The sequence below is a fragment of the Porites lutea genome, chromosome 9 (genome assembly GCF_958299795.1).
Source record: "Porites lutea chromosome 9, jaPorLute2.1, whole genome shotgun sequence".
Classification (NCBI taxonomy): Eukaryota; Metazoa; Cnidaria; class Anthozoa; order Scleractinia; family Poritidae; genus Porites; species Porites lutea.
Genome location: NC_133209.1, coordinates 677093 through 740000, shown reverse-complemented (window position 1 = coordinate 740000; position 62908 = coordinate 677093). Strand labels below are relative to the sequence as shown.

Here is a 62908-nt window from a genome sequence, read left to right as displayed (position 1 = left end):
CAGAAGGTTTCTCGTTAAAAATGTCGGATTTGTTTTGTTGATTCGTACATTTGTATTTTTTGCAAATCAAGCAATACATACCCTCACCTTCAACAAACACGAGCCATCTCAAACCTGTCTTTTCACAAAATACGTTTGCTTCGAAGAGCCACTCGTGTTGGAACTTGTCTTTCTTGCTTGACAGCCTTTGTTTTTCGTCTGTTCGAAGGCCAGAACAATTTCTTTCCCGGCAGCGGTGGTAGTGGTGCAATACTTTCTTTTGATCTTCCGTAAAAAGATCGTTGATTATACTCTCTACATCCTCAGAACTGACCGAAGATTTTTTTGAAGAAGCACACCTCGCTCCAATTGCCTCAGAAGAAGTTGACTTCAGACTCCGTTTAGGTGGCGGTTCGTCTTCATCTTTTTTGTTGTCGTTGTTGTTGTCGCTGTTTGAACTCCCATTTGAGCGCTTCCCACCACCACTGCTCGTTCTGGGCGTGAAAAAATTTGTAATTTTTGACATAGTGACCGGCAAATGGTGACCTCTGCTAAATTTTACTTTTTAGGACGGAAATATACCGTAATAAACACTGTTCTATAAATAGCACGAGACGTGAGAAAACTCTTCCCGCCTCTGTCGAAATTTGCATTTGCTTAGAAGTAATTTGATACTCATATTAAATATACGGTAATCATCGCCAGATTTTTTTGGCATAGCAAAATCGTTTTTTCACAAATGTAGTTCACTATTTGCGCTTAAATTTGGCCAAGTTTTCATTTCGTGACTTTGCCGATTTTATTTGTTCGCCGTGTACTGTTTTCAAGACTTTTCACTAGTAAATAAAAAGAACGGCTCTAGCAAACAGGAAACTCTCCACGCTAAAGCAAGCCGTCGACAATTTTTTCTATTTATTTTAGGTGTTCCAATAAGCGTTTTTGGCTGGCACACTGGCTGGTTATTTATATTCTTTCGTTATTTATTTAGGTATGACTTCAGTAGCTAAATTCACGTGGGCATGACGTTAAAATTACGCATTACTTTACAATGTCCGTGACATGCTCATTTCTACATATATTTTAACAATTTTCAACAACGTGCAAATGTCAACGAAAAATTATTTGTTTAACATGTTCTGTTTTTATCTTAACAAGGACACTATTTTCCCCGAATATATTTTCCTACTACATAACGGCTCCACGTCTGAGTAAAGATAGCTACAGTCCATCGAAATTTAGCCGGAGAAATCTGCGTAGTAGCCGGAGAATTCTCCGATCTCCGATGCCTAATGAACACCCTGAGTGCGGGCGTATTAAAACGAGCAAAGCGAAAATAAGACGCGCGCGACTTGGAACGACTTTTCACCACTATCTCGGAGCCTGGAACAGGCTAACCCGACTGTAACAACGGCGTGGGCAAGTCATATCATTAGGCGTACATACGCAAAACATAACATCTGAAACCTTGAACTACGATAAAAATATTCAGCTATAAATCATCTGGTATAAAATGATGACTTTCGTTTTCGTTATTGCGAATAGATAAGGGGACCTTCAGAAAGTATTTGCCGTGACTCCCACGTAATTTTATCCAATCAGAAGTCAGTATTTACGCACGTAGCCTACGCCGCCGACGAAACTCAATAACCGAGGTTAAATTACGTCTACGACGCAGGCTACAATTGTAGTATTCACACAACTTGCAACTACCTGATTTGTTGCCAGGGCCAGGTTAGTTTTAGCGTGAGTAGTAAAACGTGAACTCTTTTTGCAGCAATGTTACCAAAACAAGTTGCAAGTTTTTGTCGCCCGTTTTACCGCACCTTAAAACGTGCTCGTGTAAGGGGGAGGAGGGGAGGGGGGGGGAAGAAGGGACACTCCCTTATTTTACCAAAACGAGTATGTGCCACTGAACAGGGTTTGGTTTTCAGGGTCTTGAGTCTTAAATAGGGTATACAATTTAACAAGTGTCTTGACTGAGGGTTTCTTTTTGGACATATACCAAAAAATATGTTTCTAGAAAAATCTTATTCAGTGATGTCAGTTTAGAAAATTACTTTACTGTGTTTGTGGAACGGATTGAAACAGGGTCATGAAATAAGGTCTCAAGTGAAATGAACGACTATTAGGGGTCAGGGCCCGGGGAGGGAGGGACTGCCATATATGGGCCATATATAGGTATGTGCCGCTGGGAAGGGTATGGTTTTCAAGCAGTTTCAAGCTCTGGGATAGGGTATATAAATCAGAGAGCTTGGGTCTAGAAAACGGTATCATTTTCCAGGAAGCGGATCAATTGTTTGAAGATTTTAGTCATTTTTACTCTAGACTAGGGAAAACGGGAATTACCTCTCAAAAATATTAAAACAATCAAATCGGTTTTGTCAAGAGCTATGACTCTTGGTTTTGTTTTGGCTGGGCTGTGCTAGTGACCTCAATACTTTCTGGAAAACAGCTACTCTAGGATAGGGGGATTTGGGGAGTTTAGTCTAGTGTAGGGTAGCAAAATTCAGCTGAAGTAGTTCTGGTAAAGGTTAACGGTTTCAGGGTCCCAGCGGCACATCCCCACCCAAAAGTTCCTAAAATACCCCTCGGGGGTCAGGGTTTGAACGGCTTGGCGGTACACCTCTACCCAAACTTCCCTTGAGTGTTGATTGTTCATCTGGTATGAACTAGACCTTAGAAGAATTTTTTGCATAACAGAAATATTATTGGGTTCTGTAAACACTAGAGAAGAATGAATGGACAGTCTTTAACTGGTAAAAACAAAAAAAATGCATCACGAGTTTTATTCTTAGGAGTGCGTCACGCGTTCCGTTCGTGGGGAAGGAACGCCTAAGAATGTCTGCGGGGGAGGCTAGAGTTTTACTGGCTCTGAAAGTCACCCGTATATACGCAGTATACGCCATGAATTGAAAAAAGCGCTGTTGCTAGAGACGTTGAAACCCTTTCAGAAATTAATGATGTATTTCCACCCTTAAAAGATCGTTTTCGGAAGAAACTGGTCGATTTGCTTATGTAATTTTATCCCCACTACCCCCAACTTACGCAATGCTGTATTTGCATCGGGGGAATCCCCGAAATATTTTTTCAACTTTCTTTAGTCAAAAGGCTCTGCTAGTCTAGCCTCTGTAGCCTTACAACCTTTCTGCCGACACTTGTGATTCAATATATAAGTTTTTGACCGACCACACTATTAATTAAATGGCTCTATACAAATAACGTGATAGTAAACGGAATGTTTCATGAGGTAATGCTGTTGGCCTACGCTTGCGTTTAACTCAGTGTGGGTATTGAGTTTCGGAAATAGGTCATTGTGAGTGACACTATCCTTTAATAAGTAACTGCCCAGTCAGTCTGTTCGAAGCCTCGCACACTCGCGTAGTCGGGAACTTCGTATCACCAAAATCTTTTTATATCACAGTGTTTTTATCATATCCCGTAGCCGAATTGTCTAGCTGAACCTTTCGTGGTAACATAGGAAAAATCTCACACGTATCTCGGAGTGGGACAGTTTAGAAACCTTGCAGGTCAAGTTGGGCAAGAGGATTATAGCCGCCATGTTGGCGAAATGGGGGCTGCTTTTCATGATAGTTTTGGGCCAAATGGTGAGTACTAAAACCTTCACATCTTCCATTTGGGGGGCAGGAAAGGCACACTGGTACAGATTACTTCCCACTAACCTTCAGCTCTTTTTCTTTAATTGTAAAAAACTGTTGCTTTAAGTCTCTGATATATATTTGCTGACGCATCAAAACGTGTTGTAAACGTTTTGTAGAGAACTTCTACTGCCCGACGTCCTTTCTGAGCTTTTCTGGGGACTCCCTAAACATTAGCAGATTGTAAGACTTATGTTGTTTGATAACGATTTACTCTGATAAGCGATACGTTGAACGTTCCCAAGATTGTTGCGCACATGTGATAACAGGGAAATATTTGTATATATCACACACCTCTCAGTTACCAGGTCTGCTTCGTTAAGCAATAATCATTTCGGTTAACTTAACATGTCATATCTAACGCAGCTGCAACTACTTACTGCCCATCATACTTTTATATGCAAATTACTAGCGCGGCATAAATGAAATATAAAAATATATGTACTGTAGTTTGTTGTGTAGAAAGTGTTTACAATGGATAGTCGCATGAAGATAAGATATTTATATTACTGCCTATATGGCTATTTCATATCTTTTCTGGTTATGAAAGTCGTATTGTAGCGACTTTTGGTAAATTCGTAAAACTGGATAGGAAAATGTAGGCGGTCTATATGAACAGTGTTGTGACGGAAGTTATATCTTTAGCAATGACTTAATGAAGAATTTAAAATATGCTAAACAGGAAGTGGTGCAATATTGCTCGTGGGATGATTGCATCAGTGATTGGTGCGGGCTCTTGGTCTGTAGTCCTTTCTGTTCTAACTCTACCACCACCGCGATATACATTGGTATATGCGTGCTCGCGCTCGACGATCTCTAAAAAAGATCAGAAAACTCGCACTCTTCCTTCCAGTTCCTCTTTCTCCATTCTTTCTGTTGCCTTCTCTATTGAGCACATTTTTTTTCTATTCTATTCCAGTTTACATTTCCTTCTCGAAAAACTTGAGCATGTCCTTCTTTCCTATTCTTTCCGATTTCCGATTTTCGTTTTTACAATCCATCAGAGAAGGAGCTCAACAAGAGGGGGAGATTAGGGGACTGTCAACACCGCAACACCGCAGAAAAAAAAAAAAAGAAACATCGCATCACCGCAAAAACAGTTGACGAAACACGGACAACATTAATCTAACCCATTTTAAATAAACTCCATATAATTGGGGAAGGAGGATCTCGGAGCTGGTTTTGATTTAGTAGAGACTCAGACTGACCTCAAGATTCTAAGAGCTCTATTTCAGTTATGCAGATAAAAAGAATGCATGGTGGCGTGTTAAGAACTTTCCAACGAGTAGTTTCGGATCCGGATTTTTCCCTCTTCATAAAAGAGGGACACAGCCGGATATACACTCTATTGTGGCTCAATTGCCTCGATGTTGCAGCCATCAGGAGCCATTGACGGCGCGCTTACAGAATGAATTAACCATTAATAAAAGTAAAGTGTCAAGAGAGTTTTTACTGAAGTCTCAATGTTCTTAATGTTCCTCGTTTTATTAAGTAACTACGGTCAAATAATAAACCACAACACCGGAAAGGGTCCGCAAGTTATTTCGTTTCACCGTGAGTACCGTAAGTTTAAAATGAGAAACACCGCACACCGTACGGTTTGAGATCAACGCAACACCGCAAGATGGGATTTTATTCACGGCAATACCGCAAAATATTAGCGACACCGCAAATCCCCATGCTCCCCTCCAACAACATTCAGTCGTCCTTCAATGCGTCTGTTCTTCACGCTCTTTGAAGCACCTTGATGTCAGTGGCCACTTCACTGCGTTTACAACGAAACACTAAAAAAAACGGGACCAAAAAAAAAAACGGCATGAAATTGTGTACGTCCTGTCTGAACGCCTGGAACAAGCTACCTTCATGCCAACCTCGTTCCCAGGGTTCTCTCCTATCCGCCCTACGGAGCAAGGAGAGAAACCTGGGAACAAGGTAGGTTTCATGCCTGCAGCAAGGCTGGGGAAACAATGTCTTCTACAACAACCTCTCCCATGTCTTAACTCATTCACATTTTCAGTCAAACTATCCCGTTGTAATGCTAGTCTTTGCACCCGCTGTTTCAGATATTTTTCATCATTTCACTTTTTTACTCATAGGTATGTTTATCGGGAGAACCATTTCCGTGCAAGGCAGGACAGATCCACTGGAAACCCAACTCTACATCAGGAGACCAGTACAAATGTCTGGAGTGCCCTTATTGCTTTAAGGGACAAGAGCCTTCTGTCCCGTGCGGTAGTTCTGTTCCATACAAAACTCCAGTCGACTGTGTAGAATGCCAAAGTGGTAAAACGTACTCAGACGAAGACGGCAAAGAACAGTGTAAAGCGTGTAGGATGTGTTCCGGGAAAGCCATAAAAAAGAACTGTACTGTTTCATCAAACACTGAATGTGATGATAAATGCTTGCCCGGGTATTATGAGGAGCCATTTATCTTCGGATGCCATCCTTGCACAGACTGCTGTAACGATGACAAAGATGAAATCGCAGAGGAATGTGCAAATTCGAAGAAGAAATGTAAGGTTCGTTCAATGCCTTGCAAAAGAGAATCAACGCTGTCTTCAAATGCAGGTACGGTTGGACAATCGACATTAACCGCCCTACAGACAAGTCATAAACCCAGGAAACAAGTGTCTACAATTCCACCTAGCTTGCCTGGGAACAGTCGTGTTGTTGATGATGGTGACAAACTAGCAAACTTTCAAAAAGACAACACTAATGGTGATGATAATACAGTAATTATTACTGTATCAGCAGTGTTTGCAGTGCTAGGGGTGTTAATTGCAATTGTTATAGTGCTGGTCCTCGTATATCAAGGACAAATACCCGTAGATACCGCCTTGTGTCGCTGTGATAGACGTTCAAATGATGACGGTGAAATGGAAGGCTATCACTCTACAACTACGTCACAAGAGCAGCTTCAGCAAGGTAAAAAGTTTTTTTAATACTTAAAATTATTAAAGTGAAACCTGTTTTAAGTCAACTGATATAACACAGTGGGAAAAAGGTCCCAATTGTTATATCGACTGAGAAGTGCCCGCCATAATTCTTTTACGCAGTGGTATTCAGTGACATCATATGTTGATGCATTACTGATACAAGAGGTATAAATACTGAAATAAATACGAACAACTGAGTGACTATCATTTCTCGCAATCACCTCCAAGGATATAAGAGACAAAATATTTAATGACAAAGAAAGGCGAGTATTTTGCGTGAATTCTAATCAGGGGCGGGGTCAGCTGAAATTATGTTGCGGTGTTTTTTAGAATAACTCCACAGCTTAAAACAACATCAACATACTAACCTGGTTATATTTATAGGGTGTATGACACTTACCGAGTTGGAGAGTAATAACCAGGACCTGTTTGACTGGGTGTGCTTGATGCTTGATAGTGGAAAACGATGGTTCAGGTCGGACTATGAACTTTTAGCTGCACAGTACAAGGATATTCCACTTGTTATACGCAACACCTTGAAATCCGAGCTTCAAAGAGGAGAAAGTCCTTCAAGGTTGTTAATGACTAAACTCCAAACAATGAATCCAACTCTTCCTTTATGCGATCTTGTCGGGAAGCTGAAAAAGATTGGACGTAATGACATTGCCAGAAAACTAGCGCCTCATGTGAAGAACAATGTTGAAAACCTACCTGCTTAGGAAATCGTAAAGCTGCCTTTTTCTGAAGTGAAGGTTTATGGTAGTTAAGACATGCAGGTGACAGACAACTGAGTCTGCAGTGGATCAAAGAATGACGGGCTAAGACACATTTGTCATTGAAAAAGGTGCAAATGTTTCCGGTCGCCAAAATCAGAAATCTGTCAAATGACTTTAAGAACAAACACAGGACGAAAAAATAGATTTGCACAAATAGCAAATATGTGGCAAAAATGTGCTATGCCACATTTGCGTACCAGTTTACAACCTTAAAGAGGCCTTCAATGTCGTACATTTTCAATGTCACAGCTACACTTTTAAGGTGCTCTGTCATAGGATTTTCAGTTATGTGCGCATAAAAAAATTATATTTGTTGTTTAATGAAATTTCAAATACTAATGTTAGTTTAGTACAATACGCAAACACAAAAGGTGAGACTTGAAGTCAATAGTATAAACTATAAATGATAAAGAATGGTTTGGAAAATCGAATAAGTTAATATGTTGTAGATAGACTGCGAGCAGTCTCTTAATTTTCTTTTGAGACACTGTAGAATGCGACCACGCGTGAGGGGCAAGCGGCAAAACGGCAAGAAACGGGAGAAACTTACCTTTTCACTTGCCACGCGTGACTCTGAGGAAAAAAGAACGACCTTATAAAAAACGTGGCCCAGCTCCTTTAAGAGCACAACATTATACCCATAAGCAAAAGATTAACACAAAGATGGTTTGTGATTGGGACCTCCAATTTAATTAGTTGATGGGGTCTACTAGAACCTTGAATGGTGCAAGCGCAAGGGAAAACAAAGAGAGAAATAACCTTCAGTCTATCTGCACATTTAGGTCTTCTGACCTTGTCCGTTTGTTAGTCAGCAGAGTCAGAGCCCAAGGAACGATTATTTATTAAGTTGATTCTAATCAAAAGAGGATCTCTTGATATTATTTTATTATTATTTTAAAATATTTGAATGTAGTTCCAGTCTGTTGCAGAAAACATGTGAAATAAATTATTTAAAAGAGCTGTTACTTATTAATGCGTAAAATGAGTTCACAAAAGTGATGCATAAAAAAAACATACGAGTACATACGAGTAACACACGGCTACGTGCGAGTACCAAAAGGATACATACTACTAACATAGGGGTAGTGCGTAGCTGATACACATAAACCTAGTCTTTGCAGTGGAGAGATGTTTTTTGTGATCATAATGACCCATTACCTATTGCGAAATTAAGAGGCTATGTCAAGCTTTTTGATTTCTTTTTGAAAGCCCTTCCGCTCGCTGGGAGACGGATGAGATTTCAGACTGCAGGTCGGTTCTAAAGTGTAACCTCGATTTAACGAAATTCTAGTTATAACGAACACAATGCCAAATATATAGACCAACAAGTAGTTTTAAGCAGCTTTGTTCGCCTGTTAATGAGTATCTAATGCCGTAGCTATACAGGGGCGGATCCAGGATTTTTTCAGGAGGGGGTGCACTCGACACTTGCTCTACTTCAACACCAATAAACCACATAGTTTTTTTTTTGCAGAATACCAGTTGTATTAGAAAACCGCTGGTCATCTCAGGGGGGGGGGGGTGCGCACCCCCTGCACCCTCCCCCTAGATCCGCCCCAGCTATATACAGCTCTTTACTGAGATGCTATTACAACAACAACAACAATGTACGAAGGTATTGCCATTTACATACATGGCATTACCTATTCTCTTAAAAAAGTAAATAATTAATTAGTTAAATCACTTCTGAAATTACATGATCGTGTCTACAATTCATAATCTCAAAAATAAAAGCAGCAACTGATTTACAAATAAATGGATCAATACTGTTAAATAGGAACAAAATTTTTGATTTTACATCTAAGTCGTTCAAAAAGTTATATTTGTTAATGATTTCATGAAAAAATTTGTTGCGAAGCGTATAGTACAGAGTGCAAGAAAACATAACAGTAAATTATTGTTCAGATGCTGCAATGCTGGGTTTTTTAAATACCTATACCTCGCGATAACGAACATTTGTTTGTTTTTTTCGGAAACTCGTTAACTTGAGGTGTTCGATATGACGAACCCTAGATATAACGAACAAATTTCGCCAGTCCCTAAGCACGAAGTTCCACTACGAAGACGTCAGACACGAATGCATTGTGGGATGTGGGAAAGCCCCTTCAAAACATTTCGAAGGGTCCCACTTCTGATTCAAAAAATGGGTGAGAGAGCTGTTATTTCAAGGTATCGTAAATTTATATTTTCGTTATCCGAGGCACTTTCAAAGCGTGATTTAACTTCACTGAAGCATCTGTTATGTGACGTGTTAACAGTGAGGGAAATAGAGAATATAAATGACCCAATGGATCTATTTTGTACTCTCGAGAGAAGATGTATTCTTGGCAATGATAACTTCGGTCTCCTGAAAGACCTTTTCAAACAGATACATTGCCAGGACCTTGTCAATAAAATAAACGATTTTCAAGGAGAGAAGACCAGTAAACGTGGTTTCGTCCGCAGTAATAAAACCAAGCCAACGGATCAGCGAACACGATTATGTCCACTGAAAGCGGAAGACCTTCCGGATTGTAAAAAGCGTCCAAGGAGTGATTCTCAGGTACCATTTTGTGGTTTTTAAACATATAAGGTGTGATTTTTAAAACAGATAAGGTTCCTTGTTAAAATACAAAACCTTATCTGTTTTAAGGGGTGAGGAACAACTTTGCCTATAAGAATGTGTGTGGTATTTTCTGTAGTTTGGCAGGAGTGTAGAATCATAGCCTGCGCGTGACAGGCGTACAAAATCATAGCATACCGTAAAATTCCGAAAATGGGCCCCCGGGCTTAAATTTGTCAAAGGCCCTTTTTGAGGGGCTTATGTACGGAGGGAAATTTAAGTTTCAAAATCGATTGGGCTAGCCTTACAGCTGGAAGTAAAATTTACCGTTTTTCTTTGTTTTACTTTGTATTTGAGGGCAATTTTCCAAGTGCAAGCCCCCGGGGGGCTTATATTTGGAGGGGCGATTTAATGGCGGGTTTTTTGCGTTACCAGTTTGGGGGGCTTATATTTGGAGGGGCTTATATATGGAGGGGCTTATATATGGAGGGGCTTATTTTTGGAATTTTATGGTGTTGTCTGAAGAGCTATCCCATTAAATATCTCCCCCGAACCGCCGCCGCTCTAGTCTCCCACACAGGCGCTTTTAGGGGAGCTCGTATTTTGTCCCTCCCTCGAAAATCGCCTGGGTGGGAGGCTATCGCCGCTCCGTTACGGAAACGGTGGATCCACAAGATCCACCCTGATCCACCCGGCTTAGAACCCCTATTTTGTATACTACTGTTACCTCACAATAAAATAAAATGCTTGAAAGACACTTTTAATTAAAAAACCGTCACCTCGCTCTATATGAACACTATGTGTCCGTCTTATAGAGAGATATCATCTTATGGAAAGTCAACTAAAAGGAGTAAAGAAAAGAAGGGACCAACTCTAATATCCGTTTTAGGTGTCTGCCTTATAGAGGTGTCGGTCCGTTTACAGAGCCGAATGTATAACTTAATTGTATCTATGGTGTTATTATAACAATTAATAGTCATGTCATGTAGTCTAAAGTTTAACTCTTTTCAGTGCTTGTTTCAGTCCATACAACTAAACACTATTTATCTGTTGTTATTAGTTTCAAGGATCAAGCCGGTGGGAAACATTGAAAGGTATTTTATAGTTAATTTTTTATTGATTTATCTTTTATTCGTAGTATGAACAATTCAAGGTGGATTAAAACAACTTGTTGACATAACGGAGACTAGATGCATAGAAACTGGGTGAGTTTGGGTTTCCGTAAAAGAAAACTATTGACGTAACCAAGTCTATATACTAGCCTGTGAGGGGAGGCGGGGGGGCTCTGTACACAGGCTATCTATATGCATAAACAACTAGAAGCGATACTTCCGTGACTATATGCACGAAAGTGCTTTACACTGTATTACATTGCATGAATCATGTATTTTGGGAGTCCAATAAGTAGAGAATTGTAATTTGTCTAGTTAATTTAGGGTGAAAAAAAAAATGTATGAACACTTATTTTTCGTACTGTGAACCGATACATAAGCCCTTATCTTGGCTATGTTTCTGACTTACAAACAGAACTAATAAGTTTTACCGACGAAAATCAGAAAATCGTACATAACAATCACCAACTAAATTAGTAACAAGTGAAGGACTATGTTGGAACAGTTCAGCTGAACAGTTAGAACGTGGCGAGCAAATAATTAATGAATTTTGCGTTGGAATGCATTTTCAACGCATTTGAAATGCTTTAAAATCAAGAGAGGATAAAGGCGACAGAGAAGGCATCCTCCGTACACACCCTATTCCATAGGTAATTCGTCTCGAGTTATTTTTAAGACCACAGATCCCAAGGGGGATTGGATAACAGCCAATCACATAGCGCGAATGTGTTCCGCGTGGATGACCCACGCTCAGAGCCACGCGTCCTTCACGAATTGAGGCAGAAAAAAATGGCGGAAGACGCGGAGAGCGATATTGCTATTCGTTTTGTCGACGAAAACGAGAGATTTCTGCTAAAGCTGTGTCAGCGAAACGAAAATTAAAAAAGAATCGCCCTTCCTCTCTTGCATAGAGCTAACAGTACACCAGGGAAATCCTTAACACACTGAATATTCTCTCAGGATCATTTATAATTTACAGTCTGAAGAGAGCAATTTCTGGTTTGATATTTATTCTTTCATTAGTCTTTTATTATTCAACAAAAATAACACTTGGCGTCCTATAATAATAATGACAATTTAATAACTTTTAGAGCGCTATTTACATTCACTGATCAACAGCGCTTAACAACTTAAAAAACTACCATAAAATTCAAATTTATAAAACTAATTACATGTACATGAATATTACTTGCTACTTACTTTATTGTACATACGACCGGTTTCAATAGACCGGCGAAATTTCTCATTTTGTTTAAGCACTGAGGTTACGATAACTTCGAGTTAAACTGATTTCACGGGTTGTCAAAGAGTCGAGCGATTCCCTTTTCCCAGGTGAGCGCCGACTCATTTCGCTTGAATATTCAGAAATGCTCTCGATCTCTTTACGCTTTCATTGCCTTTCGCCCGACATGTTTTGCACGGCGTTTAGTCATGCAAAACCTCCACGAAACCTCCACGCAGCGCGCGAGGTACCGATTCTTAAAATAACTCGAGACGAATTACCTATGGAATAGGGTGTATATGGGGAATGCCTTCTCTGTCCCCTTTATCCTCTCTTGTTTAAAATGCATTGCAACGTGTCTTTTGATTCGTAACGCATTTGCAACGTTTGCCATGAATGCGGGCAACTTTATCAAATGATTAAGAATGATTTTCCAACATCGTTGAAAGCATTGGCAATGTTTCCATTTTTTTTTTTTTTGCGTGATGATAGAAATAATAGCGAAAGGTCAACATGGGACACGTAGTCACTCCAACATGTCCTTTTTACAATGCGCTGAAAATGGTCCGGTTACACTTAAATCGGCATATTGACTAGACACAACTCGCTTCGTCGAACAAACGGGCCCTTAGTCCGTATGGACCGAAATCGAAAGTACAGTATTTTCAGTACTTGGAAACAATGATATAAATAAAGCCTTAACAACCAATAGTAGAAAATAATATACTTTGAGCAGGAAAAAAACAAAGTCGCCAAGGAAGATTATGATCACGGCAGTTTTAGTAGTTTACATTGAAATGAAAACATTTTTTACTATATTGCAGCCTCAAATTGCATTGCATCATACAACAGAATGTTTAATGTGGTGTGACATATCCAAAATGTTCCTGTGATAGCATCAACCAACCATTGTTATTTTTCACCTTGATATCATTTTACGGTTCGTGATGTAACATTTTCCAGATTTTCTACCTTGGTATCATTTTACTACCGTGATGGACCATTTTCTACCTTGATATCATTTTACTACCGCGATCAAACATTTTCTACCTTGATATCTTTTACTACCGTGATGGAACATTTTCTACCTTGATATCTTTTTACTGCCGTGATGGAACATTTTCTACCTTGATATCATTTTACTACCGTGATCAAACATTTTCTACCTTGATATCATTTTACTACCGTGATAGAACATTTTCTACCTTGATATCATTTTACTACCTTGATGGAACATTTTCTACCTTGATATCATTTTACTACCGTGATCAAACATTTTCTACCTTAATATCATTTTACTACCGTGATAGAACATTTTCTACCTTGATATCTTTTTACTACCGTGATCAAACATTTTCTACCTTGATATCATTTTACTACCGTGATCAAACATTTTCTACCTTGATATCATTTTACTACCGTGAACAAACATTTTCCAGCACCTTGATATCACTTTACTGCGTTTTTAGGTTCCATTGGATAACATTGCCAACGCTTTAAAATGCATTGGGAATGAGTTGAAACATGTGCATTCCAGTGTTTCAGAACGCGTTGTGAATTAAAAATGGATGAACGCTATTTCCATTAAGCCCGGTTTTCCCAAATAGGGTCACGCTTTATTCCAATTTGATTTATTAATAAGCTTAATCAGGTTTCTAGTCAGCCTGGTTTGTAGTGGTCTATGTCATGGGCTACGCAGCAGATACAGCCTAATGCTGAGTGCCATGCCTGACAATGTTGTTATTGTCGTTTTTTATGTCCGTGGGCAAGTAACCGCAGCTACCTTCCTATTTCGCGGGAACAGAAATAACGATAATGACATTGAAGTACCGATAATGACATCGCCATTACAAGAGCAGCTGGACGAAGGTAAAATGTTTAACACAAACTATTGATCAGATGTTACGGCTTGGAATAAAAATATACCTGTTACTAAAGTACAAGATACTTGTAGTAAGCACCAGGTTACTCTTTTTTGCATGACAAAAAAATATATTAACGTGTACAATGTCCTAGCTATTGGCCTGATGTTATCGTGGATAATGGCCCGAACCTATTTACATGCGCGTTGGTTATGTTTTTGAATCGCGTTTTTCGGCAAGAATGGTTTAACCGATTTCTATGATTTTTGGCATCCTTAATAAAGAATGGTCGAACTTTGGGAAAATGTTATTTATTTTCTTGTAGGTATAAAAACGTTTGAGATATCGGCATCTATTTAAAACCGCATTTTTACAAAAAATGTCAATAATTTCGAAACTCCTAAGACAGATTTTTCTCTAACTTCTCCAGATAAGCCTCAGAGCTATATAGTCAAATTTAAAGTTAAAATGCAACGCTAACGCATTTGTGAAAGCTGCCGCACGAATAGTGCGAAACTGCCGGCGGACTATCTCCTATCTGCAAGGGTTCTCTTTCCCAAAGCTTCAGTTCCAAGAAACTGAATAATCAAAAACATACGGCGAATACAGTTCGCAATACAAGAAGAACAACTTTATGCTGAATGCGGGGCAAGATAAAAGAATTTCTTTTTATCAAACTTACTTTGTATTTGTTCCTCTCTTTTCGAAACCTATCTTAACAAGGTAAATAATATTATCTACGAAAAACTCTCAAGAGTTTTTAGCGTCGCAGGTTTCCGTTTTGAGGAGAAATAAAGCCACCAACTCCAGTACTTGTAACCGTCCATTTTTCAGCTGTACTGAAAGCCCTTGTGCTTGGTAATTTATTCAAAGGTTTTTAGACTTGACATCACATTCGCACGGAAAGTTTGCCACTTGGGAAAGTGAAGAAAATATGACAATCGTCTTATTCTTTTCATTATCCCCAATGGCAAAATGCCCGTGCGAATGTGACGGCAAATCTTTCAAACTTGAATAAATTACTTAATACAATGGTTTTCGTTGCAGCTGAAAGTGGATCGGTTGAAGTACTGGAGTTGGTGGCTTTATTTCTCCTCAAGACGGGAACCTTCAGTGCTGAAAACTGGTAGGAGATTTCCGTAGATGTTATACTGTGCTTTGTTGAGATTTTTTGCGAAAAGAAAAGGGAAAATACACAGTAACTTTGATAAATAGAAGAAGAAGAAGAAGAACCTTTATTAATTTATACCGCTCAGGGTAGCCCCTTCAGACGAAAAAGCTGTCTGTTATCAATGGGAGCCCTGAGCAACAACGCACAAAAACACACTAAACATATAAACATTACACTAATACAGGTAATAATATAAATAGAAAACTGTTTTCAATTAAAAGGTTAATATCATTAAGATAAAAGAGTGCAACCATAATAATAGAAGGATCTTTTTGCAATTTCAGTTCTCACAGCAGGCGGATGTAAGAGGTTGCTTTGTCTAGTAGCGCGCGCATGGATTGTATTATTACGTTTAAAATATTGTTTAAAATACTGGGGACATTGACCTTGCAGGCATTTCTTAACGAGTTTAAAAAGAGATTGATGTCGGCGCTCCTCCAAGGTGGGCCATTTCAGAACGTCCAATGCCTGCTTGCTGCGCACAGTACAAGCCACTATCCTAGCAGCCCGGTTTTGGAGGGCTTCAAGCTCTTGTTTACGACCTTCCCCGCAACAGCCCCACACACTTACACAGTATTTAGTAGAAGTTATATAGTAGAAGTTATTTAATCTAACCTCACATTCAGGATAAAGTTGTCCTTCTTATTTTGCGAAATGTAATCACCGTAGGTTTCTGATTAGTCAATTTCTTGCAACTCAGTGAAGCTTTGGGCAAGAGCACTCTTGCAGATAGGAGATAGTCCGTCGGCAGTTGTCCTCTACTAAGTTGTGTGTCAGCTTTCACAAATGTGTAAGCGTTGCTTTTTAAGGTTAAATTTGACCAGCTATTTGTGCAGCGAGTTCTACGGTCACGATTCACTTCGAACTTGTAGATACAATACTAGGAGGCTCTGAGGCTTATTTGGCGAAGTTAGAGAAAAATCTGTCATAGGATTTCGAAATTATTGACATTTTTTGTAAAAATGCGGTTTTAAACATATGCCGATTTCTCAAACGTTTTTATACCTATAAGAAAATAAATGGCATTTTCTTAAAGTTCGACCATTCTTCATCAAGGATGCCAAAAATCATAGAAATCGGTTTGCGTTTTGCGATTCAAAAACATACCCAACGCGCAAATAAATAGGTTCGGGCCACCTTAAACTTGTAATATAACACGGGGTAGCTAATTGGTGTACAGAGATTTTGATGGTCATTTTGCTACCAGTTCGGCATGGGTCGAATTCATGACTCAAGGAAGCCTGTTAGGCCCTCTCTTATTTTTAAAATATAATTTGTATTAATGACTTTTCAGTTGGCACTTCCTCACTTCGTCTCTATGCAGATGACACAACTCAGTACGCAGCTCACGAGTCTCCCGATGTAATTGAATCTACCTTGAATCGTGATGTTATAAAATTGACCCAGTGGATTTCCCGATTTATTTACAAGGCAATTAAGACTCAGGCAATGACTCTGGGTAAATTCCAGTTCAGACCATTGACATCGAGTCTACTCTTAAAATTCTAGGCGTCACTATGGACGAGAACCTGTCTTACAAGTCTCATGTGGACATTTTACTAAAAAACTCTTACGCTTAAATTGCGGCATTGTGTAGAATAAAGCATATTAGTTCCTTCAATTATGATCACCTTATACTGACAAAGCCTATGTGCTAACGAACTTAGAATATTGTTTTCCACTGCTGCTAGGTATTTCGAGAACACTGTACAACAAACTTGAACATGTCAATCATTATGCATTAAGAAGTATTTTATACTTAGGGAACTTAGACACTTACGATGTCTGCCTCAATGAGCTCACTAGAGCAAAGACACATTGAACAGTCACTGATGGTTTTTTCCAAAGTTTTAGGATCCATGGCCCTCACTATATTTCTACAGTCTCACTTAAAATTGTTGGGACACTTTACTGTCTTGTGGCTCTCCCAATGTTGGCGTAAGGAGAGAGCAGAGACAATCGAGAAGGGAATAACAACGTTCAGTGGAAGTGTCCCAACTATTCGCGCAAGTCCCTTGCAACGCGAGTATAAATAAGAGCTCCACATCTCATTTCTGCCCACTTAGCGTAAGAATCCATTCGCTCTGTTAGCCGATTCTTGTTTTATTAAGATGACTGACGAACCGTTCACGCCCCAGCCAATGTTACACAGGCTCCAGCTCTGCTTCAAACAGCCCAATCGCCAGTACAATGTGGATGACTGACTTTCCCTCGCGTGTGTTTCGCTGGCGCTATACTCCCAGTTTGTTTACTGCCCTTCCCATGGCTCCCGCAAGGTTTTTACTAGTGAATATTTAGCTCTTGTTTTATCCAGTAGCGGTGTTATTCGTTCTTTGCCTCGCTATCTACGGTTTGTGCAGTGTTCTTCCCAGGGCGGATAAAGGTTGGGCGGTGAAACGAGCGCGTCCGAGCAAAAAGGAGTGATGCAGTGGACTGGGACTCTGCTTAGAAATGTCGCTTGTTTTCGACTTCGGTCAGGGCTTGCGATGTTGCGATGTGGTTTGTACATTAGATACTGCCGCTGTCACTGAATTATGGCAGCTTGATTTATTTTCTTGCACTTCTTCCTCGTTCCTTTGTGCTGGTACGCTGTCTCCGAGAGGCAAATGTTGCTATTTTTTGCGGGAGGTTTAGTTGGAGTAGACAAACATCTCTTTCAAAGGGTTTCTTTTATTACTTCCATGACTCTACCACTGAATTATATTTTCGTTCTGCTACTCGCCAATGTCGATGTTATTTCAAAACAAAAACAACTAAGTACTGTCTAAAACACGAAGGAAAATCTCATCCATGTCATCCAAGGCAAAACTAAATGACAGCGGATCGTGTTTCATTATTTTATAAATGCGTGCAGCTCGCGCAAGGTGAAATTATGCTAATTTCAATCACCATCATCCTTCTTTTTAATTTTGAAAAAAACATCTCATACGTCTTTCTGTTTGTTCGAAACTTCAAAATTAGTTTCCCCTCAGTTTTTACTGTTTACCTTGTTTAGTTTTAGAGAGAAAAACTGAGAAAAAACCTTACAACTAACCTCAATAAATTTTGTTTACATGCGGTTGCCGGATTTGCAACGCATTGCGCGAATCGCCATGGCGCGTTGCACCCGAGAAGCAAAGTTTGAAGAAGTACAACGCCACTATATCAATATATATCAATCTAATTTTCTGTTATGTTATATAAAATTTATCCCCCTTTAACATATGTAAAAATTGAGGTTAAGAAGTGTTAAGCTTTTGCAAACGAAACGCTGAAAGACGATTAGGTGATATTAAGTGGAAGGAGGAGGTATTCAACACTTTCAAATTAAACTCAAATTTTGGCATTATACGACCAACAAGTTTGACTTCTAGACGTACAGACACAAACATATGAAACTGTTTATTCATATTGTTATGAAACGAATTTATCTATTTGACATTGTAGCCTGAAATTACAGAAAGAAAATAGGATTTCCGGTTTGCAAAAAGGAAAATTTCGCCGGCCTTGAAGCGCACCGGAAGCGCGGAAAGAGCGCTCGTGCCAGTCCTACTCCGCATCACACATTAAATGAAGAGCGGAGCGCTCGTTTCACCGCCCAACCTTTATCCGCCCTGGTTCTTCCCTCGGCCCCCCGTAAAGTTTCAGTGCTTTCCCTTCGGCTCCCGTAGCTTGTTGCACGCTTTCGCTGTTAGTAACTTATGTTTTTTCGTGTTTTGCCTCGCAAACACTGGGTTAATGCAGTGCTATTCCCTCGGCTCCCGTAAAGTCTGTTGCACGCTTTTGTTTAATTTGTTTTATTCAGTAACTTTTGTTTTGCGTGCTTTGCGTCACAAACATCGGGTTTGTGCAGTGCTTTTCCTTCAGCTCCCGTAAAGTCAGTTACACGCTTTTGTTACGCTTTAGTAAGAACTTTGTTTTGCGTGTTTTATTCGGTAATTTTTGTTTTGCGTGTTTTGCCTCACAAACACCGGGTTTGTGCAGTGCTTTTCCCTCGGCTCCCGTAAAGTTTGTTGCATGCTTGTGTTTAACTTTGCTTTATTCAGTATTTTTTTGCTTTGCGTGTTTTGCTTCACAAACATCGTGTTTGTGCAATGCTCTCCCTTCGGTTCTCGTAGTTTGTTGCACACTTTTGTTGCCCCCCCCAGGGATTTCGCCCAGAGGCGAAATCCCGAGGAGGCACCCTAGTAACTCGCGCGTATATTAAGAACAGTACTTATAGTTCAAATATACAGTCAGTATACTAGAAAAAATCTCGATTTGCTCGAACTGGGGCCGCGAGGAATCGGTAGGTAATGATGACGTTTCTATTGTTTGCGCCCGCAAGTACGAAATGGTTAGGATGACGTAAAGACAGAAAATCCAGAAGGGACCGCTCAGGTAGATTTTGTGACATTTATTGTGCAGTCATACTTCGACACTCTTCTGCGTTACGCAGTGACATTCTGTGGAGCAGTTGTTTTGAAAGTTATGGACCAAAAGACACTCGTTAAGCGCAGTGGAGGTTATAAAGTGCGTCTAAATGTGTAGAAATATAAACACTTGGAGAGTTTGCCAGACACGAGTTCACAAATCTTTGATTTACATTGGAAACCTTGCCAGACACTCTTTCTCTCTCTTTGACCGGAATAAGACTCAGCCCCAAACAAGCAAGACGAGTGAACAACGGCTAGCTTATCACTAGCAGATTGATGGACATTTACAGAAATTCGCCGACAATCAAATTCTGTGCTGACTTATTCCCTGCTCACAGATGTCCTTCCGTTATAAAGTTTCAAATCAGAGACTAGAATGCGCTAGCGTGAATCGATCAAACGTCCTTTTAATTTCTTACTTTCCGGCAAATAAAATGAACTGAAGAAATAGCGAAAAATTCAACTTCTAATTAAATCTTTTCTTATGGTTTAGAATAAACTATTCTCGAAACTGAGAATGTTTTGATCAAAGCTGTGTAAATCGAGCTGAAACTGTGCTTGGAACCTTGCGTTTCCTGTATTTATAGACGGTACACAATAGATTTGGCGGGATGCGGGATTTGGCTATTTTTCGTGGTGATACGCGGGATGTGGGAATTTTAATAACCAGCGGGAGCGGGATTTCCTATAGTTATGGGGATGGGATGCGAGAATCGTAACGGAAAATAGCGGGATACGGGAATTTAGTTTTGTCGTGACTAATGATTTATTGAATTTATGAATATATGAAAATCATATATGTGAACTGTGGAGCGAAGAATTAAATGAAGGATGGTCATCGCAGTTTCATACGCAACTTTTGCATTCTTGTACGGGATTCGAACCCTTGACCTCTGCGATATCGGTCGTGATCGGTGTAAGCTAACAAGCCAACTGGGAGCATGTCGTTGAATTGGTTCGTTCTAAACCCGTGAAAGGATGATGATGAAGTTATGAATATATGAAGATCATATATGTGAACTGCGGAGTGAAGAATTAAATGAAGGATGATCATCATTTAATTCTTCATTTAATTTATATATATTTATTATATATTTATATATATAATTTATATAGAGAGAAAGCCGTTTACATAAAAACCCATAAAACGGCCATAAATCGGGCCGTGGACTACACAGGATGGAGAAGCAAACTTCCTGCTTGGAAGGGTGTCCGCATTTGGGCCGGCGTGCTATTCGATTCAATATCAGGTTTATGTTTTCATAAAAGAGGCCATTTTTTCAGTCTTTACAACCAGTGTGCTTATGTACATTTTCCATGTCCTACACTCCACGTAAACAATTGACAGAATTGGCTTCATCGCCTGATGGAAACTAGCAACAAAGCAGTCGAATTATCGTGAGACAGACAGATAACATCAGTCTACTTAATTCCAAAAATACAGGACTTAAAATATCGAAGTAAACATGTACGATGCGCAGACGAAAAAATAAGCAAAACAGAAAATAAAGTTAAGAGCGCTAATTGTGATGTCGAGAACCTTGACCATCAAAACTGAAAATTGTTAGAAGGTAAGTCTTATATAACGTCTATTTCAATAATCAAGCAAAAAATCTCTTTAAAAAATGGGACGGGATCGGGATTCGGGCGTAAAATAGGGTGGGATGGCGCGATTAAGAAGAAAAAAAGGCGGGAAAGCGGGATTTAAGAACCCCTATTGTGGACCCTCTTTATAATTATCTCACCATTGTATGGAATATGTGTGAAAATCTTCATTATGAATCGGTATATTTCAAAGAGCTACGCAACCAGCAAGAATACTATTGACCGACAATATACAGAACGGGGGCAGCTGTAGTGTCAACTATTACTAGTTTTTAGTAATTTATGTTTCGTGCTCTTTTCTCACCTACATCGGGCTTTTGCAGTGCCTTTCCCTTCGGCTCCCCACAAGTTTACACCCTTTTGTTCTTCTTTGTTTTATTCAGTTTGCTTTTGTTATGCGTGCTTTGCCCAAAAAGCTCCGGTTTGTGCAGTGGTTTTTCCTCGGCTCCCCTCGAATTTGCACGCTTAATTTTTTGCTTTGTATTATTCAGTTTTAATTTTGTGTTCTGCGTTCTTTCCCTTACTAATTTAATCTTCCTTCGATTCCCGTAAAGTTGGTGGTCAATCTGTTCGGCGTGTTTTGTTTTACACTGTTTACAGTCGTGTTATTTCCTCGGTCCCTGTAGATTTTGAATGATTTTGTTTTCATTTCCATTTTTCTGTAATTTGGTATGCGTGTTTCGCCACGCGGCCTCCAGTTCTGCGGGTTTACTCCCTTGTCACCTACGGGGACAAGGCTTTTTCAGTTTGTGCCCCTAAACCGTGGAATTCACTACCATTAGATTTGCATAAGTCACCATCTTTAACTGGTTTTAAGAAAGAATTGAAAACATATCTTTTTAGGCAGTTTTTAGAGAGTGGGTCATTGTCTTTGTTAACTTTATGATTTTAAGACCTGTAATATAATGATTGTAAATAGATTTTTAATATAAGATGAAATGACGAAATTCAAATTGATCATCAACTAAAAAGTGCTCAATGGGTTTACAAGAGCTTTGAATAGATACGTAGACCTAAACTAGGTCAAAAACACTTAATTGCTACTCAGAGTTTCATGCTTCATGAGAAGCAATCATCAGGCAACTGCCAAAAAGAAACAATACATGGCGTTTTATGGTGATTTAGAGTGATTTTGAAAAAAACGGTAGCGATTCATAATAGGCTGGGTTGCATAGCAACGGATAAACAATTTTCAGTAAACCGCTGAGAAAGAAAAAATAAAATACGTCTTACAGGCTTAAGGTGGCTCCGTAATTAATACAAGAGCATTTAGCTGTGACAAATTTTCCGTCATTACTTTTTGGTTTTTAACGCGATGGCTGCGAAACTTTGCAAAGAATAACAGATATCATTCGGCAATAATACGAAATATTCCGATTTCATTGATGGTAAATATTTCTTGAGAAATTAGCGCTTAAAAGGACCCTTCTGTTCAAAGAAAATCGCGTCTAGTAAAAAATTTTGCTGATATTTTTTACTGAAATTTCTGGTATCGGCTTTAATTGATATAATAAATATGCCAGAGGAATTTCAGAAAAATCGTTGGAGCAAAATTCCGTAACTAAAAGTCGCTCAAAATTCAGCTGTGAAATTGTTTTGGAATTTCAAAAATAAATTACCATCAGGAAGAAGGAGCCACTAGTTTGAATTTTCGGGACAAGTAAATTCAACGTTTGCTAATTCTTAAAAAAAGAGCCGATTGCCTATCGTGTTATTCTTGAAAAAGTACTTTTTAGTTTTAGAAGCACTATAAATTGCTCCAACCTTGCTCTGAAGTAGAATGACTTGTTCTTCGACATTTTTAAAATATCCCTTGACAGTTTTGGCTCAAACTCCTGCTGCATACATTTTGATGTATTGCAATACATTTTCAACGACTTTTACTGCTGTTCGTTGCTTCCAACTCAGGAAAAAAGTATTGAGATTGGACGCTTCCTCGTATCAGAGCTCAGACAGAACTGTCCAGCACCTTTGTTTATGACTACAAAATGAGCACGGGCGGCGGTTCTGCGAGGAATTCGCACCTCAGCCAGGGGGGACGAATGACAATGATGCCCATGACTGTGAACCGATCTGTATAAACATGTATTGTAGAGCAAAACCTAATAATCAAGAATAAAATACCCATTCATTGAAGGAAGGAGTGACAAAAATTTCAGAGTTGTAAATTTAATCACAGGCAGTATTTTTGCGATAATTTTATTTTGCACTGTGATGTTATTCGGTTCACAGGCATGGTCGTTCGTCCCCCCTGGGTGAGGTGCGAATTCCTCGCAGAACCGCCGTCCGTGCTCATTTTGTAGTCATAAACAAAGGTGCTGGACAGTTCTGTCTGAGCTCTGATACGAGGTAGCGTCCAATCTCAATACTTTTTTCCTGAGTTGGAAGCAACGAACAGCAGTAAAAGTCGTTGAAAATGTATTGCAATACATCAAAATGTATGCAGCAGGAGTTTGAGCCAAAACTGCCAAGGGATATTTTAAAAATGTCGAAGAACAAGTCATTTTACTTCAGAGCAAGGTTTGGAGCAATTTATAGTGCTTCTAAAACTAAAAGTACCTTGTAAAGAATAGCACGATAGGCAATCGGCTTTCGTTTTAACAATTAGCAAACGTTGAATTTACTTGTCCCGAAAATTCAAACTGATGGCTCCTTCTACCTGATGGTAATTTATTTTTGAAATTCCAAAACAATTTCACAGCTGAATTTTGAGCGACTTTTAGTTACGTACTTCTGCTCCAACGATTTTTCTGAAATTCCTCTGGCATATTTATTATATCAATTAAAGCCGATTCCAGAAATTTCAGTAAAAAATATCAGCAAAATTTTTTACTAGACGCGATTTTCTTTGAACAGTAGGGTCCTTTTAAGCGCTAATTTCTCAAGAAATATTTACCATCAATGAAATCGGAATATTTCGTATTATTGCCGAATGATAACTGTTGTTCTTTGCAAAGTTTCGCAGCCATCGCGTTAAAAACCAAAAAGTTATGACGGAAAATTTGTCACAGCTAAATGCTCTTGTATTAATTACGGAGCCACCTTAAATAATCACGTTATTTAGAAGAAGTTGCAGACATGCAAAGAAATTTCTTCCGAATAACACTCCCTCGGAAGCATTTGAAAGTTTTTGTAGCAGATGGCCAAATTACGCGAGCACTAGAACTGAACCAGTTTCAGCATAAAAATTTACGTGGTTTCGTTTTTAAGGATTTAACCATTATTCTTCTATATTTCTTACAGTTCTGTGTCCTTTGAATGCACTAAAATCCCGTTCATTAGACGCTTACGAAAGGGTCTGGAAGCGACTGGACACAAAGCCTAAAGGAACAAAAAAAGGCGACTTTAAAACTGTAGCTGAAGCGTTCGGGTTTAAACAGGAAGATATCTGGGAACTAGAAAAGGAGTTTAAGACACCTGGATCGGGAAGTCCTTCAAGAGTGCTGCTAGAGGCCCTGGAAGCTAGACTACCCAATTTAACTGTATTTGAATTTATAAAAGTGTTGAATAAGAAAAAAATTGAAAGGCAAGATATCATTGACATCCTAAAAGATTACCTTTATAAATGAACATCGCTTTTTCACATGGGAGTGTCCAGCTGAGTGCATTGCTATTGTAAAATGGTAAAGCCCAAACAAGTAAGGTAGGTCCCATTGGTGCGACGGCTCACACAACCACAGGAAACTCAATATGGGGAAGCACAAGTAGCCTTCAAGGAAGCGGAGTTTGTAATCTCTTCCCAGACGTAATCTTTCGTTTGTCATGAATTGATGTTTTTTATGAACAGGAGCTCTGCCTTAATGATATACAGTTTTTTATTCAAAATGGTCTTTTCAATCAATTTTGTTAATAGTATTTTATGTCTATTGTATTGTCAGTTTTATTGTATTGTATTTCCAATGAGTTGCTTGAACTATGGGAAGTGCTAGTCAATTCCACGCTGTCATGAAGTATCTCCTTTAGACAATAAATAAACAAGTCACACGACATTTGGATCAACTTAGAAACGCAGCCAAGTTCTCCTTGTGCCGAGATTAGAGCACCGCCTTTCACAGCCTCATTTTTAATCTACGGATAGAGGTTTATTTAGCTTTTCTTAAGAATTGTAGGTTTTTTTTCCTTTACCAATAAACAAGTTACCTGGCACAAGTTTGCATCGACTTAAAAAAGCAGTTTTTTCTTGTGCCGAAATTGGAGCATCGCCTTTCACAACCTCTTTCTTAATCTACAAATGGATGTATTTTAGGCTTTTTCACTAAGTACGGCAAAACCAGCTGTTCCGTTTATCGAGTCCGCCGGTCCTTGATTTAATTTTTTAGGGTAAAGATTACCCCTGACGGGATATAGGAAAGACCTCTTTTAACTTCGAGAGCAAGTACGATATTAAATGAGACGCACGAATTCCTTCTCACGCGAGATGTTACAAACTCAGCGAAAAGTGACCAGGGGCCCGTTTCTCGAAAGTCCCGATAATTAACGGGCCCGCAAAGCTGTTGTTGTTTACATGGAAGATAGAGGTTTCAGCAGTTTTGCATTTAACATGATAAAACTATCAGTTAATGAAACAAAAAGGAACAGTTTTCTAGCCAGGACCCGCGCTCTTATTCTTTGTATTTCGATTTGAAAATCTGATTTCGGGCCCGAAAAGTTACCGGGACTTTCGAGAAACGGACCCCAGGGCTCGAAATTCACGCTCGCAAACTAGCAAAATGCGAGTGGTTTTGATAATCTGCGAGTGAGAAAACCATCCACTAGCACTGACTGAGAATATCGTTTCGAACGACGTTCTAAAAACTGAACGTATAAAATCCTATTTTTACAAACCTCAAAAGATGCGTTGTTAATGTCCCGCCTTGTTTCTTCCAAAAATATACCATAGGTCGTGACGTCTCACAAGGAGATAGGGGCTGGTAGAGTAAATTCAAATTTCCCTACGATCAGCAGGAAATGAGAAAATGGATTATTTGCATGTGTGGTGCATAAACCAACAATTATTTTTCACGAAAAATCTTATTCCATTTTGCTAGTTTTAAAATTTTCTAAATTGTGTTTTTGAAACAGATTAAAGAATCAGGGTGGGTCAGGACCAAAGGGGGTATACCGCCATATATGGGCTATATAGGTATGTGCCGCTGTGAAGGGTATGGTTTTCAACAGTTTACTCTGGGAGAACCTTGGGTCTAGAATAGGGTATCGTTTTCTAAGGGACTGGATTTCAGTCTAGACTTGGGAAACCGGGAATTGCCACTGAAATATGTAACAAAATCAAATCGGTTTTGTTTTGGAAAGACTGCTACTCTAGGATGAATGGGGGGGGGGGGGCTGGAGGAGTTTAGTCATATAGGGTAGCAAAATTCAGCTAAACTAGCTTTAAAACTACAATCTTGGACAAAATACATGGAAAACCTAGACCCCACCCCTCCCCCCCAAATCAAGGATGGGAAAATGGCGCGTTTTTGCCCTTCGCGCGGCTTCATCCTTGATTTGGGGGGGGGGGGGGATAAGGGTTTGCTGTTCCATTTTATTTTGTCCAAGATTGTAGCTCTGGTATAGGTTAAGGGTTCCAGGGTCCCAGCGATACATCCCCACCCAAAAATTCCTATAGTACCCCATAGGGGTCAGGGTTTGAAAGGTAAACCTCCCTTGAGTGACCCCCACACCCACGGGCGCGTGATCGGTATGAACCAGACCTTACAAGAATGTGTTGCATAACAGTAATATTATTGGGTTCTGTAAACACTGGAAAAGTGTGAATGGACAATCTTTAACAGGCAAAAATGCAAAAAAAAAAAAAAAAGCATCACGAGTTAACTCACCGGATAAGCATGTAGTACGGTAAGTCATGAATTAAATAAAAAGGCTATTGCCAGAGACGTTGAAACCTTTTCAGAAAAGATGTATTTCCACCCTTAAAGCTCGTTTTTCAGGTAAACTGGTCGATTTGCTCGCGTTTTTTATCACGGATACCTAAAACTTACGCAATGCTGTATTTGCATTGGGGGAATCCCCGAAATATCCTTTCAACTTTCTTTAGTCAAAAGCTAAAGGCTTTCGAATGGTTATGCTAGTTTAGGCCTTACACCCCTTCTGCTGACACCTGTATTTGTAACTAACCACACTATTAAACGGCTCCAGTATGCAAATAACGTGATAGTAAACGGACTGTTTCATGAGGTATTAAATACTCTTGGCCTACGCTTACTTGCGTTTAACTCAGTTGGGTATTGAATTTCAGTATTAGGTGACAGTTATTTGTGACACTATCTAAATATATAACTGCCCAGTCAGTCTGTTAGAAGCCTCACTCACTCGCGAGAGTTAGGAAGTTCGTATGACCTAAATCTTTTTAAAATCACGGTGTTTTTATCCTATTCAGCAGTCCTACTATCTAGCGGAACCTTTCGTAGTAGCATAAGGAAAATCTCACACTTATCCCGGAGTGGGACGATTTAGAACTTGCTGGGCCTTGAGCACGAGCATCATTGCCGCCATGATGGCGAAATGGCGCCTGCTAGTCATTATGGTTTTGGGCCGAATAGTGAGTACTACAACCTTCAAATCTTCCATGTTAATGGTAGGAAGGACACACTGGTACAGATTACTTTCTATTCACCTTTAGCTCTTCTTCTTTAATCGCAAAAATACTGTAGATTTTAGTCGCTGATATAAATTTGCTGACGCATCAAAACGTGTTGTAAACGCGTTGCAGAGAACGTCTACTGCCCGAAGTCCTTTCTGAGCTTTTCTGGGGACTCGCTTAACATTAGCAGATTGTAGGACTTACGTTTTTTTGATAACGGTTTACCCTGATAAGCGATACGTTGAACGTTCCCAAGATTGTTGCGCACATGTCATTACAGGCAAATATTTTTAAATATCACACACTTGTCAGTTACCAGGTTTCTAGCTTCGTTAAACGGTGATCATTTCGGCTAAGTTTTCATTAAACTTAACATGTCATATCTAACGCAGCTGCAACTACTTACTGCCCATCATAATTTTTGTTTTATATGCAAATTACTAGCTTGAATGAAATATAACAATATATGTACGTAGTTTGTTCCCGGGTTTGTTTTATCTAGAAAGTGTTTACAATAGACAGTCGGATAAAGATAGGATAATTAAATTAAAGTCTCTCATGGCTGTCTCTAAAACTGGACTTTTATCTTTTCCGGTTATAAAAGTATCGTAGCGCCGATATTCGTAAAACTGGATAGGAAAATGTAGGCGGTTTATTTATCAGTGGTGTGACAGAGGGTATATCTTTAGTAATGATCTTAATGAAGAATTCAAAATGTGATGCAATAGCGTGGGTTGATTACGTCAGTGATTGGTACAGGCTCTTACACATTAATTTTGGTCGGGAGTCCTGCGGTCAAATCCCCCGCGTTTTTTTATTAGCATATGCGTGCACGCGTTCGACGATCTCTCTCTCTCTCGCCTTCTCTCTTGAGCACATTTTTTTTCTATTCTTTTCTGTTCTTACCGATTCCAGTTTACTTTCCTTCTTGCAACACTTGAGCATGTCCTTTTTTTCTATTCTTCCCGATACTTTCAGTTTTTCGTTTTTACAATTCGTTAGAGAAGGAGCTCACCAACACTCAGTCGCCCTTGAATGTGTCTGTTTTTCACGCTCTTTGAAGGGTGAAGCCACCTTAGTGTCAGTGGCCAGTTCACGGTCGTCACGACGAAAAACTAATACACAGCGATTGTGTACTTTCTGTCTGAACGCCTGGAACATGGTACCTTCATGCCGGCAGCATGAAAACAATGTCTTCTACAACAAACTCTCCCATGTCTTAACTTACACATTTTCGGTCACACAATTTCCCATCATTATGCTAATCTTTGCAGCCTCTGTTTCAGATTGAGATATTTTTCATAATGTCACTTTTTTGCTCATAGGTATGTTTATTTGGAGAACCATTTCCGTGCAAGGCGGGACAGATCCACTGGAAACCCAACTCTACATCAGGAGACCAGTACAAATGTCTGGAGTGCCCTTATTGCTTTAAGGGACAAGAGCCTTCTGTCCCGTGCGGCAGTTCTGTTCCGTACAAAACTCCAGTTGACTGTGTAGAATGCCAAAGTGGTAAAACTTACTCAGACGCAGACGGCAAAGAACAGTGTAAAGCGTGTAGGATGTGTTCCGGGAAAGCCATAAAAAAGAACTGTACTGTTTCATCAAACACTGAATGTGATGATAAATGCTTGCCCGGATATTATAAGGAGCCATTTATCTTCGGATGCCATCCTTGCACAGACTGCTGTAACGATGAGAAAGATGAAATCGCAGAGGAATGTGCAAATTCGGAGAAGAAATGCAAAGTTCGCGCAACTCCTTGCAGCAGGCAATCAAAGCGGTCTAACAGTTCTGAAACAGTTCGACTAAAAGGATCTACAACCTTACCAACAACGTACAAGAAGCCCATAACGAGTGACCCAACTCGATTAGAATCAAAACTTGAGAAACATACCTCTAAGGTCTCACCAACCTTGTCAGGGAACAACTTCGTGGTAGATTCCCAAACCAAAGCGGCAAGGTCCCACAACCAGAACACTAATGGAAATGACAACGTACTGTTAATTGTTTGCACAGTGTGTGCAGCATTCGCCACCATAGGAATAATTGTTCTCGTTGCATTTAAGTTATGTCGGCGAATAAATGCGGATACCGTCCTGGCTCGCTGCAACAGAAATTCGAATGATGACAGTGCAGTGGACGACATTGAACTCTGCAGACCACTTACATCAGCATCACAAGAGGAGCTTAACCAAGGTAAAATGTTCAACCAGCATACTAAATAACTGATCAGATGTAAGGGCTTGAAATATAATATGATTCTGACTTGAGCACGAGATTAATAGTCAATCGCTTTCGCGGAAATTAATCAAAATGGCTTGAGGATACATGATTCAACTTGTACAAGACGTTAAAAGGCTATAGTTATCGCAATACATAACACAGGTCACAGGGTATCTGTGCCAAGAAATACATCATTTATTATCATGAATGACGTCACAACAGGGAGGGGGTACCCAATATGAAAACAAGAGAGATGACCGCTGTCCCGTGCAGGTACTGTCTTTTATAGTACATGCTTGGTTGAGTTCGTAAAATGGATATTAGCGTGCGAGCAAGCTCTCCACTAATGGCAAGCGAAGCAAGCCACGAGAGAACACGGATACTGTTCTCGCGTGACTTCTTGCAACTACCCTAAAAGATGAGCTTGCTCGCAGGCTAAATGGAAATTCAAAAATAAACAAGTGACTGCATCTCAAAGGTAATATGTTTTGTGCACAGATAATACAGGGGAATTTAAGGGAAACCCGCTAATCAAGTTATTTTTCATTTAGATGATGTGACTCTTACCGAGTTGGAGAGTAATAACCAGGGCGTATTTGACGAGATGTGCTCCAGCCTTGATAATGGAAGATGGCGGTTCAGGTTTAGGTGGGACTACGAACGGTTAGCTGCATGTTACAAGGGAATTCCACTAGAAGTACGCAATGCTTTGCACTCTGAGCATCTTACCAACAGAAGTCCTTCAAAAATGTTGATGAATCATCTCCAGACAAAATATCCTAACCTTCCATTGCGCCATTTTGTTTGGACACTGAAAGAGATTGGACGAAATGATCTTGTTGAAAAGTTAAAGCCATATGTTAAGAAAAATGTTAACAGCCCTCCCGCTTAGCAAAGTGAGTCTTGAAGCTCTTCGAGTAACCTGAGCTCAGGCCCATTGCCTGCCAGAATGTAATTTTCAACAAGAAACGAAAGTAGAGCCTGATCTCAGGTCACTCTTCGAGCGAGATATTAGAGAAGTAGAGAAAACCTTCAGTCGAAGGACGAATTTCTCCATCACTGTTTTCACACACTCGTGTCTAACATAAGAATTCGCCCAATCAGAAATGAAGCGCTTCAAAATCCTAACGTTAGGGATTCTTCTGTGAGGTCTGTTAACATACTGACTTTATACATATTAACAGCCACAAACGATGAACTTGCAGTTTGAAGTTTGTTTTGTAGTGTTAAATAGGTTTAAATAGCTCTGGACAAAAAGGTGCTGAATTGAGGCATTTACCTCGCGTACAAACCGGGCAATCAAATTATTTGGTGTATTTTGGCGGCTTGATAAACTCAACCAGCACGCGATCCTGTGAAAAATTATCAACATTATTTTTGATACGGCCCTCGAAAACAACACTATGAGTGGATAGGAACTGAATGCTGTTTAAAAAGTAGCGGGAAAACCTGTTTGGTCCTCTCTGCTGCTGTGTAAACTTGAAGAGCGTATCTTTGATTGCAAATTAAAACTGACGACATTTTGTGATATAGGAATCTCTAAAGGCAAAATATGAACCCCTATACATCCTCACTGCCATAGCAACACTTAACAGGAGCTCTGTCAACCGATATTTAGTTATTATATTTTTAACATAAAATTACCAGGTTGAAAATGAAGGAAACCTCCAATTATTTAATAGTTTGAATTTAGCACAAAAGAACAACTCATATGCAGCAGAAGAAGCAGATTTATATGGATTGCAAATTTCACACTTGATAAACAATGAGTGAGGTGCAGAAAACATGACAGAGCCCCTATAAATGCACATCATCACACGTTAAAATTATCAGAAAAAACTCATATTTCCGAGATGACGATGGGATGTCAATTGAGATCTTGGATGGTGTGAGGAGAAGGTAAAAAAAATAGGAAGTTACCTTTTGTTTTGCACATTTAAGTCCATTGTACCTTTTTCCCTAGGAAAATTATTTAAGTTGTTTCTAATGTAATTATAAGTTGTGAAAATTGGGTTGTTGTGTTGCAGTAAATATACAGAAAGATTATTTAAAAGAGCTTCTGTTACTGTAAATTACTGAAATTAAAATGATTAAAATTTATAAGAGGGTGCATTTAAGAACAGTAACGTTGTACCTCATTTTACCATAAGACAGCTTGCTGATTGTTGGTAATCATTTTTGTCACAAAATAGAAAAATTGTCTTCACTATGTACATGTACTTTGTAATGCAGTGGGAATAATTTAGCTTATTTAATTTGCTGAGAATTTGAAATGGGAAATCAATAAATCAAGGGGCATTTTACAATAAAAATAGCATGATTTTATTGGCTGATAAAATACCGAAAAGAAATGGATACATTGTTAGTAATAATGCTGTATGCTTTTGATGTAAAGTAAAGTAGTGTGCTAAGGTTTCTGTGTATACAAGCTGTAAATAATATTGCTAGAGTAGCTAAAAGATTAAAACTTTTGTTAAAATATTTGTCTGATATCTGCTAAAATCTGAATTATTCAGGGGTCTAACAGATACTGTGCAAACCTTCCCTGTCTCCCATACGGGTAATCACATCTTCTACATTGCAGACCCAAATTTTGAGCTTTTCTGTGCTTACATTTGGGATTAGGCCCATTTTTCCTCAATGCAAAAGTCACAAATGTTTTTAAGCATAGTACAGCTTCTGTGACATTGTTAGACATATTTCATCAGTGACAAAACCCCAGGCAGGTACTCCCTTGCATAAGCTATTTAAGTATGTGCCGCTCCAAAGGGTAGGGTTTTTGCCCTGTTTTCAATTTGAAATGGATTTTAAAAAATCATTTTGTTGCAATTGGTGATCTAAACTAAGTAATTATGACATTTTTGGAAAGCGAATATGGATTTCAGAGGCCAGGTCTGAAACAGGTTGGAAAGAGACATCTTATGGTCTGAAATAGGGACAGGATTTAAAGAACCAGCAGCACACCCCTACCAAGAATTCGCAGGAGTATCCCCCAGGGACAAGACTATTTTGTCATAAAAACAACTTTTTCATCTTAGACAAGGAGCCCAAGATGTCAGAGTCCTGAATTACAATCATGTTATGTTTTGGGAATTGGTTTGATTTGTGTTTATGAGGAGGTGGGAGTTGTGATTTATGTTGGGGTTTTAATATACTAGATTACTACTAAAGACTAAAGAGACAGGCTTAAGATCTCCATAGGTTGGTGTTTCCGTAGTTTTCACTTGCAACACAAGGAGAATAAAGACCTTAACATAGCTTAACATTCAGAGAATTATAGACCAGCAATAAACTGCAGCCTAGTTTACTATCGAACCAGGCAGTGTGGAGAGCAAAAGCGAGCAATTAGAGGTGGTTTATACAATGCACAAAGAGCTGAACTACGTCATCATCATTATCTTACCATCATTTCCGAGTCGTGTTTTGAATGTCCGTATTCCTCTGTTCACATATTCATTCCGATCCTCTCCCTGAGGTGTTCGGTTTATACGTCATTCAGTAAAGAGATTGCAATTCAAAAACAACGCAACAACATCGCCATGTTCCCGCCATGTTCACCATGTTGAGCTGTATTTACTTAGTCCCAGACCTACTCTGCTCTCCTTAGTGAAGCATACATGAGTTAAAAACAATAAAACGGTCAAAGAGTACTGGAAACAAAGATGGCGGCCGAAACGCAAATTCTTGGCTTTCAAAGACGTTTTCTGGAATTTTTCTTTGCGCTGGCTACCCCTCACGAGTTCAGGTCAAATTTAAAGGAAAACAAAAAACCCAGTTTATATCAAAATAATTGGTTTAAAAGACTGTGGTGGTTTTAAAGGCAGACAAGAGATGTCACGATATCAGGTGGTACAGTTCGCGATTTCTGCAAACTTTGGTTGTAATCTTTCCGCGAAAGTCTACGCAGGTGAAAATCCATACAAAAATGGCGATTTTTTGGTTGGTTTTTAGCGCGAAAAACCCAGTGAAATCCGATAAGCTGGCATTAATCGAAGGTAAGATCTTGAATTTGATGTTTCTTGATAATTATAAATATTCCGGTGGTACCCAATGAGATTTGGTTATGAGTAACTCACAATCAGAGACAAAAAACTTTGAAAGTCGCTTCAGTCTTGAGTCTTATTATTTCGCCATATTTAAAGACCAAATCGTGGCTCGAATGCGGCTCTAGCCTGTTAAATTCCCGGATGCGACCGGGCATTCTACGCGATGTGTACTCTTTTCTTATGCAAACGCTTTCTTTTGTTCTAATAAACTCGCATAGATGTTGGCCACGTGAGTGAAAACACTCTATACATGTGTATAAAGTCTTTAAGATACAAGTATTGCAATCAACATATTTCAGATTTTCTGGCGACTGGCCTTGTAGAGTAAGCCTAACGTTTCCAATTGCGCGTCTCGGCTTTGCGTGCGGCTCCGGCGTGACCTCTCACGACCACCCCCCTCACCCTGAAAAGACTGAGCTACAGTCTGCACTGGGATGCTTAACGTGTATTTTACACTGGCATTAAGAACAATTACCTGGTGTTAACAGGGGTTTAATTCGCGTACAGGTGAGATGAAATGGAGGAGTAACCATATAAGTGGAAACCGAATTGGTATCAACTACCTCTTCAACTATGTCTATCGATGAATCATCGATGGACATAGTCGATGCTCATTGATGATCATTGATGACATAGTTTGGAATGAGATTGACGACACCGAGCTGTTATTAACAGGGTTGATGTTTGTTCCCTTCACTCTTATTAAGCCAACCAGATGGAATTTTTATTCAAAAATATTTTTATTAAATAAAAGCCATTAAATTCCACAATATCCAACATAAATACCATTAGGAAAGCATAATTTATCAATACTCAATTTTTCCCTTTTGATCCATCCTTATTATAAATATTGTACATGAAAACCAGCCTCGAATATTGTATGAAAACCTCATTGTTAAGGCTATAATAGCTTTTTAGGGTGATCACAGTGATCAGTGTTCATCTCAGTATATGATCACATCTGCCACCTCTATAAGACGGACACCTCCTGAAGCCAATGCCCAGTTTCTCCATTCTACTAGTCTGTTATTTTTTTGACCCTCTATAGACCTCTTTCATAATGGCCGCCTATGAATATATTCTTTTATATGTATGATAATTAGCCTTCTGACCTCGTTAGCATGTGCAAAGTACAAAAGAACTCTTACTTTCAAACGAGATCAGAAAGGCTAAAGTAATTATCATAAATATAAAAGAATATATTAATAGGCTGCCATTATGAAAGAGGTCTATAAAGCAGACACCTATCTGAGACTAACACTTAATGATGCTCCCAGTGGTATCCGTCTTAGAGAAAGTGAACTGTCTAGTACAATTGCAGTGCCACTTTCTGGGCTTTTACTGACTTAGTTTGGAAGCCTGGTCCTTGGACGCCGTTTCTCGAAACTCCTGACAATTAACCGGTCCAAAAAGTTGTTGATGTTTATATTCGTGATAAAGATTTTGATAGTTTCTTAGACAACGCCATAAATGAATGAATGAATGAATGAAGCGTTATTTAATCTTGGGTTTGATGAGGTTGGTTAGACCTCTAGCAAAAATATGCTAATAAGCCGAGGAAAAAAAAAACAAACAAAAAACAAAACAAGTAAGTTAATTAATAGAGAAAGAAAGGGAAATCCAAAAACTTATTTACAGTATAAAGCCTAAAATTACGTGACACAGCTATTTACAATAAAAAGCCCAATTACTTGATAGAACACAGAAAATTATATAGAATTAGCTAGAACCTTAGCTTTGGGACTGCTTTTTTAAAAGCTGACAAAGCCATCAGTAAACAAAACAAAATGGACTAGTCGGCTATCTAGAACCCGTGCTCTTATCCTTTTAGATTTTGATTTGAATACTGTATTTCATTTCGGGCGACTTTCATGTTACATTTGATTCATCTTGATTGCATTCTAGAAGCAATTCCTTTTAGGTACCGTAGTTCATCTCTTTCGTTTAATGCATCATTGTACAAAGCGTTGGTATGGATTTTTAGTCTGCGCAGAGTGTCTAGTACGTTACTAGCGTCCAGTTCAACGTTAATTTCGTCGTCATATTCGTCGAGCTCATAGTAATGAGCATTCAGACTTTTCCAGCTTGCGGTCAGCCGTCCTCTACTCAAGTGCTCGGTTTGGACCTGAAGCTTGTCTAAGCAGGGTGAGCTTCGATATGTGGAGGTCGTTGCATTATCACTCGGTGAACATTGTCTTCTCCTATCAATTAATACGGTGCCATCTTTCGTTTCCGCGCCATAAAATCCTAAAGACTCATTTTGGTCGGCGCTTTGGTCAAAGCATAGTTCCGGCTCCTCATCATCATCTTCAAAGAACAAATTTAATTGACTTTCCCTCAATTGCTCTCGTGTATCCTCTAGTTCTATACACAGGTCTTCTTTCTCTAACTGAAGTTTAGCAACTTCACGCTCGGAAATGTCGCGTCTTCTCTTTTCATCTTGAAGCTGCTTCTGTAGAACAGCCACCTTTTCTTCAAGTGATTTTGTCTCTTTTTCGTCCCTGTTTCCTTTGTCTAGTGAGACAGGAGAATTCTTCCTTTGTTTTAGGTATTTTTTATTGCTCCGCTCCGCCAATCTAGACCTTTGCTGTTTTCCATTCAGTCTTCCGAGAGAAGAGCTCTTCCTTAGGGGCTCATCAAATAACCCATTTTGAATCTTTCTGCGACGCAAAGTATCCAGGCCATCAGCGCTTCCAAACTTCCGCCAACCATCTTCATGTTCCCATTCGAAGTCTTCATTATCTGTGAGCATTAGCGCAAAACTCTCATGACTTCCTTGTGGTTGTTCCCTCTCTACCTCAGCCTCGCTTTCATCACTTGGATTCGAGTCATAATCGGGAAAAAGTCCCGAGCTGCTGGAGTCGCTGAACACTATAGAACTTCGCCTGATTTCTTCCAGTTCCTTTTTGGTATACCTGTGGCGTTTCTCCTCTTCAATGAGCCTCAGTTTCAAGGACTGTGTTTCGTCAAGGTCGTTCTCTAGCTCTGATAACATGGCGCTAATTTCTGCAAATAGCAACAATATGCAGGGTTATTGCTGCGTTGCTGAACCTTAGATACGAGTGGTTCCTTAGACTACTGTACACAAATATGTGCGGTGAACAGTACTCGAAGAAAAGAAAATGAAGGTAAAAGCGGCTGGGAGACACAAGGCAACTATTGAACTATTGGTCTTGTACCGGCGGTAATATTTTGAATGACCATGATTCCTTTACTGACGTTTGACTTGTTATAAATCCCAATACATGCGATTTATACGTGAGCTTTTAAAATTTGAGCCATAGATGTCCAACATTGCTGTAGGAAACTTAAAAGGCGATTTAATATGGCTGGACAACACTCTACTGGAAATGACTTTCCACAAATTTTATTTCGATTCCCTTTAATGATACGCTTGGACTGCCTGTGGGAACACAGGGGGGTGTCTGCAACAAAGAAAATATTTCAATTCTTTGACGGAAATTTTGGCCTTATATACATGTTCGCATACGGTGCCTTCCATTATCAGGAAAAGTAGGAAAAGGAAAAGTAACCACCTTAAAAATATATAGACGTCAACCCTAAGGATTATCTGAAAAGATTATCCCTCTCGTAAAAAAATCCCTGCTTGGTTTATTCGAGTGACCTTTAGGATGACAAACATTCACGGATTTATCTACGCGAGGTTAAAATTGTAATATAGACCGATCTGTCTTCCTATTGGGCATAAAAAGAATTTTTGAGCGTGGCATACGTGGCATAAATGTTGGTAAAAATTTAAAACGAATTGCTCTTCCTTAAAGTCACGAATATAATATTGTGGACGAACACTGAAAAAGCCACTTGAAGTCAACTAAAAAAATACCCTCTGTCGGCGTCTCTCTAAATCTGTATTATCAATGATGGCAAAAAATGGGACTTATGAGTGATAATAAAATGGGTCATAGTCTGACTGATCTAATGTACAAACATGGTTACAGTTGGTCTTGCAGGAAATATATAGAGGTCTCTCTCTCGCATTGTGGATTTTGGGAAGGATGTGGTTTTGTGCCGGAAATGGAAACAGAATCTCGATTACGTGTTCTGAAAGCAAAAGATGTAATTGAGAAATATAGCACTGCATAAAATTATTTGTCAGTATTGCTTCTTAAATGGAGAAAGAGCTATATTTTTAAGTGCTGAGAAATAAAGCTGTTTATACCTTTAGATGAGATACTACTGACTTTATATTGAAACCCATTTTAGAAAAATATAAGGTTTCTAATTTCTGGCGACTTTGGTTTCTGATGGTTGTTTATTTCACGTTTTGATTTCCGGTCGAGTTCTCTAACGTCAGAAATAACAAAAACTGACACTTATGAATAAGTTTCTTCACGATGTTGAACTTAATTTAAATTAAATATTTTGGAATGTAAGTTTCAAGACACCGTATTCACCAAAAAAAGGAATAGAAGGGAAAGTCGATGAAAAACTATGCAATAAATGCGTCGGAGTTGCTTTCGAAGAGAAAGTTTTAGGTGCAAGTCACGACACGTGAAGTGATGAAAGCGTAAAAAAACCTAAACACCTTGGAAATATCATAAACACTTTTCATCGATTACGAAATCCTGGCGCAATTCAAGGCAAAATCAGTACAATAAATATGGCCACCAAACCTTCTTCGTTGTAGTCATCATCTTGAAGCAGCTCTCGTGCCAAGAAAGCCTGCACTTTGGACTTCAGCAAAGCTTGTAGTAACCGCCTAAATCCGTTTTCTCTTCTCTTTATAATATCTACAAATGTCGCCACTTGTGCTTCTCTTGACTTGTTCTTTTCTCGAAGCGTCTCTACATCGTCATCGTCAAGAACACCAACGGTTTTAAGGTAGCGTAATAGTTTGGATGGCTCAAGACATTGCTCCAGTCTTAGGTAATGTCGATCTATTACACTGCACTCTTTAGGGTCCATGAAGAAGCTGAGAGAACAAAATACAGAACGTTATATCAGTCACGGCAACTCGAACGCCACATAAGTAGAACTCAGGTTCCTGGCAAAAAGCGAAAAACGAGAGACCCTGGAACAGGAAAGTAAAATTTGAAAATCGATTGAAAACGCAAATTTTTAAAAAGAGATTGTAGGTTTTCAAGTAATCTGAGGCGATCCGCGTACTCTGACTTTTTTCCTTCATGCTCCGTTACGATTCAAAGCTGTGGCAATTAGCATACTCAGAATGTCATAACTAGACCAATAGTATCTAGTAGATAGATAGTTAAGTAAATTCTACCGTATGAACAACAACAAAAATTAACTCGCTTGTGCGTCAGACATATAACGGTTGACTAATGTGCTTCCATGCTGGTCTTGTCTGCAGACGCAGCCTGTTGTGCATCAAATGGATGCAAAAGGTGGCTCAATTCTGACGTCATTGAACACCATTTCTGAAGGGTCATGTTTGTCCCAACGTGTCCTTGTCAATCGCCTGAGGATATATTTTTTTGAAGATCGTTTGAAATTAACGAAGACAACAACTGATGTGGAGGGCTGCGCTTAAAATAGCCTTAATTTTCCTGAGCAAACAGAAAGCGTATGATAAGAATCAGAAAAACGGTCTTTGAAACCGTTTTCCAACACTCACTGCGCGTTGTTCTGGCTCTTATTCTCATGCTCCGTTAATTTATTGAGCACTAGTCAAACCTTAGATGAAAGAAAACCGCAATAACAAGAATATTTCTCTGCTCTCAAGGCCGAGAAAAACACCGCAAAGGCAAGTAAACACATATCGGTAATAATATCGCACGTAAAGTATTTAACCGTGAATACTAGTGTAATCCCACTGTCTATATCATTAATTATACTTGTTTAATCTTACTAGCCTTTTTCAACTTTCCATGATTTTAATATTTGCCGGTGCTGTGCAAAAAATTTCTCCCAAAGTGAGGGTTGTGCTTTATATGCAATTACATTTTTTTGCGGGGGGGGTTTACAGTATAATGGTGCTGTTGGACACTCGAGAGACACTGCAAGTCAGTACAGTAAAATATCCCGCCTAAAGTTTAGTTGTATACCTTCGTTGCTTTTTCAAATTCAACTGAATTAAATGGCCGCTCTTGAAAAGAGACCCAAAAATGCGCTATATTATCCCCTTTATCATAACATTTAGGCGGTCTTACCTTTTCAAGCGCGATCCGTGTTTTACGAGCACCAGTACACTTAACCAGACTCACCAAGTTTCAGTTCTCGTTTTATAAGGTATTAAAAGCGGATGCGGAAGTCATAAGGCTCAAGTGGTCAGTCCCGTGCCCTGTAATATCGCAAGCGGCGTATTTGAGAGGCATTGTTCTTTTGATGTTATTTGGTTTTTTTGCTCGTCACATCGTCGGAAAACGCAATATACCATAATAGCATATAACACATGATTGGGCCTTCTATTAGATGAAATGAAGAAGCGAATCGCCTAGATTTGAGAAAACTGTACATAAGGCGGCTGCATTCAATTTGCTGGCTAGTGTTCCATAGTTTTTTCTTTTTAATTTTGAAATCCATCCCGCACTTTAAGTTTCTAAAGAGTTCTAAAGAATTATTTGTGTAATCCGTATTTTGCAAGCACCAGTACAATTAAACAGACTCACCAAGTTTCAATTCTCGTTTTATAAGGTATTAAAAGCGGATGCGGAAGACATAAGGCTTAAGAGGTCAGTCCCGTGCCCCGTAATAACGCAAGCGGCGTATTTGAGAGGCGTTGGTCTTTTGTTGTTATTCTTTTTTTGCACGCACATCGTCGGAAGTTGAAGATACCATATATAGCATATAACAAATGCTTGTGCCTTCTATTCTATGAAATGAAGAAGCGAATTGCCTAGAATTGAGAAACCTGTAAATAAGGCGACTGCATTCAATTTGCTGGCTAGTGTTCCATAGTTTTTTCTTTTGAATTTTGAAATCCATCACGTTCTTCAAGTTTCTAAAGAATTGTTTGTTTACTTTCGAAAACCGTTTATGGAAAAGCAGCGAACCTGAACGCGCGTGCTACTGATCCCAAGAACGTTGCCCATCGATACGTGTCGATATGACATTTGGTTAAATGTTTGATGCAAACTAGGTAAAGAATCGTTAGCCTGAGTAATGACCGCGTGGCTCTTGAATTTACCATACATGTCTCCCAGGATTGCTCTTTGCGCCGCCATATCGTTTCTGTTCAAGCATGAGAACGCAATTTAGGCGCAGTTTCTGTAATGGAGCGAAGTTTGGCCGCCCCGATCTTAAAACTGCTTGGATCGCCACAGATCGGATAGGTTTCTGTGCTACCATTTGGCGCGATGTGACCTATTAGTTTTTGGCTTTGTTGGTGGAAAAATAGTGAACTTAAGACGAGCTTCCATCTAAAATGTTATAACTAAACCCCTCTTAAAATTGATCTTACAAGTTAATAGCTCTCGTTAGTCTTCTTTGACCAACTATCAGGTACGCAGAGCAGCTCTACTTCCCCATCCCTCTCGAAGCGTTAGCAGGCTCCCAATACTTGGGGTATGCAATTTGCAGTGAAAGTACACACTTATCCCTTCATTAACACTTTCAAAATTTCACAATGGACCGAAAACTATGTCTTGAAGTGCTTGTAACTTGAAATATGTTATCTGAGGCATGTTGCAAAACGCCTTTATTTTGTAAGCTAAACGTATTGATTTTTCATGGTTTTGAAGCCGTCCCAAGCATGTATGACTCTGGAATACATTGAATACCCAATTTCGTAACTCGTCCGTGTCGCAATTCCATCGGCGAAATGACAAAGCAGGAACCTTCATTAACTTTGATTTGACTTTTTTAAACTGAGTTCCGATCTAATTTTACATGTTAGCAAGTTTAACGCTTGACTCACCTGATTTCGTCCTACCTACTTTTAGTACGTACATGCGGAAGACTTAATCTGTCTCGCCTGGGGCTCTTGCTCTCAAAAAATAATCAACTTGTAATGACATACCTGAATGAATAAGGAATCCACGTGCGTGCATAATATATTGCACGTTTTCATTGTTCTTATGGTAATCATTCTCCACAAAACATCACTCTCTTTTAAGCACAAAAAATTCACATAACAATGGAATGGTAAGACAAAAAGACCTGAGAAAGTGACAATTGTCTTTGAAAACACAGACACCAAGAGGGTAGGGATTCCTACGTTGTAAGCAGTATATCAAATATGACTAATATAATAGTAATAGTCTAAATGCCAATTTTCTATATATTTAATTTTTGAAATCGCCCTCCTATCACATAGCTCCATCCTGTCCATCCTGTGTGAATGGTTCGCAGTGCTGCTGGTCACGTAGAGAAATCCTGCCCCCTTTGCAAGAGTTAGACTACAGTTTGAGCAAAATGGCTCCATTTATTTTTTTCAAATGCAGTCAATTTCTCACCTGCGAGACAAATCTGAATAAAACATCTCTCTCTTTTAAAAGCGCTTCGAGTTTTAGAATAATTCTTTTCTTCACGAGCTGATAAAAACAAAATAAAGCACCCTCCCCCTTTGCCGCTACACCTCAAACTGAATAGAAGAAATTGTCACATAAAACAGAAAGAAGTTTTCACGTGTCCGATACACCAAAAGTACCCCTTGTTGATATTTTTGATGTAAAGGCTGGTAATATTTAAAAAAAAAACCTTTCAATTGAAAATTTCTGTCGCGAGAAAATCTCAGATTCATTAAAGTCTGGTTCTTTAAGTTTCCATCAGCACTTTTCTCTGAAACTGGTTTTACTGGTTAAGATCACGCAAATACTACTCAGTCCATCTTCATTCAGTTCTAGCTTAACTACGATTATCAGAAAAAAAAGGCCTGTCCTAGATTTTAGCAAGGCAGTTGCTGTACAGATTTGCGTGGATGTGATGCTTGTTCTTGTTTTTCTTCATGTCTTTAAATGTCCCTCTATATTTTACGGTCTCGATCTGTGATGGGTTTTCCATATTGAAAAGTGAAACATCTACACCTGAATGTTTGCGTGAAAAATGAAACTGCTATCCACAACACCAGCACCACAACAAACTTATCGCTGACTTCCTTTTCTTGTTTACCGGTGCCTCTCTCTGTTCCGGCCATTCTTCGTTGTCAAAGCTGGGTTTAATAGGCTCTTTGAGCTTGAGCTTTGTATTGTTATTAGTCATTTGCACCACTGGCTGATTATTATCTGCGGGGTCATCCTGGAGATAAAATCCATCATGAACTTCAACATTTGCCTCGTGACGCACTGGAGCTTCCTTTTGCACTGGTCTGTCTTGACAATCACCTTGCAGTGGAACTTCATTTTCCTTGCACTTGGAAAGGATTGGGTCTGTCGTGTTTGTTTGCTTGCTGCTGGTTTTATCAAACTCATCGGAATCAGCTGTCACCCGGCTGCTTGCGCTAAAACAAATATCTTTAATCATCGTTTCGATGCTTTCTGTTTTGTCAATGACTTCCTGTTCCACCACATTTTCACCGACAATGTCATCTTTCTGTAGCTCTTTTTGCTGCTGCACTTGGTTGCTGTCAGGGTTTTCGAGTGACTTTTCTTCGTAGTCGCAGCTAGACCTTAGGGTTTCTTTAATCTTAAGCTCTTCAAGCTCAGAATCTTCAAGCCTGGCTTCTTCATTTTCACCAATTTCTTGCAGCACTGGCGGCTCTTTCTGTGTAGGGTCATCCTGCTGGTCATGTTGATCAAGATCCTGCACTTCGTCGAGATGCACTATTTTCTGTTCATGCATTGACGGACCTTTCTCTTTTACTTGTTTGTCTTGGGAATCAAATTCCTCTATCTTAGTCGCTTTTAGCTTTGGCTCTTGATTTTCACTAGTTTCCGGCTGCACAATAAGATCTTTGTCTGTAAGATCACCATACTGATGTTGTTGAATCAGATCTTTATCCAGCAGTTCTTCAAGAACTTTCTCTTCATGACCCACCAAAGATATCTCTCGTTCTTGCTGCTCTTGAAAGTCATCATCATCGGAAGAGGCATTCACTAAGTTATTTAGGCTAACGAAGGCATCTTCTTCATTTATTGTTTCCAAGCTTTCTGTTTTGTCACTGTCTGCTTGTTCCACAACACTCCCACCGTTAACAGCGTTATCTTCTTGCATCTTTTTTTCGTTCTTCACCTGCTCCCTTTCAAGATTTTCGAGTAACCTTTCTTCGAAGTTACAGCTTGATTCAAGAGGTTCCTTACGCTCCAACCCTTCACGCTTGCGTTCTTCCTTTCCCTGCAGCACGGACTGGTTTTTGCTGGTAAAGTCATTTTGCTGGAATTGTCGATCGAGATCCTGCATTTTGTCCGGATGCATAACTTGCTCTTTATGACCCACGAGAGCTTTCTCTTGTACTTGTTTTACTGGAGAATCATCTTGTGTTGCAACTTCCTTTTGTTGCCTCTCAAGGCATTCGAGTGTTCTGTCTTCGTTGTTAGAAAAGGATTTCAGAGGCTCTGCAATCTTCGAGGCATGAAGCTTAGGCTTTTCATTTTCACTAGTTTCTTGCAACACTGACTGATCTTTGTTTTTAGAGTTGTCAGGTTTGATATGTCGATCATGATCCTGCATTTCGCCAGGATGAAGAGATCTCTCTTCATAAGTTAGTGGAACTTTCTCTTCCACTTTTTTTTCTTCAAAATCATTTTGCGTTGCAGCTTCTTCTTGCCGTTCAAGGTATTCGAGTGAACTTTCTTTGTAGTCAGGGTTTATTTTCAGTCGCTCTTCAATCTTATATTGTTCAAGCGTCGTCTGTTTACTTTCACCAGTTTCTGGCAGCACCGACTTTGACTGAGCATTGTTTGAAGGATCGCCGTGCATAGCATGTCCATCATAATCCTGTATTGTTCTGAGATGCAAAACTTCCTCTTCATGACTCACTGGGGCTTCCCCTTGTACCTGTTGAGAGTCATCTTGCGTTGCAACCACGTCTTTTTTGTTCTTGGGAAGGACTGGCTCTTTCTTGTCTGTTTGCTTACCGTTAGATATCCTTAACTCATTAGAATTAGTTATCTCTTGATTATTTACGATAACGACCGCATCGTCTTCAATTATTGTTTGGATGCTTTCTGTTTGGTCAGTGACTGGTTGTTCAACTAAACTCTCAACTTCCACAGCCTCATTTTGTAGTAGCTCTTTTTTCTCCTGTACTTGTTGCCTCTCAGTGTGTTTAAGTGACATTTCTTCGTTGTCACAGTTGGATATCACAGGGTCGTCGAGGTCAGACCCTTCACGCTTAAGCTCTTTATTTTCGCCAGTTTTTTGCATCTCTGAGTTTTTGTTTCTACGGTCATCGTGCTGATTATGTCGACCATAATCCTGTATTTTTTCCTGATTGATACATTTCTCTTCATAACTGATTGGAGCCTTCTCTTGCTCCCGCTTGCCTCGAGAATCATCTTGGCTTGCAACCACTCCTTGTTGCCTCTCAGTGTGCTCGAATGAGTTTTCATTGTAGTTAGAGCTGGATTTCAGAGTCTCTTCAATCTCAGACACTTCAGGCTTCCGCTCTTCATTTTCACCAGTTTCTTCGAACACTGACGAATCTTTAACTGTAGGATGAACCGGCTGATCATGTCGATCACGATACTGCATTTCGTCGAGATTCCCATTTTTCTCTTCATGACTCAATGGACCTTTCTCTTCAACTTGTTTTTCTTGGGAATCACCTTCCGTTGCAACTTCCTCTTGTTGCCCCTCAGTATACTCTTCATGATCAGGGCTGTATTTGAGAGGCTCTTCAATCTTAGACACCTCACGCTTGGGCTGTTCGTTTTGACCAGTTTCTTGCAACAGTGACGGCTCCTTGTTTGTGGGGACAACCTTCTGATCATGACGATGACGATCCTGCATCTCGTCGAGATGCCCATTTGTCTGTTCGTGACTTAATGGACCTTTCTCTTTGATTTGTTTTTCTTGGGAATCACCTTCCGTTGCAACTTCCTCTTGTTGCCCCTCACTATACTCCAGTGAGCTTTCTTCGTGGTCAGGGCTGTATTTGAGAGGCTCTTCAATCATAGACACTTCAGGCTTTGGTTCTTTATTTTGCTCAGTTTCGTCCAACACTGACAGTTCGTTGTTCGTAAGGTCATCCTTCTGATCGTGTCGATGACGATCCGGCATTTCGTCAAGATGCACAATTGTCTGTTCATCACTTAATGGCTCTTTCTCTTTGACTTGTTTTGCTTGGGAATCACTCTTCGTTGCAACTTCCTCTTGTTGCCCCTCACTATACTCGAGTGAGCTTTCTTCCTGGTCAGGGCTTGATTTCAGAGGCTCTTCAACCATAGGCATTTTAGGCTTTGGCTCTTTACTTTGCCCAGTTTCGTCCAACACTGACGGCTCTTTGATTGTAGGGTTATCCTTCAGATCATGTAGATCACGATCCTGCATTTCGTCGATATGCCCATTTTTCTCTTCATGAGTCAATGGACCTTTCTCTTTTAATTGTTTGACTTGGTAATGACCTTCCGGTGCAACGTCCTCTTGGGGCCTTTCAGTCCACTCAAGTGAGCTTTCGTCGTGGTCACGGCTCAATTTCAGAGGATTTTCAGTCTTAGACATTTCAGGCATTGGCTCTTCACTTTGACCAGTTTTATACAACACTGATGGCTGTTTGTTTGTAGGGTCATCCTGCTGATGATGTCGATCACGATCCGGCTTTTCGTAGAAATGCACAATTGTCTGTTCCTGGCCTAATGGACCTTTCTCATTCACTTGTTTTTCTTGGGAATCACCTTCCGTTGCAACTTTCTCTTGTTGCCCCTCAGTAAACCTGAATGAGCTTTCTTCCTGGTCAGGGCTGGATTTCAGGGACTCCTTAATCTTAGACACTTGAGGCTTGGGATCTTCATTTTGATCAGTTTCTTCCAAAACTACGGGCTCCTTGATTGTAGTGTCATCCTTCTGATCATTTCGATCACCATCCTGCATTTCGTCGAGATGCCCATTTTTCTCTCCATGACTCAATGGACCTCTCTCATTGACTTGTGTTTCTTGGGAATCACCTTCCGTTGCAACTTCCTCTTTTTGCCCCTCAGTATACTTGAGTGAACTTTCCTCGTGGTCCGGGCTGAATTTCGGAGGCTCTTTAATCTTAGACACTTCAGGCTTGGGCTCTTCATTTTGACCAGTTTCGTCTAACACTGACGGCTCTTTAATTTTAGGATCAACTTGCTGATCATGTCGATCACGATACTGCATTTCGTCGAGATTTCTGTTTTTCTCTTCATCACTCAATGGAGCTTTCTCTTCAACTCGTTTATGTTGGGAATCACCTTCCGTTGCAACTTCCTCTTGTTTCCCCTCAGCATACTCGAGTAAGCTTTCTTCACGGTCAGGGCTGGATTTGAGAGGCTCTTCAATCTTAGACACTTCAGGCTTCGGCTCTTCGTCTTTACCAGTTTGTTCGAACACTGACGGCTCTTTAATTGTAGGGTCAACCTGCTGATCATGTCGATCACGATCCTGCATCTCGTCGAGACTTCCATTTTTCTCTTCTTGACTCAATGGACCTTTCTCTTCAACTTGTTTATCTTGGGAATCACCTTCGGTTGAAACATCCTCTTGTTGCCCCTCAGTATACTCGAGTGACCTTTCTTTATGGTCCGGGTTGGATTTGAGAGGCTCTTCAATCTTAGTCACTTCAGGTGTCGGCCCTTCATTTTGACCAGTTTCTTCCAACGGTGACGGTTCTTTGTTTGTAGGGTCAACCTGCTGATCATGTCGATTCCGATACTGCATTTCGTCGAAATTCCCATTTTTCTCTTCATGACTCAATGGACCTTTCCCTTCAAATTGTTTTTCTTGGGAATCACCTTCCGTTGCAACTTCCTCTTGTTGCCCCTCAGTATACTCGAGTGAGCTTTCTTGAGAGTCAGGGCTGGATTTGAGAGACTCTTCAATCTTAGACACTTGAAGCTTGGGATCTTCATTTTGATTAGTTTCTCCCAAAACTGGCGGCTCTTTGATTTTAGTGTCATCCTTCTGATCATGTCGATCACCATCCTGCATTTCGTCGAAATTCCCATTTTTCTCTTCATGACTCAATGGACCATTCTGTTTAATTTGTTTTTCTTGGGAATCACCTTCGGTTGAAACGTCCTCTTGTTGTCCCTTAGTATACTCGAGTGAGCTTTCTTCATGATCAGGGTTGGATTTGAGAGGCTCTTCAGTCTTTGACACTTCAGGCTTCGGCTCTTCATTTTGACCAGTTTCTTCCAACAGTAACGGTTCTCTGTTTGTAGGGTCAACCTGCTGATCATGTCGATTACGATACTGAATTTCGTCGAAATTCCAATTTTTCTCTTCATGAATCAATGGACCTTTCTCTTCAACTTGTTTTTCTTGGGAATCACCTTCCGTTGCAACGTGCTCTTGTTGCCCCTCAGTATACTCGAGGGAGCTTTCTTTATGATCAGGGCTGGATTTCAGAGGCTCTTCAGTCTTAGACACTTCAGGCTTGGGCTCTTCATTTTGAGCAGTTTCGTGCAACACTGACGGCTCTCTGTTTGTAGGGTCAACCTTCTGATCATGTCGATCACGATCCTGCATTTCGTCGAGATGCCCATTTTTCTGTTCGTGACTCAATGGACCTTTCTCTTTTTCTTGTTTGACTTGGTAATGGTCTTCCTTTGCAAGGTCGTCTTGTGGCCTTTCACTACACTCGAGTAACTTTTCTTCGTGGTCAGGGCTGGATTTCAGAGGGGCTTCAATCTTAGACGGTTTGAGCTTGTGCTCTTTATTTTCATCAGTGTCTAGCAACGGCGACAGATCTTTCTTTGTAAGGACATCGCACTGATCTTGCCGATCTTTATCCTGTATTTCTTCAACAACTTTCTCTTCCTGACCCACGATAGCTTTCTCTCGTATTTCTTCTTTAGAATCATCATCATTATCGTAAATAGTTTCCCCTTGGTTGTTTAGGCTCACAGAGGTGTCTTTTTCCATTATTGTTTCCAAGCTTTCTGTTGTGTCACTGACTGTTTGCTCCAGCAAAATCTCGCCGTTGACAGTGTTACCTTCCCGTAGCTTTTTTCGGTCCCGTACCTGTTGCTTTTCAGGCTGTTCGAGTGAACTTTCTTGGAAGTCATTTCTGCATGTAAAATGTTCCTTACGCTCAGACCCATCACCCTTGCGTTCTTCCTTTTCACCAGTTCCTTGCAGCGCTGAAGGATTTTCATTGGTTCTGTCATTTTCGCGATCGTGATTCTGTATTTCGCGAGGATGCACAACTTGCTCCTTTTGATCCACGACAGCTGTCTCTTGAATTCGCTTGACTTGATAATCTTCTTGGTAATCGTCTTCGTAATCAGGGCTGGATTTCAGAGACTCTTCGATGTTAGCCACTTTAGATTTGGGGTGTTTATTTTCACCAGCTTCTTTCAGCGCTGACTTTTCGACGTTTGCATGATCCTTTATTTTGTTGGGATACACAACTTTCTCTTCACGACTCTCTGAAGCCTTGTCTTGCATTTGTTTCCCTTGAGAATCATCTCCTTGTTTGTATTTGGGAAGAATTGACTCCCTCTTGTCTGTTTGGTTACCGGTAAATTTTCCTAACTCATCGGAACTAGTTATCCCTGGGTTATTTACGCTAAAAGCGGCACCTAATTCAGTTATCGTTTCGCTGCTTTTTGTTTTGTCAATAACTGATTGTTCCACCAAATATTTAGCTTTCACAGCGTCATCTTGCTGCTCCTCTATTTGCTTCTCACCTTGTTGCCTCACAGGGTGCTCGATGGACTTTTCCTTGTAGTCAGAACTGCATTCCAGACCCTTGTCAAGCTTACTCCCTCCAAACTCATACTCTTCACGGTTAAGTTCTTCTTTTCCTTCAGATTCTTGCAGCAATAATCGATTTTTGTTCAAAGAGTCGTCGTGCTGGTCTTGTCGTTGGCGATGCTGCATTTTTTCGAGATACACAAGTTTTTCTTCAGCACCCAATGGAGTTTCCTCTTTGTCTTGTCTGCCTTGATCATTCTCCTGCGCTGTCCCTTGGTGCCTTTCAGGGTACTCGAGTAAACCTGCTTTACTATCAAGGCTGTATTTCAGAGGCTCTTCAATTATAGAAACTTCAGGCTTGGACCTTTCACTTTCTCCAGTTTCTTTCAGCACTGTCTGTTCTTTGTTTTTAGGGTCATCATTCCTATCATGTCGACCATGATACAACATTTTGTTGGGTTGCACAACTTTCTCTTCATGACTCACTGGAGCTCTCTCGTGGACTTTTTTCTCTTGAGAATCACCCTGCTTTGCAATTTCGCCTTCCTTGTAGTTTGATATGATTGGCTCTTCCATGTCTTTGTTCTTACAGGTGGATTTTCCCAGCTCATCAAAATTAGTTATCTCTCGGTTATTTACTCTAACAGAAGCATCTTCTTCGGTAATTGTTTCACTGCTTTCTGCTTTTTCATTGACTACTTGTTCTTTTAACGAACTACCATCGTTTACAGCGTAATCTTCCTGCAGCTCTTCTTGCTCCTGTACCTGTTGATTGTCAAGTTGTACATGTTACGTTTCCGGACAGAGAGTTACCTATTCCCTAACAATCTTCCTGAACCTCGGTGGACTATTTAAGAACTGACCACTAGCACTCGACGGAAAAATCTAAAGATGACATGCTATTTGATGGCCAATAATGTTACTTGACTACATAACTTTTCTGAAAACGTGGAAGATATTGAACAGCTTATAAATCTTATATTATTCATTCAAAACATTTCTCCGTTTCTGATTGGCTAAAATCACACGCATGATTCATCGTAACCAGTTATTGTCTACCAAATATGGAAGAATTTTGTCGTATTGAACTGATGACGTCAAAAGTGCAGCAAAGTTGTAGATTATTAAACCCTTAACCTAGTAGACCCGGTTACGAGGTTGAGTTGTTTTGGTTGTGACTTCAAAATGGCGGAACGTTTCACTCTTTTCAAGAGTAAGAAATAGGCGAACTATCTGAAAACTTTGGATCAAATTTTACTTAAAGAAGTGAAAATAGACGATAGTTTTATTCTAACCCTACTGCGAAGGAACAAGGCGCTTTTTTATTGTGGTATATCTGAACGTTGAAACGTTGTTACGTGGCTTAATCGTTCGCCTCACTGAAAATATTTACTTATATCAGGGAAAATGTATGTGCATAGGAACTTTTTGTAGCGAGAAAGTATCAGGTCCTCCTTAAGTACATACGTGCTTGCGCGCAGATAAAACAAATTTTTTACCTATTATGGGTGTCTTCCCTAATAAAGACGTTTGCTGCTATAAAAATTAAATTAGTAAACTTTCTAGAATAAGAATGTCCTCAGTAATGCTTTCTGTCTATTGTTACAAGAGGGGCTACCTCTTATCAAAAAGGAAACGTGTTTTATAGTTGAGGAACAGCTTAACTGAAAAGGAAAAATCTCTTGTAATGGGTACAGTAGGTTTAGTAACAGCCTATCACAATCGGGGGCTTAAGTGTATTTGACGGCTTCTTGGAAATAAAAACGCTCCTGAATGAATGAATACACAAAGGAGCTAAGCTATGGATAGCTTTATTGTCCTAGCTGTAACATTTTGCATCCTTTGCAGCTTATTTAGCTGATAGGCTGGCAAGCCCCAAAGTAACCTAAGACTTAAATCTACACGACTAGAATCAAGTGCGTGAAAGTCCTTCTCAGTGGACAGTACAAAGATGTACTACCGATGGCATTGTGAAATCCACAGTTAAATATGAAGGTTGATTTGAGTACGTATTGTTCATGAGAAAAAGGGTCATAAACTAAGCTATGATGTCACAAAAGCAACACGTAAAATTTCCTACCTTCACCTTGCTCTGGCGTCACTGATTTTTTACATTACTTCGCGCGGAATTGGTTTAAATTCACCTTGAGCTTATTGGCACGTGTTTTTAATTTGGCTAAGCTTAAGACTACCTGTCAACATAACAAGCAGGCTTCAGATGGACTGTGTAGTGAGGTACTGAACAAACCCTCTAATGACCTTCTCTAAATCAGCATCTTAACTATCAGAGTTAAAAATAAAGGCTGAATTTACGTCCGGAGTTTTTATTCATGTTAAATATTTGGCTGTTGGCTTTGGGGGACATTCGAACAATCCTCCCAGCTCTTCGTCATATGAACTGGATTTCTTAGGCTCTTTAAGCTTGGGTCGTAATTTTTGAATTTGCAGGCTGGATTTGGTCAGCTACAGTTTCTTTCTTCACTGTTTTGGCCTCAGTGGTATGATATAAAGAAAGACCGCTTAATTAACCGACATATTTAGTGTATGTTTGGATCTCTTCCACCTTCAACTCTTTAGTTACTTCAGTGAGTCGGTTTTCTTTAATATACAAATGAAAAACTAATTGATTGATTGAAAGTCGCAGCTGCCACTAGCTGCCCGTCTAATAAATAAGTAAATTAATTAATGTAATTAATTGATTACAATTGAACTTGAACTTACCTTTATTCTTTTGTAAATTCACTTTAATTTTTTGTTATGCCTGGTACCATAAATTGTTGTTGTTATCATGTAGCATAAATAAAATCATGGTTGATACACTTTACGTAATTGTCCACGAGAATAAGCTTGGTTGTAAATAACTAATTGGTTAGTTTTTTGAAAAGCTAGTCTCCTGGGACCTCCACTTTCGTACGTGAGGGATAATTCACCCGATTATTTAAAAAGCCTAAGATGTTTGTATTTTCGCAACTTTGTAGTTCTTAATTATGAGACTGAAATTAATTTAATTTTACACGTACAACATTTTCGTGTCTTGTATGATCCCTTTTTATAACACCAGTCAGCACTTTGTCTAATATAAAATTATCAATTTATCCTTTCCCCCCAATTTTTGTAGTTCTATCGAAACTTGCAAGACTCCGGTGAGAGCCTGCACTGAGGTCGTTGCTCATCTACTTTGGATAACTTGACAGGTCTGAAGGCTGGCACTTAGCTTAGCTAACTTTTTTTGTCAAACTAATATCGAATCACGCCTTTGCTGTAATTAATTTGTTTTGGCGGTGAAAAGTGGGTATTAATTCTATCAATTATTTGAGTTATCTAACGTGTTATGGTGGGCATATTCTGGATGTGAAAGCTGCACAACATTATAATTGTTTTGCTACACTAAGTGGAAAAAATCCACAGAAAATTCCCAAAATGCAAAAAATACTCTTCGCATCTAAAATGAACTGATGCGAACAAAACTACTAACAAGCTTTCACTAGAATGCTCTCGCCAAAGTATTTGATAGACTAGTCTTGAAAGAGTAGAAACGGTCAGGACACAAAATATAATTAATAGCTGACAGTTCTACCCTTATTGTACCCGGAAGGAAATAATAAAAAAAAAACGCTTACACGAAGGTTAGATATAAAGTCGCTCAGTGGGTTGCGTTGAGGGCAAACTTTCGGAGATTGATGAAAATAAGACATAATTAAAGACGTAAAAATGATCTGTCGGAGGATGAAAAGAAAAAATTGCAAAATGGCTTTTATTTCGTTTATTTTTAACCGAGCTCTAACAAAAATGTTGGCGTTGAAAAGTACGTTAGCATTGCAAAATCAAATTAAAGGCGTCAGAGAGAATTTTTTCTGTAAAGCTGGTAAACCTTAGAGCCTTTTTAGGGCAGTTCTACTGAGTTTGTTCTCTTATCTAAACTGTCAATGGAAAAGGCAAGCGTAGCAACCTCTATTTTCAGTAATCTTGTCCTTTCTATCTCGTTTCTCTTCCCTTATCTGCCCACAGTTCTTTTTCAGCTAAATCAGATAATGTATGTGTTACAAGAAAACGAGCTCAGTAAACAGCCCTAACAAGGCTATAGAGTTGACCGGCTGTCGGCTGCAAAATCATGCATGAAGATCATTTTGCAAATTATTCATCGAATTATTCTTTTCATCTTCCGACTGATTATTTCATGTTATGTGCTTTGTATAACCAGGGTCTGGGATTAATTCTTCTTTTTCTTCAGTTTATTTTTGTGTGCATATATTTTGGGAACGAAAATTCGTATACTTTATTTGAATAGGGTAAAGGTTTTGGGAATCACGCCTCAACCCCTCCCCCAACCCATCTTAATTTTCCAGGAGGTCATTTGGTCCATTGGTAATACACTGTGATATTTGTTAGCAGCTGACGCACTTTGTAGTTCAGAGAGCTTTAGAGGCTAATCCTAAGTTTGACTTTGATGTACAGTTTCCACAATAGAGGTCTTTCGAGCTTCTGCCCAGCGCGCATTAAGAATAATCTAGCATTATATAGTCGCTATTCAGTTTAAGGCCGTAAACCGCCTAGACTGGTCGATACTTAAGTAAATGCGCCATAGTTTTTCCGGCCGAAATGGTCTTCCACCACCCGAGGGATGCAGTATCGGTTAAGGTTCAGTAAAAGGATGATTTCACCCCCCACCCCACCCCGGGGGGATTTCTTTCACACATTAAAGGCTGCAAAAGTCAGTAATAATCTTCGAAAAAGCAACACAGCAATAGTTTTTGACGTTACTATTGGAAAGGCGGTGATCAAAAGACCCTTCCACGGTTTTTTCAAATTTGACTGGCATCAGTTAGCGAAAATCCGTCAATACAGCTGAAAAGAACGTCTAAACATTAGTAAAGATGCCAAGTTTCAATGTGATTTGTTCAAAACTAACGCGACGTCACCGAATTTTACAACGTTTGTTTGGAGGGGACAAGTTCGTGCCCCCGCCATACAAACATCACTGTGGAGCAATATCTTCTCGCGCTTTTAACGTATCACCTTCAAAACTGGTGTCAAGAATTTCCTAATTTGAAGACGTTCTCTAATTTCAAGCAGTGACAATGAATATTCGTTAACTGGTCTTTATCAAAACTTGAAAAAATCTGTGGAAGAGTCCGCTCTAGGAAAAAATTTTCCGACACGGAGACAGTAACATACTGAATATTGGTCCAACTCAGCTTTAATCTGTAACTAAACGATATGTTACAGCCAGTCCTATTCTTAAGCGCTATTAAAGTGCGAAAATTTCCTATTTTGCCGTTTATAAAAGTGACTAGTTACTGATTCATCCTAAAAAATAACAGCAAAGTCTCCGCCATATTGAGTCTTAAAAGCTTGATTACAGTTCTGTGCACTGAGCAAACAGGGTCCAACTCTCTATCTAAATTTTCTTGCCTTGATTAAAATCAGGCTGACTCTCCGAACTAGACGGTCTAGTAACAGCTAAGCCGATTAGTCTCTTTTGACAATAACGGATACGTGCTTAATACGAGCTCTGCACTAACTAAAACACCCAACTTCTACACAAGTTTGAACCCATTACCGTGACAAAGAGAAGGCTTTTTGGAAGCCCGTAAGCTTACATTGAGGTCTCAAAATTAAAAAAAGGTTTAGAAAGTACACCCAAGTATGTCTACCGCAACAAACTACGATAAAGCTTCAAAATATCCGTTACGTAGACGTTTAAACTTGAAAACTTCTAAAAAACATACGGGGCGTTATCTAAACTTCGAAAATGACTCTCGCCTTCGAAAGTTCAATGCAAAATCATGAAAACTACAGAACACAAAACACTTCTACACTCATAAGAAAAACAATTTTCAGCTCCATAAAAGTTAATATGCATACTAGTTTTTCATAGTATCTATAATTGGTGAAACATCAACGTCCCTGGAGGAAAGCCCGAAACTGAATATCCTTTCTAAGAGGTCTTTCAGTTGGGATTTATACTTCGTCTTTACAACCAGCCAACCAACATAGTTTTAAATGGCATAGAACACTAGAAAAAAAGCCAGTACCTCGTATTAAAAAAAAGAGAAAGAAAGCTGGTAACTTTATACCTGCTTATCAAAACAATTTGAAAGCCGCTCATGTTTGCAAGTTTAAAGATGCTTGTGAAACTGAAAACTTTTACTTTCGCCTCTGTATCGCGTCACTTTATATTCTGCGGTCTCGATTAGGGATGCGTATTCTAGATTAAACAAGGAAATATCTATACCAGTGGATTTTTGTTGCAGAAACATAACATGACCGTGCTATCTAATATTTAAGACAACAACAAAACCGTCTGATCATGGAACTCATTAACGATGCCTCTTTCTGTTTTAGCCTTTCTCCATGTTCAGGGCTGGATTTAACAGACTCTTCAAGGTTAGAATCTTCGTGCTTGGACTTGTCAAGGCTGGGCACCTCATTCTCACCGGTTGCTTGAAGCACCGATTGACCTCCAGTTGAAGAGTCATCGTTGTGATTATGATCCTGCATTTTGCTCAGATGCGCAGCTCTCTCTTCATGACCCTCTGGAGCTTTCTTTTGTACTTTTTTTCCTTGTGAATCATCTTGCATCGGAACCTTCCCTTCCTTGCAAGGCTCGTCGACGTCTGCTTGCCAACTGGTGGGCTTCTCAAACTTATCAGAAAAAGTTTTCCTGCGCCGCTGATTTACCTTGAAATCTTCCAACGCTACTTTGAAGTTGTGCAGGGATTCTAACATAGCAGCTTGACCAGTCTTTTCAAAGGTATCTTTTTCAGTTATCGTTATGACGCTTTCTGTTTTGTCACCGACTTCTTGTTCCACCAATTTTTCACCATTCACAGCATCATCTTCTTGCAGCTCTTTTTGCCTGTCCATTGGCTGTTCCCCTGGCTGCCGCGCCGGGTCCTCTACTGACTTAAGTTCTTGATTCAAGGGAAGGTCGCTTTGCGTTTTTCTACAAGGAGAACAGTTTCGCTGCAGATTATATCTTTCCTTGTTTGCCGACCTTAAAGGTTCTTCCACATCTTGGTCGTTAAGCGTGTCAATGCCTGTTTCTTCCTTCTCTACGGTGATATCTTCAGTACCCGTGGAACTTTCTGTTGATTTTGCAGCATCCTCCCTCTCTTCTTCGCGAACTACCTCTTGTTCTTTCAAGATACACTCAGATTCTTTGGATGATAAAAACAGACTATCTTCTTCTCGGCTGAATGAGAAATTTTCGTCAAGCCTAGGTGTTATATTTTTCTTTGCCCTTTCAAAAGAACCCTCGACATCTGTGTTCTTGTTTTCTTCTATCATGTCGCCATGTGATTCTGCCTCCAGCGATTGAGTCTCGCTTACGTCAAAAGACCACTCCTTAGCTGGGCTGTTCTCTAGCTCCTCATGCGTGTATATACGCTCTTCGTTCTTGCTTTTACGCTCTTCTGACCAATGATCGTTTGCATCTGTTTCTTCTGCAAACTTTTTATTGACGCCTCCCTCTTCCTTGAACTCTGCCTGCACGACAGTAGAGCTTCTTGTCGAGTAAATTTCTTGCCCCTTTCGGTCGTATTTTGCCTGACCAACGTCCTGTAACTTGAACTTTACATTCTTTTTCTGTAAATCCAACTTAATCTTCTCAAGGGACAAAGCTAATTCTGCCGCTGATGATTTCATGAATCCATTGGTTTCTTGAAGCGATGACTCACTTCCATCGTTGTAACTGAAATAGAAGCCATCTGTTTTCTTGTATTTTCTGCCTTTGAATCGTAACCTCCCTCGCCTCTGTTTTGGTTTTTTATTCTGGTTTTGTTCAATAATTACAGTTATCGCACCTTTTTCCAGGTTCTTCGAATCTCTCTTTTTGAATTTCACTTTTTTACTCTCTGTAAACGAAAAAAGGGAAAACGACTCTTGACTAGACGGAATCATGGCGTAAATATAAAGGATCAAAAATCGTGCTCGATACTTAGACATTATGTTTGCAAAAAGGTTAGTCATTTATTCCCTAAAATGGCTTCGTTATAAATGTGATAGTTTTTTATTATATTGGAAAGCTAATCTCCCTGAATCATCCCGTAGGTGGATTATTTACTCGATTATTTAATGACGAACTTCTAGCATTCAGAAATATCTCTACCTGTTCCTGCCCTCAAAATTCACATATTGTTCATCTGACAACATATATTCTTTTTGCATAACTTTTAGATCTCGATCAACCGACTGAGAAAATTACAAAAATTGTACTTTTTCATACATGATCCATTTGAAAACAACAATGGGCACTTAGCTTCATTGATTCCAGAATCATTATCTTAATCTATTTTTCCTCACCTTTCTTTCCCTTGTCCTTAATCTTTTTGAACTTGGAACACACTGAAGACATCATTGAACTCATTTTTCATTTGATTTGGATAACACATCAGATCTGAAAGCAGGTATTTTCAGTAATTTTTTGCTGTTGTCAACAAATTGAAGTCACTAAGCTTAGATAAGAGAACTCAGGTCCGAGCTGAAAATTGTCTTGTTAGTTGATTAACTGCACCCTTCGATATTTGTAGTATTAAGACATTTCTTTAATTTGCAAAGTAACAATTGAACAACCCTATGTTTCTTTTTAATTCAGCATCTTAAGTATTCGAGTTAATAAAAAGGTTGAATTTGCGAGATTTTTTCTTCGTAAGAAGGAAAGTTAGATGCTGACACTGAAGGACAACGTTCCGCACCTTACGGTGCCGGGTACATCACGTAAATTTCTACAGAAACAACTCAAACTCAAACTCACTCTGGAGACATCATTGAACTCATTGTTCATTTTATCTGGATAACACTTTAGGTCTGACAGCAGGTATTGTTGGTAATTTTTTTTGTTGTTGTCAAATTTAAGTCACTACGTTTAGAGCAGAGAACTCAGATCCAAGCTGAAAGTTATCTTGTTATTTGATTAATTGCACCCTTCGATATTTGTCGGTTCAAGATATCTCCTCAATTTGCAAAATAATAATTTCAATAACCCTATGTTCCTATGAATTCAGCATGTTAAGTATATGAGTTAATAAAAAGGTTCAATTTGTGGGATTTTTGGTTCTTGGTGTCCATTACGTAACTTTCTACAGAGACAACCAATATTTCTTACCTTCACCTTGCGCTTGCTTCACATTTATTACATTACTTGGCCAAGACTGCTTTTTTATACATGTACTGTCATATGATACACATTTGAGTGGACTGGCAAAACAAATTAGTTTTCATGTTGTCGTACTTGGCGGCTTTCGAGACTCCAGAAAGAGTTTTTTTAATTACAATTAATCACTCTCTGTCGAATAGACGAGTATGCATGAGCTGACGGAATTGACAACATTGCGACATAACCAGCCTCGTTCTACGCTACAGACCCAAAACAGCAAAATCTCTATCACTATGTAAAGTACACATGTTTGCTGTTATGACGTGAAACAGCTAAATTATCCCATATTGGTCTTTTTGCATACGGTTTAGAGCCTCGTTAACCAGTACTTGAAACCAAGAGAAAATTAACTACCAGTTACAAAAAAAGATAAGCGAATAAAGTTAGTTCTATCTCTAAAAAATATAGGTCCCATAGAAGATCTACAAATGTTACAGTTTGGAATTTACGTTTTGCAACCCTTCAATCTAAAATGTTTTACACGTTATGATGACGTAATAGTTAAAACTACTCAGTATCTTCATTCAGTATTAATTTTTAAAAACATCCATTCAAAGGAAAGCCGTCCAATGCAAGGTAGTTGAACAGATGTCAGTAGAACGAAAGACTTACGCTCTTCTGCGCTTCTGTAATGCCAGTCCATCAGTGATGGGTTTTCTAAATTGAGCAACCGAACATCTATGCTATTTGGAGGAACTTGACATTTGAAACTGATATGCAATATCATGCAAAGCAGCACCAAAACAGACTTAATGCTGACCTCTTTTTCTTGGTTACCAGTACGTCTTTCTCTTCTGATCTTTCTTCGTAGTCAGAACTGGGTTTCATAGGCTTTTTAGGCTTGACCTCTTCATTTTTACCATTTTCTTGCAGCACTTGTTGATCTTTCTTCGTAAGGTCATCGTGGCTGTCATGTCGACCATAAACCTGCAGATTATTGGGATGCACGGCTTTCCCTTCATTACTCTCTGGAGCCTTTTCTTGCACTTCTTTTTCTTGGGAATCATCTTGCGTTGCAACTTCACCTTCCTTGTAGGTGGAAAGGATTGGCTTTCTAATGCCATCGCTGTGTTCTCCCAAGTAATTTAGCTTGGAATCTTCAAAAGCTCCTTTTAAGTTGTGCGGGGATTCTAAAAGCGCAGCTTGACCAGATTTCTCTGGAAGGCTGACAGAGTTATCTTCTACAGTTATGCTTTCGATGCTCACTGTTTTCTCACTGACGTCCTCGTCCGCCACATTTTCATCTTCCACAGAGTCATCTTTCTGCAACTCTTTTTGCTCCTCCACTTGTTGTTCCTCAGGGTGCTCGAGGGACTCTACCTCTTTATTCATAGAAGATTCATTTCGCTTTTCACTGTCATGAGAACCATCAAGCTGCGAAAAGTACTGTTCCTTGACTGTAGAGCTGATACTTTCCTCCACTTCTTTTTCTTTAAGTGTTCCACTGTCGTCTGTTTCTTTCTTCTCTCTGGTGATGTCTTCAATGCTAGAAATTTCTGCTGATATCACACCGTCCTCCTTCTCTTCTTCTGTGATTATTGCGTTTACTTTCAAGATATGCCCAGATTTTGGGGATAAAACGCGACTATCATCCTTATGATCTTTAAATGTAGATGTTGCAGCTTCGTTTGGCTCTACATTTGGTTTTTCGAACGAACTCGCATCCATGCCCTTGTTTGCTTCGATTAACATCCCAGACGACTGTGATTCCAACCCAGGCGATTGAGTCTTGTTTGGGTCAAGAGCTGTTGTCTGATCTGGGCTATTCACTGGCTCCTCCATCATGTTAGGCTGCTCTTGCTTATCAACTTTGCCTTCTTTTGACCAAGGATCACTTACATCCGTTACGTTTACCACTGTTTCACTGCTATCTTCCGTGAAGGTTGCTTGGACGACATCGGGGCTTTCTGGAGTGTCAATTACGTGCACTTCTTGATCGTATAGAACATCTTCTTGTGACTTCTCAGAAGGTTCAGTCAATTCTACCGTAGATGATTCTTTGGATTCATTCGCTCCTTGAGGCAAACTTGCAGCGCTGTTACTGGAATAAGCTGAATCTCCGCTCAACGAACCATCTGTCTTTTTGGATTTCTTGGCTTTAAATCGAATCCCAAACTTCTTTTTTGGTTTTTCAGTCTGGGTTTGGTTACCAGCTTCATTCACAGCACTTTTTTCCTCCTTTTTCGAGTCTTTCTTTTTGGTTTTTTCTTTCTTCTCTTTTTTACTCTCTGTGAACGAAGGGAAAGTACTGAATTATAATTAAGAGGTATATAATATCACAAATGGTTAAAATAAAATCATTTACTATTAATTAATTGTAGCATTTCAAAAGTAATCGAGCGCAGCGTTTTTGGAGTTTCATGTAGGTTGGTTTGGCTACAGTTGCTCCAAACCCGCGAAAACTAAGTAGCTGTTTGATGTTTGCATTGTTATCGATATTGGATATATAGATATTTTCGAGCTCTTGCTAAATTTGCTGAGTTCTTTGGCGTAATTTCAGTCGTCGAGGGTATACTCCTAAGACACGTGCTGACTTAACCTCAGTGTGTTGTACGCCGTCAACGGAATGGTTATTGCATAAATTTGCAATTTCCTGACTGTCGAGATAATACTGTTCTTTTCTTTTCTGGATGAAATCCTCACAGAGCTAATCGAGAATGAGTTCTCGTAAAGGGGTAAGGGACCGGGCAATAAACTTCTCACCAGAGGGCAGTTGCTTATGAGAGCTTTTAGCAAATAGCTTGGCATATTTATTAATTGCCAATCCCGGTAAAACAATATGAAAATTGTTTTTTTTACCTATCACATTCGACGTTGACGGACCATTAGCCCTTCTGGTTTATGATTATACCCCAAATCTGATCTAGAAGTAAATGCTTTTATTCTAAAGTGCTGACTATTTGGTTGCTTAAAGGAAGAGACAAGACGCTAATTCACACAAGCGGTCGCCGTCTCTCAAGGATGCGCTCGCTTGTGAGAGCTTTTTCAGTTTAAGACATAGTGCAATCCGGTTCTCTCAATGTTGGTCGCAACTAGAGCTGGTGGCTTACGAGAGTGGCAGCAAGCAGAGTTTTGACTATACTAAATATTCCTATCATTTTTCTTAAGCCAATATCCTTGTATATTACTACCAAATCCGAAATTCTTAGGTGAACAAACCACACAAATTCCGAAACTCTGAGCCCAACGAACAGTCACCACGAAATATTTTCGAAATTTTTAGCTGTTCTTGGGCTCTCGAAAATTTTAGCCGTTCTAGAGGGCTCCGAACAGATATTTCCCAGAAAACGGTCGTTGGGTGTCGCTGTTGTATTTTCGTTGCGTACCATTTCTGGATTCTTTAAAAAGGGAATACCTCGAACTAGTAGCAGTCAGATATATTTCAACTTCCTTTTTTTTTCAATATTCCTCGAATTGAACCGTCATGTTATTAGCTCGATGGCCCAACTATTATCACTTGCATGATCGAGATGATGGGAGATATGAATTAACATATCGAAGATTTCAAAACTTGCACGGACAACATTTTCGTGTCTTGTCTCACAGTGATCCAATCGATCCAATCGATTCCAAAAGCACCATCGTTATCTATATTAATATCGATTCAGTTTCCTTACCTTTCTTTTCCTTGTCCTTCTTTTTGGGCTTGGAAGGCACAGAAGCGGAGCTCATCGAACTCATTGTTCAACAGTTCTGACAATTCTGAGTGGGTCTAAAAGCAGGTCGAATTAAAGTTAGTTTTATATCACAACTCACGTCAAAGCTGTAACTTCTGGTTGGCTAGCTAAACCGTCATAAAGGTATCGATTCTACAAATATTTAAGTCATGGTGGGCATGCTTTTTACCATATAGTGTGCATGGGATTATTGAATTTGCTTTATTGGAGCTTCCGTGCCAGAAATAGAAAACTAACGATCTAATGGTTAAAAAATGCTGAACGGTTCCAATGAAGAAAAAAAATAGGACAG

At 39.5% G+C, this 62908-nt stretch overlaps 6 protein-coding genes across 8 annotated transcripts in view; 3 read left to right on the top strand and 3 right to left on the bottom strand.

Annotated features, from left to right (window-relative positions):
* Positions 1-3305: 3305 nt before the first annotated feature.
* LOC140948971 (uncharacterized) lies at positions 3306-8365 on the top strand. Its single transcript, XM_073398230.1, has 3 exons — positions 3306-3584; positions 5732-6560; positions 6956-8365. Exons 1-3 carry the CDS (start codon positions 3537-3539, stop codon positions 7288-7290), a joined length of 1212 nt encoding a protein of 403 aa, XP_073254331.1. The 5' UTR covers positions 3306-3536; the 3' UTR covers positions 7291-8365.
* A 1116-nt stretch (positions 8366-9481) lies between these two features.
* Positions 9482-25485, top strand: LOC140948972 (uncharacterized). The gene is made up of 4 exons (XM_073398231.1): positions 9482-9889; positions 10950-10983; positions 13994-14092; positions 24499-25485. Exons 1-4 carry the CDS (start codon positions 9491-9493, stop codon positions 24822-24824), a joined length of 858 nt encoding a protein of 285 aa, XP_073254332.1. The 5' UTR covers positions 9482-9490; the 3' UTR covers positions 24825-25485.
* Positions 25486-27620: 2135 nt separating this feature from the next.
* Positions 27621-32527, top strand: LOC140948970 (uncharacterized). Its single transcript, XM_073398229.1, has 3 exons — positions 27621-27829; positions 29161-30034; positions 30613-32527. The coding sequence occupies exons 1-3, from the start codon at positions 27746-27748 to the stop codon at positions 30951-30953; spliced, it is 1299 nt and encodes a 432-aa protein (XP_073254330.1). The 5' UTR covers positions 27621-27745; the 3' UTR covers positions 30954-32527.
* Positions 32528-34842: 2315 nt separating this feature from the next.
* On the bottom strand, positions 34843-40299 carry LOC140948969 (uncharacterized). 2 transcript variants are annotated; one of them, XM_073398227.1, is made up of 3 exons: positions 40236-40299; positions 38742-39040; positions 34843-37113 (listed from the first exon to the last, which is right to left on the bottom strand). In XM_073398227.1, the coding sequence occupies exons 2-3, from the start codon at positions 39031-39033 to the stop codon at positions 35993-35995; spliced, it is 1413 nt and encodes a 470-aa protein (XP_073254328.1). In that variant the 5' UTR covers positions 39034-39040; positions 40236-40299; the 3' UTR covers positions 34843-35992. The 2 variants fall into 2 exon arrangements, with proteins under 2 accessions (XP_073254328.1, XP_073254327.1); XM_073398226.1 differs by lacking the exon at positions 40236-40299 and having other exon boundaries at positions 38742-39392.
* Positions 40300-54963: 14664 nt separating this feature from the next.
* On the bottom strand, positions 54964-58906 carry LOC140948961 (uncharacterized). 2 transcript variants are annotated; one of them, XM_073398217.1, is made up of 3 exons: positions 58889-58906; positions 58087-58180; positions 54964-57638 (listed from the first exon to the last, which is right to left on the bottom strand). In XM_073398217.1, the coding sequence occupies exons 2-3, from the start codon at positions 58148-58150 to the stop codon at positions 56059-56061; spliced, it is 1644 nt and encodes a 547-aa protein (XP_073254318.1). In that variant the 5' UTR covers positions 58151-58180; positions 58889-58906; the 3' UTR covers positions 54964-56058. The 2 variants fall into 2 exon arrangements, with proteins under 2 accessions (XP_073254318.1, XP_073254316.1); XM_073398215.1 differs by having other exon boundaries at positions 54964-58180.
* LOC140948962 (uncharacterized) overlaps positions 58890-62908 on the bottom strand; it is a 4859-nt gene continuing 840 nt past the window's right edge. The window contains exons 2-3 of the mRNA XM_073398218.1: positions 62557-62651; positions 58890-61167 (exon numbers count right to left, since the gene is read on the bottom strand). Of these exons, the coding sequence (XP_073254319.1) occupies positions 59663-61167; positions 62557-62620 (1569 nt within the window). The 5' untranslated portion in view covers positions 62621-62651 and the 3' untranslated portion in view covers positions 58890-59662. The remainder of the gene's footprint in view (positions 61168-62556; positions 62652-62908) is intronic.

What these genes read in the sequence shown, in the direction of transcription:
- LOC140948971 (XM_073398230.1), top strand. Translation starts at nt 3,537, where the DNA reads ATGTTGGCGAAATGGGGGCTGCTTTTCATGATAGTTTTGGGCCAAATG. An exon ending in TGATAGTTTTGGGCCAAATG is followed by an intron (nt 3,585 to 5,731) that starts GTGAGTACTAAA and finishes TTTTACTCATAG; the next exon opens with GTATGTTTATCGGGAGAACC. An exon ending in ACAAGAGCAGCTTCAGCAAG is followed by an intron (nt 6,561 to 6,955) that starts GTAAAAAGTTTT and finishes TTATATTTATAG; the next exon opens with GGTGTATGACACTTACCGAG.
- LOC140948972 (XM_073398231.1), top strand. Translation starts at nt 9,491, where the DNA reads ATGGGTGAGAGAGCTGTTATTTCAAGGTATCGTAAATTTATATTTTCG. An exon ending in GTCCAAGGAGTGATTCTCAG is followed by an intron (nt 9,890 to 10,949) that starts GTACCATTTTGT and finishes TGTTGTTATTAG; the next exon opens with TTTCAAGGATCAAGCCGGTG. An exon ending in ACAAGAGCAGCTGGACGAAG is followed by an intron (nt 14,093 to 24,498) that starts GTAAAATGTTTA and finishes TATTTCTTACAG; the next exon opens with TTCTGTGTCCTTTGAATGCA.
- LOC140948970 (XM_073398229.1), top strand. Translation starts at nt 27,746, where the DNA reads ATGATGGCGAAATGGCGCCTGCTAGTCATTATGGTTTTGGGCCGAATA. An exon ending in TCAAATCTTCCATGTTAATG is followed by an intron (nt 27,830 to 29,160) that starts GTAGGAAGGACA and finishes TTTTGCTCATAG; the next exon opens with GTATGTTTATTTGGAGAACC. An exon ending in ACAAGAGGAGCTTAACCAAG is followed by an intron (nt 30,035 to 30,612) that starts GTAAAATGTTCA and finishes TTTTTCATTTAG; the next exon opens with ATGATGTGACTCTTACCGAG.
- LOC140948969 (XM_073398227.1), bottom strand. Translation starts at nt 39,033, where the DNA reads ATGGACCCTAAAGAGTGCAGTGTAATAGATCGACATTACCTAAGACTG. An exon ending in TGATGACTACAACGAAGAAG is followed by an intron (nt 37,114 to 38,741) that starts GTTTGGTGGCCA and finishes TGCTATTTGCAG; the next exon opens with AAATTAGCGCCATGTTATCA.
- LOC140948961 (XM_073398215.1), bottom strand. Translation starts at nt 57,753, where the DNA reads ATGACTAACCTTTTTGCAAACATAATGTCTAAGTATCGAGCACGATTT.